The following is a 72,089-nucleotide window of genomic DNA, read 5'->3' on the forward strand; positions in this document are numbered from 1 at the left end:
TTGACTGTGTTCCGACCTATGGCACGTATCCCGAGAATTGTGGTTTAAAGCTGTGTATCAAAATCCAAAAAAATTGAAAGTTGGTCAGCTCTCGGGTAGCCCTCAGCAGGGCTTGTACCGGTACAAGGCTGTGGCTGTACCGGTACAAGGTTGTGGCTGTACCGATACAAGGTTGATGGTTGTACCGGTACAGCCATCGGCTTGTACCGGTACAGGGCCGCAAAACCCCGCAACCCGAGCCTCGGGTTTGGCTTTTCGTGGGTCTTGTACCGGTACAAAGACCCGTGTACCGGTACAAGGCGGCAGATTTCGTGCAATTTGAACTGCAGGGGGTTTTTCGCGATTGTGGACTTCTTATAACAACACCCACGCCCCTTAGGGCTTTTTTTGTGCTGGAACCAGAGGAGGAGAAGGTGAGAGGAGCTCCATCTTGCTCCAATTGGATTTGATCTCCGTTTTAGTTGGATTTTCGGTGGATTAATCCCTTTCCTTTTCTCTTTTATGCTTTTCCACCATTAATGGAGCTAGAAGCTTGGATTTGAGGCTTGGTGGAGGAGAGATCTTTGGACTTTGATGGTTTAGAGCTTGGATTGGAGCATTTTAGAGGTAAATGACTTGTTCTTTCCTCTAAATTCCTAGCTTTGATGATATTTTTGGAATTAAACCCTAGAATGAGATTTTAGGGCTTATTTTTGGGCATTTTGAATCTAGGGCTTTTGAGGCTAGATTGTTGGGATTAGAATCTTCCTTTGGCTTGGATTGGAAGGATCCTAACTCCCTTTTGAAGCTTTAAAGGAGATTTTTGCACTAGAGGTGAGTTTTCCTCACCTATGCTTGATTAGCTTAATGATTGAGCTAAGTATTGTTCGTTTGGTTCATGTGACACTTGTTTTTATACCTCTAGGGTACTAGGAGGCTAGAGGACGCCTTCGTTGGAGCAAACGAAGAGTTTCATCGTCATCGGTGGGTTTCGCTTCATGAAAACGAGGCGAAATGGCCCCTAAGCTTTCTAAACCTGTCATCGGTGGGTTTGGCTTCATGAAAACGGGGCGAAATGGCCCCTAAGCTTTCTAAACCTTCCGTTTACTATTTTTTTTTTTAAATGCAAATCTATGCTAAAGGGAATTTATGTGAATTTTAGAACCCCTAGAATGCAGGTGTTATGTATAAGAAAATTTTCACTCTATATAGTAGAGCATTGTGGGTGTTGATGCATGCATTTGGGTAGTGCTCATGCTAGTCGTTTAGAATCATGTTCTATGTGTTTAGAATGACTTAATTAAGCATTGATGAACCTTTGGGTTAAGCTTGGACTTAATAAACGAAAGTGTCATAAAAGGGCACTTAGACTAGCACATTATGAGACTATTGTATTGAGACATAGAGATAGGCCATGGGCATCTATTATTTCCATATTTTAGACAGGATGACATAGAGATAGGCCTATGAGAGAGTTGTGACATATTCCATGTTGTAGACATGAGGACTTGGTACTTATGACATACTGATAGCATGCTTGCCATTGTGCTCATTCGCACATGCTTGTGAGGGTCGCTCCCTACAAGCCGGCACTCCGGAGTTGGCCATTGCGATACGTTCGCCGTGCGGGATTGGGCGCCGAAGTGGATTGCCGTGGGAAAGGCTCATTCCTAGGGTCGGGATGTTGACTACCACGGGGCCATTAGGCAGGGTAAAGCCAGACAGCCTTCGGGTGGGTCTTATGCCAGACAGCCTTCGGGTGGGTCTTATCAGAGCTGAACTTTAAACAGATAAAGTGACAAGTGAACATTGACTAGAATAGTAAACAATGACATCTTTTCTATTACATTGTGGACTTTGGGTAGTTGCATATTCATGCATTACATGTTGGGTATTCATGTGTATATATCTAGTAGTTGCTTTCTTACTTATGCAAATCATGCTAAGTAGAGATATCATGATTATTGGGTACTCGTTTATTTATTTATTTACAGTGCATTTATCGCTTTTGTTATAGTTGTACACTGACCCTCTTTTATAGTCTCGGGCCTAGTGGTGCATTTCACTGAAGTCAGTAATTGCCCACTGGGAACTATTATTTAATAGTTCTCACGCCCCTGTTTCTATGTTTTCCTTTCAGAGCCTTCGGCACCGGCGGAGGCACGGGATCGCGGCAAGGGTGTCGCTTAGCTAGCTCGTGAAGAGTTCTTTTGCGCTAGGTGGTTACTCCCCCTTTTTGTATTTTGAGAGAGGGAGAGGTCTTGTGCCATGTATAGAGAGACCACCTTGTACTTCACTTAGCACTCGTTATGGGGCTCCTATTGTATTTACTTTATGCCTTTATTAGTGGATTATCAGCTTTATGTTCTCTTTTTTGTTTTAGAACTAGTTGTAAAATGCTCTGATATCACTAGATCTCTTTGTATTACTGTTTTAATTATTGGAAATTTTTGTAGACGCCTTATATGTTTTAGACGTATGGCGGGTCTGGACACGTGCCGGGTAGGCTTCCGCTGAGCCCCAGGGCGTGACAGTCATGGTATTCATCGACGACATTTTGGTTTATTCCCGAAGCGATGCGGATCACGAGGAGCATTTGAGGCTAATACTTCAATTACTTCGGGAAAAGGAGCTTTATGCCAAGCTGAAAAAGTGTGAATTTTGGCTTCGAGAGGTAGCCTTCCTTGGACATTTGATATCGGGATCGGGTATAGCCGTGGATCCTAAGAAGATTGAGGCTATCAAGGATTGGCCGAGACCGACAAGCGTTACGGAGATTCGGAATTTCCTTGGATTGGCCGGTTACTACCGGAGATTTGTCGAGGGGTTCGCTAAGCTATCTACTCCCCTCACGAGGCTCACGCATAAAGGTGCCAAGTTCATCTGGAATGATGCGTGTGAGAGAAGCTTCCAAGAGCTGAAGCAACGACTGACAACCGCCTCGATCCTGACCCTACCTGTTGCTGGAGCAGGGTATGTGGTTTATAGTGATGCTTCACATAATAGATTGGGCTGTGTTTTGATGCAGGACGACAAAGTGATCGCGTATGCTTCTCGCCAACTAAAGGAATATGAAAAGAATTATCCTACGCACGATTTGGAGTTGGCGGCCGTAGTCTTCGCATTGAAGTTATGGCGCCACTACTTATATGGCGAGCGGTGCGAAGTATACATGGATCACAAGAGCTTGAAGTATTTGTTCACTCAGAGGGAGTTGAACTTGAGACAGTGTAGATGGTTGGAGCTGCTCAAGGATTATGATTTGACTATTTTTTACAACCCGAGTAAGGCTAACGTGGTGGCGGATGCGCTAAGTAGGAAATCAACAGAAAACTTAGCGATGCATGTTGTTACTCAACCGCAGTTGATCAAGCAGATGAAGCGGTTGGAGTTGGAGGTAGTGATTCCTGACACACCTTTGAGATTGATGACCTTGGTAGTGCAACCTATACTCTTGGATAGAATTAAAGAGAAGCAAGCTTCCGATGTGGAGTTGCAAAGGATTAAAGGTAATATGGTTGATGGTTGCACCGCCGACTACCTTGTGGATGACCAAGGATTGATGCGTTTTCGTGGGCGGATTTGTGTACCGGCGGATTCGGAAATTAAAGAGGATATTTTTCAAGAAGCACACCGAGCGCCCTATGCTATACATCCGGGAGGCACCAAGATGTACAAGGACTTGAAGTTGCTTTATTGGTGGCCCGAGATGAAAAAGGACGTTGGCGAGTTTATAGCTCGTTGTCTAACTTGCCAACAAGTAAAGGCTGAGCATCGATTACCCGCGGGAAAACTTCAGAGTTTGCCTATTTCCTATGGAAATGGGAGAAGATCACCATGGATTTTGTGACTGGACTGCCCCGCTCTCAAGTCGGGCATGATGCTATATGGGTGATCGTGGATAGGTTGACGAAGTCGGCGCACTTCATACCTATTCATACTACTTGGACCGGAGAGAAGCTCGCACAGGTGTACCTTGATGAGATTGTGCGACTTCACGGAGTACCTACATCGATAGTATTGGATCGAAACACTCAGTTTGTATCTCACTTTTGGAGGAGTCTACAGGACGCCATGGGCACCCGACTAGACTTCAGCACTGCTTTCCACCCTCAGAGTGATGGGCAGTCGCAGCACACCATTCAGATTTTAGAGGATATGCTCCGAGCTTGTGTGATAGACTTCCAAGGTGGATGGTCGTAGGATTTACCGATGGCGGAGTTTGCTTATAACAACAGTTTTCAAGCAAGTATTAAGATGGCGCCATTTGAAGCACTTTATGGACGGAAGTGTAGATCACCACTTCATTGGAGTGAAGTCGACGAGAGATTGGCATTAGGCCCTGACGTGCTCCAGGAAGCTGAGGACAAGGTTCGAATTGCTCGGGAGCGACTTTTGACGGCACAGAGTAGACAGAGGAGCTACGCCGATCGACGACGGCGAGACTTGGAGTTCCAAGTTGGAGACCATGTTTTCTTGAAGGTCTCGCCGACTAGAGGGATCAAGAGATTTGGGATTCGGGGTAAGTTGAGCCCCCATTTCATCGGACCGTATGAGATTTTGGAACGTGTAGGTTTGGTAGCGTATCGACTTGCTCTACCACCGAACCTATCGGGCGTGCACAACGTCTTTCATGTATCGGTCCTTCGGAAGTATGTCTTCGACCCGACTCATGTGTTGGATGCTATACCTGTGGAGTTGCGGGACAATTTGAGCTTCGAGGAGCAACCAGTGAGAATTTTGGCTCGCGAGGTGCGGAAACTCCGGAATTGGGATATTCCATATGTGAAGGTTCTTTGGAGCAACCACAGAGAGCGGGAGGCCACGTGGGAGCTAGAGAGCGCGCTGCGGGAACGCTATCCCCATCTTTTTCAGATGGAGCTTTGAGGTATGTGTTGCTTTTGAGTTTCGCGGACGAAACTCCTTATTAGGAAGGGTGAATGTAGCACACTGGACCTTTGCAAATTGCGAAGTTCGAGTGTTTGATATGTATTCCGAACTTTTCCACACTTGGTGGAAGGTCGTAGATGGTATTCCGATCTAAAAGTTCGATTTTTGGAATTTGGCTAAGTCCTGGAGTTTTCACTCTCGGGGACCAGTCCCTGGCTAGGAGAGACCGGTTCCATCTGAACAGTGTCGTGGCCAGCTTGAGGCAACCTGTCCCTGGCTGGGAGAGACCGGTTCCCGAACGCGTGTTTTGCGGGAAGGGTCCGAGAGACCGGTCCCCGGCGGGGAGAGACCGGTTCCCGAACGTTGGTTTTGCGGGGCAGGCTGAGAGACCGGTCCAAGGTGTCGGGGAGATCGGTCCATCAGCACGAAAGTTGCCCAGACCGGACAGTGCACAAGTTGCATTTTAGAGGGACCTAGGTGGATTTTGTTACATTTGAAGGCTTATAGAGCCTTTCCTCTCCCTCTCACCCTCATTTTCATCCTCCTTACACTTCTAGAGAGAGAAGAAGAAGGAGAAGAAGAAGGAGAAGTTGGAGAGCAAGCTTGAGGGAGCTTGGAGCATCTTCCTCTTTCCCATTTCTCACTTTTGGAGGCTTAGAGCTTGGACTTGGAGCTTTGTGGTGGATTAATCTTCAACCCTAAAGCATTTTGAGTTTGGTTTGGATCTCCTGTTGAGGTTAGTTGCTTATTTCTCCCCTCTAGACCTATTTTTGGTAGATTTTGGGAAATGAAACCCTAGAAATAAGATTTAGGGTTTATTTTGGGAATTTTTTGATTTGAGGGTTTGGAGACCTAATTGATGGGTTTAGAACCTTCCTCTAGGTTGGGTTGGAAGGGTTCTTGCTCTCTTTGAAAGCTTGGGCAGGGATTTCATCACAAGAGGTGAGTATATCCTTTATGCTTAGATGGTTTAAGATTGAGCTTTTCGATGTTCGTTTCGATTGTGTAACTCTTGTTCCTACATCTTTAGGGTGCTAGGAGACTAGTGGACACCTCCGTTCGGCGAAACGAAGAGTTTCGATTTTCGGTGGGTTTGGTTTTATGAAAACGGGGCGAAATAGTCCCTGTGTTTTCTATACTTGTCGTAACGTCATTTTAAATGCAAATCTATGCTTAATGAAATTTATATGAATTTTAGAACACTTAAAATGAATATGTTATGTATAAAAAAATTTGCACTCTATATAGTAGAGCATTCTGGGTATTGTTACATGCATTTGGGTAGTGTTCGCATTAGTCGTTTGGAAACATGCTTCATATGTTTAAAGTGGCTCAATTATGCATTTATGAACATTTGGGTTAAACTTAGACTTAATAAATGAAAGTGTCATAAAGGGGCACTTAGACTAGCACACTATGAGACTATTGTTTTGAGACTTAGAGATAGGCCATGGACATCTACTACTTTCCATGTTTTAGACATGATGACATCAAGATAGGCCTATGAGAGAGTTGTGACATATTCTATGTTGTTAGACATGAGGACTTAGTACTTGAGACGGATCTTTCGTTATTTGCCATTGTGCTCATTCGCACATGCTTATGAGGGTCGCTCCCTACAAGCCGGCACTCCGTAGATGGCCATCGCGATACATATTCGCCGTGCGGGATTGGGCGCCGAAGTGAATTGCCGTAGGAAAGGCTCATTCCTAGAGTGGGGATGTTGACTACCACGGGGCCATTAGGCTCAGCACCGGCTAGACAGCCTATGGGTGGGTCTCAGGACCAGACAGCCTTCGGGCGGGTCTCTTCAGATTTGATTTTGAGCATTCATCATGCCATGTGGATATTGATTAGAATAGTAAACAATAACATCTTTACTATTTGACTTATGGACATCATACTAGCGATGCTTGGGTACATTCATACAAGAATAGCTTTTCTTACTTAGGCTAAATCATGCCAAGTAGAGATATCTTGTGGTAGTAAATATTCATGCTTATTTATTTGTCGGACATATCGTATTTGTTTACATCTACTTACCGACCCCTTTTTAGTTTGGGCCTAGTGGTGCATTTCACTGAAGCCAGTAATTGCCCACTGGGAACTATTATTCAATAGTTCTCACGCCCCCCTGTTTTATGGTTTTATTTCAGAGCCTTCGGCACCGGTGGAGGCACGGGATCGCGGCAAGGGAGTCGCATAGCTAGATAGCGGAGCTTGCTGTTGCTCCTAGGTGGTCACTCTCTCCTTTTTAGGTCTTGTGAGAGAAAGAGTTTTGAGTACCATGTATAGAGAGACTACCTATGTACTTGTTTAGCTTTTGTATTGGGATTCCTATTGTATTCACTTTATGTTTTTACTTAGTGGATTTACTTTTATATTCCTCACCCTTATTGTGGCTTGTAGATATACCTTGCTGTGATGCTTCTAGATGTTCTTTTTATTGTCTTACTTATCATTTTGTTTTAAACGCCTTGTATGTTTTAGACATACGGCGGGTCTGAGTACGCACCGGGCGGGCTTCCGCTGGGTCCTGGGGCGTGACATACACGCAATGTAGGAGGAGTAGCTCAAGCATGAGCAATCTTGCCGCCACGGTGTCGAGCTCCACTTCGGGTGTCTCCGCCAAGCCTGTGGCCTCGTCATTGCCCTCTCCTCTTCCTCTTCCACCACTGCTGTCACTGCCACTGCCGTGTTGGAAGAGGTGGCGGCGCCCTTCGATTTACGGCACATCAACCTCTTCGATGGTCTAGGATTTCGCCTTCTTTGCCGCCTAAGATGAGGGCAAGAGGCCGCTGAGAGGTAAGAAGGGGGCGGATAGGGACTCCAGGAACCTTAAAAGGCCGCAGATGGAGGAAATATAATACTACCGAATAAAGAAGCTGTATTATTTTGTTATCAACGTGAGGTATTATATTTTAAAACAATGTATATAATGCTACGATATCATAGATAATTTTATATTGGGATCTTTCAAAGTTGCAAGTAGCTGCGACGAGATCGAGCATTCAAATTCGTTTAATAAAAAATAGTAAATCTCTTTGTGCACATTTTGTATTTTATAATTTTTTAAAAATTTTTAGTCATTATATCGCGCGAATCCCTACACAAATAGAAAACTATTATAACCAAACAGTTTAGCACAGTTTAGCAAGAATACCTTGGTAAAGTTCTACGTGATACGACTTTTAAACTTTAAAAATTATAAATTTTTTAATTAAAGAGGCTTACTCTCGCTTTTACCTTTTCCGTCTTTTTCTTCCTTCGTGCCCACTCTTCCTCTTCTCCTTGCCAAATTCTTAAAACCCCCTTCTTAGAAGCCCTTTACCCTAAATCCTAACGCCATTGAATGCGAAAGCCCTACTCCAACCCCCCGAAAACCCTTGTAATCTAATCCCAAAAATCCTAAGCCCCCTGATGGAAGAGGGCGACAACAGCACCGCCGCCAACGTCGCCCGCGCCATCGCCGCGGCCCTCGACTGGAGCTCGCCTCCCGATGCCCGAAAAGCCGCCGTCGCCTACTTGGAATCGGTAGGTTTTTCGCAGCGATGTTGCGATTATTAGATGTTTTGGTTGGCCTTTTGTGAATCGGAGATGTGCATTATTTGATTTTGGTTGCTTGGTTGTGAGAAAGTTAGGTTTTTTGGTTGGTCCCAATGCATGTTGTTGGAACAGTTTGGGGATTTGTTGGTGTTTTTTGAATTGTTCCGAGTTGCATTATGCAGATTAGTTTATGCGAACTAGTAATGTTGATGAAACGCAGATGAAATACCGAAATGCATGATGAATGACAGTGTGAAGCCTCTTATATTCTTACTACTTGGAATATGGAGTAACAAAATTAGAGTTGTAATAGCAAAGCTACTTTTTTGGTGTAATGGTTGAAATGGTATTGTAAGCAAGAGCTGCGAAATGAAGCTATTGTAGGAAGAGTAAAATGGGAAGGAGGGACATCGCTCATGTGTGCTCGATAGAGTTCTTCTTTGATCGAACTGTCACAATGCTTCAGAAGCTCTTTTTAAAGAAATGATTTTGATATTTCTATTAAATAAAAAAAATCCTCTATCTAGGGCATGTTGGTAGCACCGATGGAGAGAGAGTAGTTCTCTAATTTTGGAAATACACTTATTGGTTTCTGATAGCAATACAACTTAGCTTGGATACTAAGGCCTGATTTGGTATTCCGTTGACAAAAGCACCCGCTTTAATGCTGTAGAAGGCCAAAAAATCCAAAAGTGCTTCCAAACTTATTAGCTTTTATGACCCCTGAAAGATTTGGAAACATTAAAAACATAACTCACAAGAGACAACTAGAATGTGTTATCAAGTTGTGATAATGGCATTCCTAACATGAGAACTAGAGTTATTGTGTCAACCCCAATATATAGATGTTCTAAGATAGGGTTCATATGTTGTAGAATTTAGAGTATAAAAGTGGACTTTTTTGCTTTAATCGGTATTTCTAAGAATTTGACATCAATATGACAAAAACAGTGCACTTTTCTCCATCTCTCTGGCAAATGGTAGTAAAAGTGACCTTATAATTCAAAATTTTCCATGAACCAATGCGAGTTTGGTCCTCTATGTTTATGTTTATTTATAAATCATTTTTCTCATAAAGGAAAATAGACTTATTGAATTTGTTCAGATTTTAATAGTTACAGTGCAACTCAATATTACATTTTTGAATGTTATAAAGAACCTGAATATATTGAATTGTTTTCCTTGATTTTGAAGAACATGTTTCTAGTGCAAATATTATTCTTTATAGAAACCCATGGTAACACTTGCTAGATGTGGATGATTTTTTGCACTCTATTTTTGCTGCTGACTTGCTATTCTGTTTACTATGGTACCCTAAACTATAAACCCTAAACCTCAAGAACCTAAACCCATGTTAATGGTTATTTTTCAATTTTGTCTCATGCATTTGGTAGTAAAGATACTATAGTTGTATTAAGTTTATTTTATTCCAGGTGATGCTGGTTAGTGGGCTATAACACAACTACCAATCTAGCCAATGGCTTGATAAAGAAGAATACCTCAACTACACTGTTTCTGGATACCATTGATTGTTATACTGTTTTTATTTTTCTTTTCCCGAGTACTTTATTTATGTGTACTACTGCTTTTTGGATGCTTGAAATCTTTGCTTAATGCTAAAAGTGCTGATAGCTACTCACTCTTTCATGATAATGTAAATTCTTCATCTATTCATGATATTGTTTTATTACCTTGCTCCTCCGCTTAGTCTACTCTGGACTATAAGTAGTTCCCATTCTAATGTCATCATTCTCCCTACCTGTATAGGAATAGAATGCTGTGTCCGTTTTCATATTTTAAAACTTCCAAAAACTTAACAAACTTTTTATCTGCTGGGAGAGTCCCCAAAATCCAATTTCTGTTCAGTTAATTGACTAGTTTTGATTCTCTGGTAGATCAATAAAATGGAAAGCTTATAGATGAGTTTCAAACAAATACTTCCGGCTACTACATAACAGATAGTAGGTGCTTGCTACTTTCATTTGCCGCAGGCTAAATCCTATGTTAAGTTTGTTTAATCAGGTATTATGGCTTACTGCCTGAAGGTAGCTACATTTATCTCTGGTGATAAAGTCCATGTGTTCTCATTAATTGTGTTTGCAATTATTATTAACAACATAAGCACTTTTGGACTATAAATTTTCAATGTTTATAGTAATTGGTATCTTCTTAATTTGTATGTGCAGGTTAAGAATGGAGATGTCCGTGTTTTGGCAAATACATCCCTTCTTTTGGTTCGGAAGGATTGGTCATCTGAGATTCGACTCCATGGGTTCAAAATGCTACAGGTTCACTCTCATCTGCACCATTTTTTTTTGTTTATTTATAAGTTATAATCTGAACTTCTTTAACATAAATCAGTCATTATTTCTGGAAGGAAATAAAGAACACAAAGTTTCTTCCTAGAAGAACACTGCTCTTACTAAATAATTGCTTAATGAATTTCCTCGTGACGCCTAATTTCAACAGTGGTTTCAATTGATGATCAGACTACTTTGCATTTCCTTGTTGTCTTTGCTTGAAATTTGTCTTGTCTCTAAGGTGATTCAAACAGAAGTTCCATGTGATACTGTCGTGGAAATTGGAATTTTTGAGTTTCACTTCAACAAGCCATTAGGTGGATGTTTTCCGGCCATTACTTTGTTGTGCAAGCCGATTGTGTTTTAACATATGCTTTTTTATTAGGAACACAATGGGTTTTTTGAGTTTGAAGGCAGCTAACTCTAGTTTGCCTCCAAACTCCTATATTTGACCTAATTTTGAACTGGTTGGCAAGATTCTTGCATGGTTGTAATTGTGTGCTGGGAGCACTAGATTCTTTTGATGGAAAGATGGGCTGGAGAAATGAGTTGAGGCGGCTGCATATATGTGTGAATGATGCAAGTATTGTCACATGCAATTTCTGTTTTGTCATAATTGATTTTGTTTGTTGATATGACCAACCTGAAATAGTTACCTTGATAAGGATTCGAGTTGGCAGTGGACATATTTGTTAATTCAATTCATTAGCTCTTCTATTATTTTTGACTTTTGATGCCAGGGTGTCAGGGGCGTTGGGCAAAACCCAATCCTTCACCCAAACATCATGTTTTCAACATTCTGGCATATATTGCATTGTTGCCAGGGGTCTTCTCTTAATAATATCGGGGTCATATTAAACACAACTCAGTGATAAGAAGCCTTTAGAAAAAGAGTAAGTTTTCTTCCTAATGATTGTCAATTTGATATGATTCACCAGAAGTTGGTGCCGTGTCCTTTTCGTAACTAAAGTCAAACAATATAAGAAATTTTCATTAATTCTGGTTGGTTGGTAAAGTAATATACCTTCTTGGTGGCAACTTAGAGCGCGTTTGGTTCGCGTTATCTGTATTGGGTTACTGAAAATCTTATACAAGTTGCAACTGTTAGGTAATGTTGGTTAGTAATCTGGTCAGGAACTTCTTATTCCGAAAGAAAAAATCCTATTAACAAGTAGGGGGATGGGTATCTCTTATTCCTGAGTTTGTGAAACCTGAATACAGGCACCGTTTGGATTAGGGATAAGGGGAGGGATAACCCCTTACCCCCCCCTTTTTACCCAAACGCAAATTTTTTACCCGAAAATAGTAGTTCTCGGGTACCTAAAATAAGCTGGTATAACTATCCTCACCAACACCTCCATTTTCTATATATAACTATCCACTGTTTTTCTTATTCCATATTATCTATCCAAACGCTATTTTTCTTATCCCCTTACTTGTACCTATCCCTGTAATAGCTAGTTCTTGCTTATACCCCAACCAAACGAAGCCGTCCAAACTATCCTCATTTCCAATTCAAATCATAAATTCACATTTAAATTTATTTTTAAATTCAAATTTGAAATTTAAAATTTACATTTTGAATTCAATTTTAATTCAAAATTTGATTTTGAATTCAAATTTCAAATTCAAATTTAGATTTTTGAATTCAAATTTCAAATTCAAAAATTGATTTTGGATTCAAAATTTGAATTAAAAATTTGGTTTTTGATTCAAATTTCAACTTCAAGTTTAGATTTTGAATTCAAATTCAAATTCAAATTTAGATTTGACTTCAATTTCAAATTCAAATTTAGATTTTGAATTCGGATTTCAATTGTTTTCATAGTTTGATTTCAAATTTTAAATTGTAAATCTGAATTTGAATTCGGGTTTCAAATTCAAATTTAGATTTGAAGTCAAATTTAAAATTCCAATGCAAAATTTGAATACGAATTTAAAATTCAAATCCAGATTATGAAATTGATTTCAAATTTAAATTAAATTAATTTTCAAATTCAAATTCAAAATTTGAATTTCAAATTCATATTATGAATTTGATTTCAATTTAATTCAAATTTTAAATTCAAGTTTTAAATTCAAATCCAAATTTTAAATTCAAATTTCAAAATTTGAAATTTAAATTCAGATTTTGAATTGAAAATTTTAAATTTCAAATTCCAAATCAGATTTCATATTATGAAATTGATTTCAAATTTAAATTAAATTAATTTTGAAATTCAAATTCGAAACTTGAATTCGAATTTGAAATTCAAATTCATATTATGAATTTGATTTCAATTTAAATTCAAATTTTTAATTCAAATTTTAAATTCAAGTTTCGAATTCAAATCCAAAATTTAAATTCAAATTTCAAAATTTGAAATTTAAATTCAGATTTTTTGAATTAAAAATTTTAAATTTCAAATTCCAACTCAAATTATGGATTTAAATTTGAAAATAAAATCCGATTTGGAATTCAAATTTTAAGTTCAATGGTATATATGTAAGTGAATGAAATTTTTAAGTATAGGAGTAATTTTACAAAACCATGTAAATAACTGTTGACATTGCTGAAGTTTATTGTTAAACCAAATATAGTAATTTTATAATCCTAGTAATCTTTGATGAGATAATTGTGCGGACGAAATGTAGGAAGTATACAATTCGCTGTAATCTCGTTACTACGAATGAAATTCTCATTAATATAACACAATAATCAAAAAAATATCATATATATATATATATATATATATATAGAACTAGGCTAATATACTATTAATAGCACCAATTCATTAGTGCTACCAAGTTTTTGGCCATTGGATTAAGAGATGTGCGGTTAGGATGATGTGGGCCCCTAGGGTTGAGTGGGTTGTTGGTTGAATAGTATGATCTAACGGATAAAAATAATCGAAGGGGTTAATCCAATGACAGAAAACTTAATAGCACCAAGTGTTGGTACTATTGATAGCATAGCAGCCAGACTCTATATATATATATATATATATATATCACTTTTAATCAATTAATTGACTCCGAATATGAAACACAACAAAGGTTTGAATTTGCAAATTTAACAAAGATGGTGGAAGACCAAAAGGTAAAGAAAAGGAGTAAAAAAAAACTTTTTAGGCCTTAGTAAATCTAAAGAAAATGAGAAAAAGTAAAAAAAAAAAAAAGTAGCTCCCACTTCTCCTCAAATTAAGGGCGTGGGTACATATAGGATTTAGTCATGGGGATTAATGTATAGGTATAGATAACCATTTAAATGTTCTGTTGTTAGCCCTCCGTTGTCCCGAATTAGCATGATTTAATTGGCACTCAGCTTTTCAGTCCTCATGCTTAGTCCACTAGTGCTTAATTTCTTTTTTTTTTTTGTTTTGCTTTCGATGTTTGTTGTTACAACACTTACTCCATCCTAATAATGATTTGCTCATATAGACAAACAAGAGATAAGATGAAACAGATAAATAAAAAAAATAAATAGGGAGCATCTAAAAGGTAAGACTAAATTATGGCATCAAAGTAAACAAAAGAGTATAAGAAAATAGGTAAATAAAAAGTATATCAAGATGATAAGTACATCAAAGTAAATGCATACATCGATGAGCATTGANAGATGAAACAGATAAATAAAAAAAATAAATAGGGAGCATCTAAAAGGTAAGACTAAATTATGGCATCAAAGTAAACAAAAGAGTATAAGAAAATAGGTAAATAAAAAGTATATCAAGATGATAAGTACATCAAAGTAAATGCATACATCGATGAGCATTGATGAGTACTAGACCAATTCATTAATAATAAATTAATTAGATAATATAGTATAAATAAATTAATAATAATTATAAATAATAAATTATTAATAATTATAAATAATAAATTAACTAATTAATAATAAAATAAATAATAAGGCTCTGTGGTATAAGATCAATAAAAGGCGTCGGGTCCAAACAGTCTTAGCAAGCGTGTATGCCACAGAGCGATACTTCGCTTTAGAACTAGAGGGAGAGACAGTAGGTTGCTTCTTGGCCGACCACGAGATAAGATTAGGTTCAAGAAAAATACAATATCCAGAGCTAGACCGGCGTGTATCTGGGCAACTAGCCTAATTAGCGTCAGAGAAGGCAATGAGCGAGGGATTATCATAGCGAGAGATATGAATACCATATGATAGTGTCCCACAAACATATGATAGCGTCCCGTGAACATAACGAAAGAGATGTTTGACAGCTTGCATGTAAGGCTCGTGAAGTGCATGAAGATACGGAGCAACGATATTGATAGCATAGGAGATATCTGGCCGTGTGAAAGTAAGATATTGCAACGCACCAACCATCTGACGATAGATGTAGGGATCATCAAGAGCGTGCCCTTCATGAGACGAAAAGCGAGTGCGGTAGGAAAAAGAGTAGTAGAAACCGGCTTACTAGCAAGAAACCATGACACTCAAGGAGCTGGTGCGCATATTTCTGTTGAGTCAGATAAAGACCAGAAGAAGAGTACGTGACTTCAACACCCAAAAAAATAATGTAAAGGACCTAAATCCTTTATCGCAAACTCTTGCTGTAGAGAACGAATAAGAGACGCAATAAGAGAAAAAGAACTCCCAGTAACAATAATATCATCAATATATAGGAGGAGAATAAGAGTCCCAGAGGGTGAGTGGCAAGTGAACATCGAGGGATCTACAGTGCTGCCTACAAAATCAATCTTTGAAAGGAAGGCGGTAAACCGCTGAAACGAAGTCCAAGGTGCTTGCTTGAGTCCATAAATTACCTTCTTCAGTCGACATACATGATTAGGAAATGATGGATGTATAAAAGGCATGCGGTCATTTCGTATAAACTCTCTCAAAGAGAGCCATGAAGAAATGTATTCTTCACATCAAGTTGTCGAAGTGTCCACCTAGAAGAGAAAGCAATCGAAAGAACAATATGAATAGTAGTTGGCTTAATAACCGGAGGAAATGTCTCATCAAAGTCAACACCTTGTTGCTGCTTATAGCCCTAAGCTACCAGCTGAGCTTTGAGACGCTCAAGAGAACCATCCGCTTTCTGTTTGACCTTGTATACCCACTTGTAGCCAACAAGATTTATTGATGATGGCGGAGGAACAGGATCCCAAATAAAATTTCTAATAAGGCATTATACTCGGTCATAGCTGTACACCAACTTGCATCTTGAGAGGCCTTAGCAAAAGTAGGCTTAGTAGGAAATAAAGACCGTGTAGAAGCCAAAAGTGAGGTAGCCTGAGTCAAATTTTGTGTCATGGACCATGTGAGCATAGGTTGTGAGCAAGAAGGGATTGGTGGAGCTACAGTTGAAGTAGGTAATGTAGATGACGATGCGGGTTGCTCAGTAGCTGTATGGGTGGAGGTGGAAGGATCATATGGTGGTGGAGCAAGGTTGGTGGGTGCACTAGTTCTAGAGAGGTGATGTTGGGTATAAACGCGGAGCTCTTTGTGACCAAGAGTAGAGGTATCATTCTCATCTTTAATCTATGCATTATCAGAGTCCAAGTTGGTAGGAAATTGAGGTAGATTTCCAGATGGTGGTGAAACAGACTGGATAAGATGATTGGTGCCAGAAACACTAGAACACACAAAACTGAAGCCAGAGATAGCTTTAAGGAGAGATGAACTCTCACCTAGTAAGGGAGGATTAGAGAGAGTTTCGAAACAGTTGAAAGTTTGAATTCACAGATACTGAAGAATTAGAAAATTTGGAAAGATAGGAAAAAGGCAAAACTGTTTCAATAAAGGTAACATGCCAATAAATGAAGATCTTACTAGTACTTGGATAGAGACAGCGAAAATCTTTATGCTTATCAGACAATCCCAACTCCCAAGTACACACAAAGAAGGGATCGGAGAGAAAGCTTATGATCAGCAACATCCTGCAATTGAGATAACATAAATACCCAAACACCTTAACAAGTTGCAAGTTAGAGGGGACACGACCATACAAGATATCATAGGGCGATTTTCCTTTTAAAACAGTAAAAGGAGTGCGGTTGTCACGCCCCGAGATCGCTACCAATTTGGTCCGGTTCGAGCGCGTCAAACAGACGTCGAACGGACAGCACCTCCCCTGTCCGCCCAAGGCTAAACCACCAGATCATGTACAAGAATTTGCCCAGGAGAAGAAATTTGATACATACATGATCGACTAGAAGCACACAAGTGCGATACAACTAAGAGCAAGAACCACAAGTATATGTACAAGTGTATAAAGAGAGATACATCTAACTATTACAACCATTCAACGTTTACATAATTGATTACATTACATTTCCATCTTCCAAAATGTAATACATGGTCATCTCCAAAATACATGGGTAGCCCTCCAACAACGATCAAAATATACATATAGTACACGAGGGTACTCTATATGCATGTAGGAAAGCTACTAACTAACTCAGGGCGCTATGCCCTTGCCGCGGTCCTCGCCCGGAGCACTGGTACTCGGCCCTGCAACAGAGTAGGGTGAGAACTATATAAATACAGTTCCCAGTGGGTTTGACCGCCGACTCCGCCGATCTTCCCACTAGGTCTAAGCAGGCATAAGCAGATAGATAGATAGGTAGAAATGTAAACTGCAACTATTCTACCATGCCTTCAATGCGATGCCATGTATGAAATAATCATCATGCAATAGTATACTATCATGCTAGTATGATGTTAAGAGTATGTATATGTAACATAGCAATGCAATCTACAACATACATTATGTCTACTCAAGGTAAGAATGCAATTCTACTATGCCATTCATGTTCATTACCCAATTTACCTGGCTAACCCGTAGGTTAAGCCCTCGACTCACTCTCAATCTCATAGGTGAGAAGAAGCTGCACTCGCACACCGAGACCGTCTGCAGGACAACTACGTCTGCCCCTGTGTGAAGTACTCCGGAGACCACTGCTTCGGTGGAGCGACCACCGACAAGCGAAACAGACTGGTGAGTATGATCCAATCCTCACAAGAGGATATCCTATCTACTAGGGTCATAGTGCCTCTGCTGCACAATCACAATGCATAATCAATGCCGGGACTTCTATCATCCCTAAGTTCATGTCATGTTTACTACACTAGACTCGATGCCACTTGTTTGATCATTTATAGTAAGTTTTCTAACTGGTTGACATGCCACTCGTTCATGTTTAGTGTTTCTACTACACTAGTTCAATGCCACTCATCTAGGCTATATATGTCCAAGTTCACCTCATTATGCCACTATAGGATTCCATGTCACAAGACCCAATCTTCATCCGTCCCTAGTCCATGTGTCAAGCCCTCAATGCTACACTACTAAGAAAGCATGCAAGGAATTAGAATTGCAACTATCTACTATCCTATAATGCATAATATCCATATATGATCAATGTAAAGAACTTAGACATAAAAAGAAGCTCGGTTGCTTCGGGATGGACACCCCCCACCTTTTGGTGATGTCTTGAAGCTACGGTTCCGATTTCGTGATTCTTAGATGCTTCCTCGGCGTTCCAGGCTAAAACGAAGCCAAAAATGGGTTTTTCGCCAATGTCTCTTCGTAACCTCGATGAATGCTCAAACCGAGTGCACGAACGCGTTCGGGGACCTAACAATTAAGTTAGAGAAGGGTCACTTGAGATCAAAACCCTCCACGAACAAAAGCCCTCTTTTGGATGCCCTAGAAGCCCAATATTGCAAAAATGCCATCTACTAGCATTTAATCATGCAATCAATGAGTTCATCCACTTCTAGAGATCCACTAGAGTCCATCTAGCTAGGTTCTAAGAGATCAAAGCAAACCCTAAGCTACTTGCCATGAGAGAGGGTTAAAGCTTACCTCTACTAGCTAGACCAAAAAGAGGAAGAAGAGATGAGGAAGATGGTAGCTCTCCTCTTGATCTCTTTCTTCTTCTTCTTCTCATTTTCTTCCTACAGAGAGAGAGAGGTGTGTGTATGTATGAGAGTGTTGGAGGGAATGAGAGAAAGAGAGAGGGGAAATGCCCACTTAACCCCTCTTATGCTACAATAGCATATAAGCCCCTCCACTTTGCTTCTTATGCACTGTCCAGACTGAGTAGATTTCGCATGGGGGGACCGGTCCCTCTACGGGAGGACCGGTCCCCAAGAGCTGTCTCACACGTAGAGCTCTCGGGCCAGCCCTTTCACGCACACGGGGACCGGTCTCTCCCACCAGGGATCGGTCCCCGAGAGCTGAACTCTCAGGACTTAGCCAATCTTTCCCTTCTCTTCGTTGGCTACTCGTACGGGGACCGGTCCTCGCCTGAGGGACCGGACCTTCAGGGACCGGACCTCGAGAGCAATACTTGTGTGCAGAGTTTCTCTGCCGCCCACAATGCTTACGGGGACCGGTCTCTCCCGCCAGGGACCGGTCCCCGAGAGCAGAATCTGCCAAATGCAGATTTTCATCAATTTGCTCTCCAAGGTCCAACTTCAATGCACTTTTGGTGCTTTTGGCTTTTTCGGCTTTTCCGAAGCATACCAACACGACCCTTGGTCGATTTTAAACGAAGTCCAACTCTCGCATTTCGAGAATTCACTTCCTTACAGCGGTTGACAAGAAAAACAGCAGTTTGAAGTCAAAAACGTGAAGGCATAGTAGCTTGAAGAAGCAAACTTCTTATGATGTTAGCTAAATGTGTATGTTTCTTTCCCGTTGCACCATTTTGCTGTGGTGTATGAGGGCAGGAAAACCTATGAATAATCCCATTCTGAGAAAATAAAGTGAAAAAATTTTCATTCACATACTCCGTACCGTTGTCAAATTGAAAAGTTTTTATTTTCGATGAAAAATATTTTCAACCATTGCCTTGTGCTCTAAAAATTTCTCAAAAACCTCATGTTTAAATTTAAAAAATAAAGCCAAGAATACCGAGAATAATCATCCACAAAGATTACATAATATTTATAGCCAGATACTAAAGCAACAGGAGACTGCTATATATCAGAATGAACAAGTTGAAAAGAAAAATCAGACTTTGATTCATAAGCAGAAAAAGACTCTTTGATATGTTTTCCCATGTGACAAGCATTGCAGATAGATAAATTTATTTCAGAACTACTATCAGAAATGATATCGTTTGATGTAATAAACTTTGAAAGAACAAGTAAACTAGGGTGACCTAAACGTCTATGTCAAATATCTCCATTAAATCTAGATGCAACAAAAGTGAACTGTTGCTTATTCCTCACACTTGCAACTCAAGAAGAAATGGGATAGAGTGAAGTACCCAAACTATGGCATCTGAGAACCTCCTTCCTATTCCCTTGTCCTTCACAATAAAACCATATGAGTCAAGTTCAAAAAGGGATTGTTATCATGGCAAAATTAACGAGCCGAAAGTAGAGTTTGTTTAATAGAAGGAACAATAAGAACATTCTCGAGAGCAAAGGAAGTGGAAGAAGTTTTCAAATTTGTTTCACCTGTCTGAATAATATTCAACAAATTTTCATTACCAATTAGAATCTTATCTTGCCCACTATAAGGTTTAGGTGATGAGAGAATACTGGGATTAGCAGTCATATACTCATATGATTGGATGCTCCATTGTCTAGGTATCAAACTTCCTCACCAGGCTTATGAAGACTCATGGCAGTGAAAGTTTGTGGAATATCATCAGCAACAAAGAAATGATTGAAACGATGTCTGCATTGAATTGCTGAATGACTAAATTTTTCACAAATCTGACACTGCTAGATTGGAAAACAGTAGGCATAGTAGACTGTTGGCTATGACTAGGTTGAGGATAAGATTGGGGATGTGGATATGCTCCATAAGATCCACAGCCAGGATTAGAGTTATGTCTACCACGTTGTCCTCGGCCTCCGCAATATCTACCACCAGGTCCACCACGGCCTTCGCGGTTGCCTCGACCATGATTTGCATAGAAAGCCTCACCGTCAGTGGTGGAAGGAATAGATGGAGTCGTCAAGATAGCACGACGTTGAACTTCAGTTTCTTCTTGCATAAAAAGTGGACGAAGCTGTTCGAAGGTAGGTTTTGTCCGATGTGTATTAAAAGCACTGACAAAATCTCTGTAGTCCTCTGGTAGCCTCAGAAGAACAGTCATGAGCAAATTATGATCACACTTAGGTTCACCAATTGCTTGAAGGGCATCACTTATCAACTTGACTTTTTGCATGTAGTCAGTCATCCCTATTGATCCCTTTTTGATACTTCGTAACTCAAATTTCAGAGAAAAGGCCATAAACATAGTCTTATAGAGGAAGTAAGCCTCAATAATTTTCCACGCGTCATGAGCAGTTTTTGGTGAACTGGATATAACCATTTGTAAAATACTAAGAGATAGAGTAGCATTTATCTAGGACAGTATAGTGGTGTCCATCTTTTTGCATGTTAAATATTCAGGATTTATAATTATTTTCTTATCAGTAGCTTCAATAGTGTGAGGAGCAACAATACTTGTCCCGATCACGTATGAAACAACATCAAAACTCTCTAAAACATTAAGAAAAACTTGTTTCTACACCAAGTATGTGGATTTGGTGAGTTCTAACGGTACAAGAGTTTTGATATTAACGATTGGAAGAGGAGAGATTGAGGAAGACATGTTGCCACCAAAAGAGAAAAAGAATAAATCACAAGTTATCGATAGATGAACGCAATATCACCAGAGTCAAGTAGGACCAAGCTGAATTGAGTGGCTGAAGAATAACCAACCAGCACCAAGAAACCACTCGAGCAGCACAAGGGAAGCAGCGGGGAGATCGAACAGCATAGGAGAAGAAAAGAAGAATTAATAATGCCTATGGGAGAAGCCGAGGTTTTCTTTTTTCTTTCGGTGGTTGGTGGCAGTGGATCAATATTCCCTGTTAGGGTTGGTGGCTCTGGTACCATGAAGGAAGGGCAAAAGAGCTTATTCCCTTAGGGTTTCATTGATGTGTATATAATACAAGAGGTGTACATATAGTAACCATCGTTACCATATAACCTTATAACATTACCATGTAACCTTATATTATAAGGTTATATGAAGCCCCTCTAAACGTTTGTTGTTCTGTACTTGTTCTCACTTCGTTTCTGCTGATTGTACGACTAATCATCATTTATATACTTTTACAGCATTTGGTTCGATTCAGATGGGATGAGTTTAGCATCTCAGAGCGGAGGGAATTCGCTAATTATACTATTAATTTAGTAGTGGAAGTGGTTGGCTCTCATGAGGAGTGGGCTTTAAAGAGTCAGATGGCTGCTTTAGTCGCAGAGGTTCTTGCTTTCCTCATTATTTTTAGACTTGGTTAGGAAGTGAAATTTGTTTCAATTTTAATATTTTTCATTTTAATCCTTTTCATGTTGCAGGTTGTTCGGAGGGAAGGAATAGCTCTATGGCATGAGCTACTACCATCTATAGTTTCTTTGTCTAACAAAGGTCCCACTGAGGTATACTGCTTATTTAGGCAGCTATTTTTGTTGATTTTGACCATGAAATATGTATTGACCAATTTACTTCTGTTTGCATGTTGGTAGGCTGAATTAGTTGCAATGATTCTAAGGTGGCTTCCAGAAGATATAACAGTTCATAATGAAGATTTAGAAGGTTAGCCCTGTGTCTTTTCTCATTCTCATTCTGAAGTACTTCAATTGAGAAAAATGAAGAATAAAAGAGGAAGCACCTTATCTTTTCCCTATCATAATGGTATTCTCCATTCACACAATAGGTGATCGACGGAGGATATTGTTACGTGGTCTTACAGAGTCTTTGACGGAGATATTACCACTTCTGTATTCCGTAAGTTTCTAAATCCAAAAGGGAGAAGTTGAGTTTTTGTGGATCAATTATTATTTGACCTGAAGTTTGATCCAAGCTTCAATCGTTTTCTCTGTTTTTAACGATAGTCCCTGAAGTTTGTTACGCGTTAACGATTAAGTCATGCTAGCCGTCTATCTAGAAAAAGAATAAATAAAATAAAATAAATTCTGCGATAGTCTCATTGTTCCCTAGAACTAATCTCGGGAAACTTCCATGCCAGCAAAATCTAAGATGTTGGCTGTCATTTTTCAGATAGTAGATAAACAAAAGGACTTTGTGTGGGATAAATTTGAGGGACCAAATTAGTAAATTGTTAAAGTCGAAAGCTACATGATCGAAGTTGGATCAAGTTCAAGGAGTAGCTGTATTAAACTACAGTTGTCTCATGAATTCAAGCAAGTGCACTACCTAACATTCTTCTCATTTCAGTTACTTGAGAAACATTTTGTAGCTGCCTTGACTGAACATTCTAGGCAGCAAGTGGACTTGGCTAAACAACATGCTGCCACAGTGACAGCTGCTCTAAATGCTGTTAATGCATATGCTGAATGGGCTCCTGTGCCTGATCTTGCCAAATATGGCCTAATTCATGGGTACGCTGCTGCCATACTTGAATTATAGTCTTTAAATGACACAAGGCATTAAACATTTTTAGTTCTTGCCCTGAAACATTTTACTTTACAGTTGTGGATCCTTACTTCCTTATAATGAATTTCGTCTCCATGCTTGTGAATTCTTCAAATTCATCTCTCAGAGGTAAGCACTTTAAGTTATACGCGAATGGGTTTTAAAGATTCTAATTTTTTCTTTTTTCCTCCTAATATACCCCTATTTCCTACAAATTTTATGATCAGAAAAAGACCTGTTGATGCCACGGGCTCTGAGTTTGATTCAGCAATGAATATGATTTTCCAGATCTTGATGAATGTGTCAAGAGATTTTCTAAACGGATCAATGTCAAATTCTGGTTCTATTGATGAAAATGAGTATGAGTTTGCAGAGTCTATATGTGAGAGTATGGTTGCTTTGGGTTCTTCTAACATGCAATGCATCCTTGTCGACAGAGGCATGACTTCTCAGTTTCTTCAACAGGTGATTTTACCTTTAAGATGTAAAATACCATTATGATTAATAGCCTGATGTTCTTATATGCTCGTTGTGTTCTTGAGTTGGGACATCTAACACATCTCTTGCTTTTCAGTTTCTACAAGTTTCATCACTTATAAGATACCTGAGTTCATCTGAAACTCCTTTAACCTTTGGTCCTACTCCTATCATGTTTTAGTATCTCTTATTTGATTTTCAACTCAATTATATGATCCTTGTGGTATCAGATGCTGGAATACTATCAACATTACAAGATTGCACTTCATTTCCAATCTTTGCTCTTTTGGCTGGTATAACTCCTTCCTTTTCACCTTGCTTTAGAATGAGTATAGGACCATTAGGTAGAATTATTGCTTTCATTTCTTTAAAATGAGAATTACTGCTGGCAGGCATTGCTGAGAGAACCATCATCAAAAGGAAAATCCATTGCACAGGTTTCGGGGGATAACCTTTCTGTTGGTAATTTAGGATTTGGTGGCGGGCCAATAGACAAGGACAAGAAGTGGGTCTCTTTATTCATCACTGATGAAGTCTGTGCTGCTATATTGGATGTTTCTTTCCGAAGAATGCTCAAGAAAAATGTTACTTCAGGCACTGCAACATCTTTAGAACCCTTAGAGCTATGGAGCGATGAGCTTGAGGGAAAAAGTGATTTCAGCCAATATCGTTCTAGATTGGTATGTCCTCTCTTGCGCACCCGATAGAGTTCCTAGCGTAACATGTTATTTTACCATCTAGAAATGGAGTAGAGTACCAAGAGAATTCATAGATTATTTGTTAGGTCAAAATATCGGCTGCAATTTATGTATTTTAGATGCTAAAAGATAGAGTGGTTTGACATTTTCTTTAAATGGTGTCTTATGTTGTTTGGTGCAATATTACGACATTTTCGTGCAGTTGGAGCTCTTAAAACTCACAGCTTCTCAAAAGCCACTTGTAGCTGCAGCAAGAGTTTCTCAGAGAATTGATACAATAATTAAAAATGCAAATCATCAATCAATGTCCCATCAGGTTAGATATCTACTTCTCTTTTACAGCAATTGTTGTTATATTCTGTCTTAACTGCGTCTACCTAAGTGTGCTACTTTAACTCGAAATACAAAAGAATTTCTCATAAGTTCTGGTTATTTTATAATTTATATACGAAGTCCAGGATTTAGCTGTAATGGAAAGCACACAACTAGGCCTTGAAGCAGTTGTTGGTTCAATTTTTGATGGTTCAGATGAATCTCTCAGCAGCAATCCTGAAATCAAGTTTCAGTTACACACAATTTTCGCAGGTTGTTATATATATCATTGTTAGCCCTGTAATCTTTCATAACTAACAATGGTTGTTTATTTTGAAGCATAGTATGACTTTTTGCACGTATGTACAGGTCTACTTCAGCAGCTCCTTTGTTTAAAGTGGACTGAACCAGCATCTGCAGTATTGCTTGGGCGATATTTGGATGCATTGGGTCCCTATTTGAAACACTATCCAGATTCAGTCACCGGTGTCGTGAATAAACTTTTTGAATTGTTGACATCTCTTCCTTGCACCATTCAGGTAGCCATTTAAGTTCTGTGACTTAGACATTATTGGGAGAAAGCATTAATATCCCCTGTAAAATCTGAATTTTCCATACACACCCTTATGAATGGTGTAACAAATTGTCAAATACTAAATAATACTTCATATGTAAGTATTACTTGTTAATATAATAATACGTAACACAATAAATATAATTTAATAACGCATAACACAATATACTATACTATGAATATCTGCATCGTGTAATAATAGTTAATGGAATCGAGAATTAGCATTTTGATTCTTTCCCAATTGCCCTGGAGTAAATATGGGAACATAACCTGGGACAGCTGTATTCTGCAGGGAAGGTGGAACAGAAATTAATGGTTTATCTTAGGATAACCCATTAAGCGGGGGATAAAACTATCCCCTTCTTTGTTTTCTAGGAATATCCGGGGATATCCTCCCTTATCCCTGGTTTATTCCTCAACTGAATGGGTAATATTGGAAAATTCAATTTTGCAGGGGTATGTGTGCAAAAAGTTAGTTTGGCTGTCACCTCAACTTGGCATTTTGCTGATAAACAGGATCCTTCATCAAATAATGCTCGGCATGCTAGGTTGCAAATCTGTTCATCTTTCATTCGAATATCCAGAGCTGCTGACAAGAGCCTTCTTCCGCATATGAAGGTCAGCATAAATTAGACTACACTCATAAGTCGTAACTTATAAGTAAATCCTGTTTGCACTTGTCAGCTATTATGTGCATTAAGTTGTTGATGCTTGTCTTCTCTCGCACTAGGCATGTGTATATTTGTATCCATCTTGAAAATTATAACAACAATATCCAGTTGTTACATCCACATTCTGAAAGAAATGGTATGCTGGTAGATTTCTCATGAGATCTGCCAGTACAATCTTACTGTATTCCCCAAGATCTGCACTTGTACAACATTGAGTACCATTGGTCACCGAACTTCCAGGAAATTTCATTTAGGTCACCCTGATTGAAATGGACGTTACGAGTTTAGTGACTTAATTGAAAATAGTTTAAGTTTGGTTGCCTATTTGAAATTTTGCTCACAGCTCGGTGACCAATGGTGTAATTTATCATATGAGACTAGTGTATTTGTAATTGTTCATTTAGTACATTCTTTCCCATGTTCGAATAGAGTAACTAAGTTTCGTTATAGTTTGATTTATAATCGGGCTCATTCTTTGTACACAAAAGCCTACTTTTGTATTATTTTGGCTACACAACTTAGGACAGCAGCAGCACAATTTATGGCTAGTTTAACAAAGTAAAAATGTGTAGCTATCAATATCAGTTGAACGCGTTGTGTCGATCAAGAATATCCATCCCTCTTATTTTATGTTTTGTAAATTTTCTAATTTCTTTGATGCACTTTGCTCCATCTAATCACATGAGCATTATTGCAGCATCGTAGAAAGATCTTTTTATCTCCTTTTCTTTTTTAAAAGGAAGGTGAAACAGACCTTAGTTGAATGAACTATTGCACACTTTGAAGTGGGTACATTGAACTTCAAAATTTTGATTTACTACAGAGCCATACTGTTAAAACTCACAGTTGCTCTCAAAAGTTGTAGAAATTTCCCTCTAGTGTTAGATTATGGAATATTTCTTCAGAATGTCACAAATCTCGCAAGTTCAATCAAACATACATCATGGAGTTTGTTCTTTAATAGTTTTATTTTTTGATTGTACAGGCTATAGCTGATACCATGGGATATCTTCAAGCAGAGGGTCGACTACTCCGAGGGGAGCATAATCTTCTGGGAGAAGCATTCCTTGTAATGGCTTCTTCTGCTGGGTACTTGCCCCACCTCATGCTTAAGTTTGAGGAGTTTGTGTTGATTTATTATTCATATTATTAGCTACATTGTATACGCTTATTTTATTTTATTTTATTTTTATTCAGGATTCAACAACAACAAGAAGTATTGGCGTGGCAGCTTGAGCCTTTGAGCAAAGTATGGACCCCATTGGAGTGGCAAAACACTTACTTGTCCGAACCATTTGGATTGACATATCTTTTCTCGGACGTCCAATTTATGTGGTCAATTTTCCATGCTGTAACATTCTTTGAGAAGGCACTGAAAAGGAGTGGAAGTAAGAAGTCTAATATCAACTTACAAGGATCCGTAGGGCCGACAACTAATCCTACTTATCTGCATCCTATATCGTCCCACTTATCATGGATGCTTCCCCCGCTTTTAAGGGTATCTTCGTATCTGTAGGAACTATATTAAATTCTTTATTTTCATTACAATTTGAATTGTTTCAAGTAAAATAAGGTCTTAAGCAACTTTGAGATAATCCTGGGGAATTTGTGAGCTTTTAAATATATGCACCTGCAAAATCATTTATCTACTTATATTCATATGTAAAATTCAACTTTCTATATATTCCTTAGGAGGTGCAGCTTCCTACCACAAGAAAACCACCCTTGTTTGAAACCTCGTTTGCAGTTGGACAGCCATGCAAAGGGGCATTTACTTTTACGTGAGACTGGCATTTCTGTAAATACGAGAGGATATATATATAAGAAAGTTATGAAGGGCGTACATAAAATAATCAGATTTTGCGGGAGTATATGGTAAATAGATAATTTTGTAGGTCATATGTATAAATATATATATGTATATATATATATTTTTTACCTTTTGATGCAGCATTTGGCTCGAGTATGCTAGAGTAAACTTTTGCTCATGCTGCAGCTGCTTCGATCTATACACGCCCTATGGTCTGAACCAATAGCTCAAGTTCTACCTGGTGAACTAAAAGCTGCTAAGGGTATGAGCCCAGTTGAGCAAACTAGTCTTCTAGGAGAGAGCTCTCTTAAGCTGCCAAAAGGTAATTTGGCTGCTGCCACTGGAGATGGGCCTTCAATGGAGATGAGCAGGGAGGGCGACTCTAAGGAAAATGATATTAGAAACTGGTTGAAGGGTATCCGAGACAGTGGGTAAGCTTGTTATTATACTTGTTGGCTATTTTTACCTCTTTTCTACCCTATCATTTTAGCTAAGAACAGAATTAGACATTGTTTGTAAATATTGATGATGACACTTTCTCTTTGGTGATCATTTGATTAATTGCAAACCTAAAACAGGAGAGTTCAAAGCTCATTTAAAATGTATTGATAGTTGGCTTGGGCATTTGGGCACCATAGCTGTAACAAGGAAAATCCTTCTCGTCTATTTGCATCAAATCTGTTTTATATGTGCCCCAGCAATTGCAAGATGAAGCTTGTTTTGCTAATGTTACTTGCTGATAATAGTATCTGTAACTTCAGAAACCTGTTTGATCTTGGTTTTTGGGTGAGGAATGAGAATAAAAACTGTTTCATTTTGGTTTATATGATTCACCACTCTGAGACCTATTTCTCTTTTGATTCATGTGCTTTTTGGGGTCTGTATTCATGCTCATATTCATTATCATAATGCACATCATATTTTCTCACAGTTATTACTTGCTAATGGTGATAAAACCTATCGTAGGCATATGGCCTTCTATGATTTGCTATAGTGAAAAGGGTGGTCAATGGTTTGTCGTGTAGCTATCCAGTATTTTCAAGAAAGATCAGCATATTTACTTCATTGCTTGAACTTTGGCATCTTTCAAATGGTATATACTTAATACATGGTTGCAGGTATAATGTAATTGGCCTCTCGACGACTATTGGTGATACCTTCTTCCGGTGCATTGAGGGTTCTTCTGTAGCACTTGCTCTTGTGGAGAATGTGCAGTCAATGGAATTTAGACATATACGTCAACTCATCCACTTAGTTCTTGTTCCTTTGGTTAAAAATTGTCCTGTTGATTTATGGGAAGCATATATTATAAATCTGTTGCATCCATTATTACTTCACTGCCACCAAGCTCTTTCTTGTTCATGGTCAAGCCTTCTAAATGAGGCTCGAGCTAAAGTACCTGACAACATTGGTAATCTTCTTGGATCGGAACTGAAGGTGGAAGTAATGGAAGAGAAGTTGTTGCGCGATTTGACTAGGGAAGTATGTTCCCTTCTTTCGGCTTTAGCATCGCCAAACTTGAATAGTGGGCTTCCCTCGTTGGAACAAATTGGACCTACCAACCGTGTGGAAGCCTCTCACTTGAAGAATGTAGAATCATATGTTTCAAACTCTCTCATCGGGTAAGAAAACAAGTAAAATAACCACCCGTTCCCCCAGTAATATTACACGATTCCATGATACTCGTCCTGTTGTTTAAATTGTAACATTGTGCCACCCAATGGTTACTGTTCCATTTTCCCATAGGAACCTACAGTTGATATGCTGCCACAACTAGGCATGTGGCAATCATGACTCACTGGGCCAATATAGATTAGTAAATTCGGTAAGATTAAGGAAACTAATTCTTTTCAACCGCATTTTAATGAATAACGTAATCAATTAGTGGGAAGTCCTTCCACAATATAAAACAGCAATAACGATGCGGCAATCTGCTGTACTTCAAAACACTATCTAGTGAAGCACAACCTTGGGATTAGTTCAGCTTTTCTATGTATTAGTTCTGCAGTATTCTCTTATCATAGATCAAGAGATGCAGCTCACAAAGTATTGGGTTTTTTTTTTTTTTTTTTTTTTGGTTTTTTGGTGCAGATTTCTCATGTTGCATAAGGGTACTGCTCTTCCTGCATTAAGGATAAGCCTTGAAGTTTTCACTTGGACTGATGGTGAAGCGGTGACTAAAATTATTCCTTTCTGCGGAGCCATAATTCTTCTGGCTATTTCGTCAAACAATCAGGAAGTAAGGGAGTTTGTCGCGAAGGATTTGTTCTTTGCAATAATTCAAGGTCTAGCCCTTGAGTCGAATGCTATAATCAGCGCAGATCTTCTTGGCCTCTGTCGTGAAATATACGTCTATTTGTCAGAGAGGGACCCTGCACCTAGACAGGTTTGTGGGGTTTTAAATAATTATGCTTTTACTTATGTATCCCTGTAAAATCATCTATTTATGAGTATCCTACTGCAAAATATGAATTTTCACATGTTCCCTTTCAAAAGCGCGGTTTCTTGCAACATTATATTAAGTTGGGGAAACATCTGATTTCTAGGGAAACCAGATTTTTTTCCAAATGTATAATCCTCAAGTACAAGGGTTATATCGAAGAAGCTGAACTTTTGAAGGACATATGAAAATTCATATTCTTCAGGTATATATGTATGTTATGTGTGCAAGTTAGGCTTTCTTTGGGAGCATGGCCGCTGTAGTCGAGTATTGCCACCCTTGCAGATGGGAAAGCACATTGTGTGATGCTTTCTAATAAGTCTATGCCGCCACCTTGCTCCAAGTTTCTGTTTGAGCAAAATATGGAATGGTATTAACAGGATTAATTTGCTTTATGTGGCAGGTTTTGATGTCCCTTCCTAACATCACTAAAGATGATTTACTTGGCTTTGAGGATGCTTTGAGTAAAACAAGTAGCCCTAAAGAACAAAAGCAGCACTTGCGAAGCTTGCTTATATTAGCTACAGGAAACAAATTGAAAGCTCTTGCTGCTCAAAAAGTTACCAATGTAATTACAAATGTCACAGGTGAACAGCCCCTTCACTTTTACTATTCTTTTTTTAATAGCGTTTTAGTTCGTCTATTAGATTTGATGGTTTTTGTTTTAAATTTGTTTGTTTATCATGTAAAATCTCTCAGTAGATTTAAGATAATCTTTTGCATTACTATCTGTTCATCGTAGAAACAAGGAGAGGTTCTGCCATCAAAAGGTGAAAATGAGCATCTCTGCAGAATACATTAAAAACAGCCTATATATTATTCTAGATTCAGCAATCATTTGTTTTGAGGACTCGTGCTGTTGCACATGCCCATGTAGATAATCCAACCAACTATTTTGTTCCAGCATGATAATCCTTGGTATCATTTTAAAGCAGTTATGATATGCTGTCATTTATTAACAAATATTACTCCGATACCCTTTAGCTCGAAGCCGCACTTCAGCTCCAATTTCTGGGCCCACTGTCGAAGAAGATGGCGCTATTGGATTGGCAGCAATTACATAAAAAAAATGTTGGCATGTTTGTGAATTTTGGAAGGCACATCTGTACAGAGGATTCGAAGAGGCCCGGTAGTTGTCTGGAGAAACCCTGATTTTGTTTGCTGATGAATGGAAAGCTAGCAGCTACTTGGCTGCACACAGAGGCAGAATCGTATTTACTAGTGCTTCAATGTTTATTCGGTCTGCATCATGTAATCATTTGTATGAGTTCTCCGACTAGCATGAAATGTTTTACGTGAGGTTTTATCTGCTTCACTGTATATCGGGACTGTGAACAAAGGGTGCTCTTATCTGCTTCACTGTATACTGGGACTATGAACAAAGGGTGCTCTTTTTTTTGGTTTTAGTTCATCTGTTTCGGCATGTAATGAAAATCTCTCTCTCTCTCTCTCTCTCTCGCCCAAAATGAATGACTTGTAATGGTGAAATGCACCGAAGATACTTGTTCTGACAGTATTTTGGACAAAAATTTTATTGTTGTGCCCAAACAATGTTATTTGCAGATTGTTTGGATGGGTGTTGTGTGGCAAGCGGCGTCCATCCGAGAAAGGATTAAAGTGTCGTGACACGAAGGCGTGCTGGTTGTCGCCTGGTGTGGTACTGTGTAGGCACACCTTCGTGTCAACACATGGATGTGCCGATAGGTTTGCATATCCTTCTAGTGGCATGCTTTGTTTTATTATTTTAAATTTTTTTGTTCTTAATAAAGTCTTATAGTTTTATTTTAAAAGATTTAGAAAAATAATTATAAATATTGGTTATGTATAATTTACTACACTCGGCAATTAATATAATAGATATTTTATATATATAAAGTAAAATATAAGTATTACTCATAGATAATAAAAATAAAAAATTGATTAATTTTGATTTTTTTTATTTCATCTTTTTTGATAAATTTAAAAATTATAAAATATAAAATATTTTTCTTAAAGTTTTTATGGAATTTACAAGATTTAATAATATTGATTCGAAGAGAAACCACATGATGACTGGTGTCACATTCCACGATCGCCAATTTGGTCGATCCGGGTTCGTACACAGACGCCAAACGGACAGAACCTTTCCTGTCCGCCCAAGGCTCAACATCACCGAGTACATATATAAAGAAATAAACAATTTTCAGGATAACATTTTAATATACATGGCTTGCACGAGGGCAAGCAAACAATCATAAGTGATAGTAAGCTAGCTATACATGAAATTCACTGTAATTTAAAACTTTAAAACTGAATTATACATAACTGAACAACTGAAACATTTAGTTATGCACATGCTCTTTTATACATTCATTTACACGTCTCAGTACATCAAAATGTGCAACATGAAATCCAAAATGGTAAACTGCTATACTCTGGTGTAAGCTAGCTAAGCTGCGGGGCTTTTGCCATGATCCTCGGCCACACCGCTCGCACTGGAACCTGTATGGTTAGTGGTATGAGAACTACTAAACGTTTCCAGTGGGTTCGACCGCCGAATTCGCCGACTCACCTACTAAGTCTACTCAGGCATATGTAGGCAAGAAAAATAAACAGATAGTAACCAACTATAATATATAACTACTACAATACTTGTACAAAGCTGAAAGAAACAATATATAAAACTGTAAATATGTATGCATACTTTACTGAATTTACCCAATTAATTAGTTAACCCTTTGGTTAACAATAACTCACTGACACTATCCCAAATATCGGGGAGATGCAAGCTACATTCCGACGGGACTGTCAACTGGGGGAGACGCTAGCTCCTAGTCCAGTTAAGATGACTACTTCGGAGCTCATCGTTCAAGGAGGAGCGACCTTCCTTGAACAAAAACTGATGTGAGTATGATTTGACCCTCCTTTAGAGGATCCAATACTAGACAATGTCATATCTTATTCCAATTGGCTCTCTATGTTCAAACTTAACATTAATCAAATCTGTAGTAATAATATCACCAAGTTCACTATGTCACTGTCCATGCATTCATAGGGTCAAGGTATAGTTTCCATGAGTTTTCTATGTTTATATCAACATAATTGTACATATTCATATGATGTTCATACACTGTCAACTACCCTATAATGCACGAATACAAGTAGTTCATATATAAATATGCTCAACGAAATAGTATAGACATAAGGAGTGATTCAAAGATTTCGGATAGCACCACCCACCTGTAGGGATGGCCAACAAACTGGAATCAGCATCTCGAACTATGTCAATAACGAGCTCTCGCGACTCCGTGCAAATAGAGCTAAAACGGCTTCTACCGTAATTCGTGCGCCGCAGACCTGTCGGAATGTCAATTTAGACTTCCGAGCATGTTTAACTTTCATTTTATAAAGGAATAAAAGAGATTAAACTAGGGTCACATTCATATATTTTACAAGTTTGCATTTCTACTCCAATTTACTTGTGTTTGTATATATATATATATATATATATATATATATATATATATATATATAGTGTCAGCACACATGTAATGTAACTTTCCATTAAATTTCATTATGCAAATACCAATGCCATTCAATAATTCCATTGATCCAACTTCTAGTAGAGTAATCATTCTGTAGGAATTTCAGCATTTTAAGTAAGAAGCCTCTTAGTTCTTACCTTAATTTCGAGCTACTCCTCTTAATCAATTAGCAGCAATCAGCACTTTAATTTCCTTTTCAATTTGGACCACCCACAGAAGCTCCCTCAGCTAATTTGGGTGCCCCAAAACTACTCCAAGGCAGTAGCTACACAGCCCCTATAATCATCTAAAAGGGATAAAAGAGATTTAATTAGAATCATATGTACATTTTAACAAACTGGCATTTTCTCAGCTATCATTCTCGCAAAATATTCAATTAGCATTGTCCTGTTATACTAATTGAAATTCAGTTTTCCTTTCTTAACCATAACCATCTAATCAGTTTGATTTCGATTTCAATCAGCAATCAATTAGATCTTTCTACTGTAATGGACTCAATATTAATCAAGTAGTAACCAAGCTTACTTTAATTTAAAATCTGCACCAAGTTGCTTACTACTTCAAGAGTCCACTTCTACTGCTTGACAGCTCAAACAGCAGGCTCGAGCTTCAGCCCAAGCAGCAGAACTCTTCCACAATCAGCCCGCAACACTTAGCTGGTTCGAACTCCAATCAGTCAATGGAGTTCAATGCTGGAACCTACTTATCTCAATTGGTTACTTAATTAATTTATCTCAGCTCCACAATACTTTAGTTCCACTACTGAAACTTCAGCTGAAATTCACGTTTGAGCTGAAACTCACTCTACTATCTCCCTCTTTACATTTATTACAGCACGGCCTATCTAATTCTAATGCTTTACTTAATTCTTTTCTTTATGCAGCTATAATTAATTCTTAGCTAGAATTTAAGTTCCTTACCTCAAGTTTCAACCTCCCAGAGTTGAACTTTTCACTTCAGCAGCTCTAATCAGTCCGAGCCCCAATTCTGCCACTCCTGACAGCAATTTCCTCTATATAGGTCAGTCCCGATACGATTAATTTGATTGTAATCACACATACTTTTGTATTGATCATTTATGATACAATCAATTTAATTTGAATTAACCATTAGGTTCAGCTACCTTGACTTGATGATCAATTTGATTACTCTCAGCTTTAACAGCTCACAACTCCCAGGCTTTCTCAACTGGGACTCCACTTCGGCAACTTCATCCAGCCATATCTTCAAATCTACCCCCTTCTAGTAGCAGGAAGTCCATGTAAGCATCATCTCTAAGGTAAGTAATTCAACTCAAATTAGATATAGACTTAACTTACCTTAATCTGGGACTCCTCCAAATTTCCTTCAGCATTAACTAACCCAAGGCCCCCAAGTCTCAAGTCTGAAATTTCAGCCATAAGAAATCCTTCCATAATTCCTCTCTAAAGCCTTTAATTGGCTACAATTTACTGTAGAACGCACTTACCGTAATTTGATGCTGAACCACGTTGCACAGTAACCCCAACCGCAGGAATTCTCTGCTCGGGTCACCTCCTCCACTTGAACCCGCAAGCCTCAAGGCTGCTACCCCAATTTCCTCAAGCTTTCCCTAGCCTAGAGAGAGAAAAGGAGAACAAAAGAGATGAAAGAAGAAGAGAGAGAAGAGGTTCTGCACTTAGACAGGTGTAAACAACCGGAGGCTAAGTGATAAGGATGCACAATTGCAACTTAACCCTCACGTTCATCAAAAGTGCATTACAATCCTGCAATTTACACTTTAGTCCCTGCACTAACTAGAACCTGGCAGCAGCAGCTTTAAAGTTTATTTCACGCGTCCAGCTTGCTTCGAACACTTATAATCACTTCCGAATTATGCCCAATAACCTCTACACGCTGCTAATTAAATTCGAAAGCAATTAATCATCATTTTGGCATTATTGTGATCAATTTGATCACAATTAGCTCGTAATCGAATTTCGACATATTACAACTGGATTTATAATTATTCTAATAACTTTTTTAATTTTGAATTTATTAAAAATATTTATTAAAATTTTGGAGAAAATTGTAAGATCTATTCATAAAAGTTTAATAATAAGTCATATGCTGAATAATTAAGCAAATTCAAATATTAATGGCTTCAATTTATTTTTTTTTAATTTTATTAGTATTTGCCATCTTCTAAATCCAAAAATAAAATCCTCAAAGTTAAAAAATTTTTTATTGTAACACATACCCAATGCTAAATTTATCCAAAATAATTAAAAATCAGAATACATAATAACTTAATCAAGTATATCTATTTTTAAAATTTTGTAAACTATGAATAAAAAATTGCATGATTTTAAATTTTTTAAAACATAAACTTTACAAGTTAGAAATATTCAAAATATATGAACAAAATTTAAAATTATATATTTTTTATTTATCTAATAAGTATATCTTCGACTTGCGATTTTTTTGCCTTTTCTCTTAAGATCGAAGTGATCGAAATAGAAATAAAGTAGAAATAGAAGGAGTTGAAAGAAAAAATTAGAGAAAAAATTATAATAAAAAAAGGGAGGGAAAATAGAAAGAAAAAAAAAAAGAAGAGATTCTGAGGAAAAAAAGGACAAAAAAAGCGAATTGAAGGGAAGAAAAGCTAGAAAAGAATGAGAGAGAGATCTGTGTAGGGGAGAAAAAAATTTAATAGCAGACGCAAAGCCAAAAAAAATGTTAAAACTTAGAATGCCGCGTACCCATATAGGCATGTAGCGGCATTGTGTCGTGATATCCTTTGGGTATTGTGCTGTATCGCGGCACGAGGGGTCTAAGAGAGACCCTCCATGTATCGTACCCCTTAATTGGTAGTACGATATGTATTACTCCATGCCGACCGGCACGGTGGATACTTTAAACTTTGCATCTGAGCTTTTACTGCGTTAAAATGGCATTGAGACCCCTTCTACCGGCATGAAGACTCCCTTTAACTACTTTTGTTGGCCGGCTCAAATGGGGGCCGCTTGCCACATGGCGTCCATCTGAGCAATTTCTAAATAAGGTTGTTCGGGCACTATTTATAAAATTTTTGTCTGTTTGGTATAGTTCTTAGAGGTTACCATAATTCATATCATTAGACGAGGAAAGATTGAAAGCGTTTTTGAAATTTTTGGACCTTCCAAAGCGTACAACCAGGTGCTTGTCGGTCATCATATTGCCAAACTAAGTCTTAATCCACGCGCATTTTCACTACAACAAATCAGTTCTTATTTGTCCTACAATTTGAACCGCGGTTACCATATTTATAACACTTATGTTCCCATTAGGTGTACGCTGAGATGGCCTTCTAACCTATGATCTTTGTAAAATGATTTCCAGTTTTTGACACGTAATAGTAAAGGTTGTCTAACCTGAAGAGCACTAGGCCATCTAAAGCTTTAAACTTCTGAAAATTGCTATTAGTGCGTCCTATTACAGGATATATATCTTACGCATTAATCTAATTGTTTAAAAACTCCTCTTGGGTTTTAGTTTTTTTTTTTTTTTTTTAAAAGTCGATAAAACGAGTCAATAGATCTTGGCTTTTTAGAAGTTAGGTTGTAAGATTACATTTATAAGATAGGTGTGTAGGTAGCGTTGCCTTTTTTATGGTCAAACAAATTGCATGATTATAAAGAAGGCAAACAATCTCTGCATGTTGAATTATTAAATCATACAAGATTTGAGCCTTTTCAAAAAAATCAAATAAAAAGAAACTACAGTATTTTAAAACAAGATCTTCAGCTTTTGCTTCTCAAGAATCTTTTGGGATAGACTAAGCTGCTGAAGTATATGTATGTGTGTCGCAGTGTACAGGAGGCTAAGCGCTGATTGGCAGCTTTTTGGTAATAGCGAGTCAGCTAATATTTTTAACCAATCAATCCATATAGATTGTTTTGTGGGGAATGTTGTTAGAAATTAACCGGCACATCAGAAAAACGTAACGGAAAATAATTTTGCACTTTTAAAATTTTTCGGAAGCTAAATACATATCACATATGAAAACCGAAAACCAATAAATCAAATCATTGCCGGCGGATCATTCTCATGTTACTATATAAAAATTTAATCTAAACAAAAACTCTTTATATTTAGAGATCTTACCGTGGACCAGTTAAGGTATCTTGATCTGCTGTACGGTTGAAACTGAATATGACGAACAGAGATTCCGATTAGCACTACAACAAAAACGGTCTATAGCGACACTTTTAAATATAGGTACATATCAAAAAAGTGCTGCTACCTAAAATTACCGACACTTTTAAAAAGTGTTGCTATATGTGGGGTCGCTAGGTATATAGTGACAGTTAAAGAGTGTCGCTATAACCTAAAAGAGTGCTGCTAATTTACTAACACTTATTTAAGCATTTAGCAACCGCCGAAACTCTATCTCATTGGCTGCGGTGGCGGAGGAGGACAACAGTAAAGGCTCTTCGTCTAGAATTTCAGTGGATTGAGTGAAGAGAGAAGAAAAAATGGTAATTGATTTTTCTTTTTTTTTCTTTTTTGTTTGTAATCGGGCCAAATGGACTGGGTGTGGTGGGTTGAGTAGAGTAATTTTTTATTTTTCGTTGGATTGGGCTTTATATTTAGTCATTAGTATATGTGTTTTTAAGTTTTAACATAAATGGGACACTTACTCAAAAGTGTCCCAAACATGTGTCCCTATAACCTAATTCTATTGTAGTGTAGCCGCGCACATGCCCGGCCTCTACGCGTATCCACACGAAATTGATCCAGATCTAACGCCTTCCGTCGCACGAAACAGATGAGTCACAGATTACAAAGACAGTACTAGCAGTCTTCTCTTATCCACGTTCCTTTTTAGTAAAATATTTGACGAAAGGTTGAGAGAGAATAATGTGAATCTCTTCACATTAATTTTCATGCGTTGCCTACTAATGAAACCGCGTCTTTTTATGTACAGCTCCAATTAATTGAGCCGTACGGATCGGCACTCCTCCCATTCTGTTGTAACTAATTGGATCATATCCAATTAATTGCATACATTCTGTTGTAATTAATTTGGAACATATCCAATTAGTTGCAATATAGGATAAGTAAAAGTAAATTTATGCTCATCCTTTATGGATATTTTATCATTATCTCTCTCTTTAATTTAATTAGATCTTATCCATTAAATTATAATTAAATATTCATATTTAAATCTAATCTAATTAGAATATTATCTCATAATAATCTATGAATATTTAATTATTCTCTAATCTAATTAGAGATTAAATCTTTCGTAACATTCAAATTCAAATTACTATTTCCACTAAACTGTTTAGTGTATTATACTCGTATTGTCATGTTGGATGCATACAATTCCTATTATGTGTGACTGCATAGGTTCATTATCATTCGACAGTGAGGTCCAATATCAAACCCTTCAATATTGAATTAGAACTCTTCTAATTTGTAAAATAATTTATTTAAATTATTTTTTACTTCTCTCACTGTCCACGAGTGACACCTAGCAGTATATCACGGCAATCCAGAATGATGATGAAAAACGAACCTTTCCGTTAACCGTTATCGTGTGATTAATTCCTTCCAACACACAACGCCCCGATCGAACTAAGATTATGGTTACTCGCCAAATCTTATTATTCGATCATATGATTAGAATATCTGAAATCAACTCAATATGATAACACAGTTAGAAACTCTTTCCACATACCATGTACCCTGGCCAGGGGCTTTCCGAGTCGAGTCCGATAAACTACATAGGACATCCTCCCTCATCATTGAGAGTGTTGGATTCCTTATTGCGCATTCACATGCCTCATCGCATAAATCCCTATAGTCAATCAGTACCGAACATAGACCCGTGTTGTCACGCCCCGCGACCACCTGCCTATTTGACTGGGTTCGGGTACGCCGACAGACCACTGAACGGACAGGGTTTCCCTTGTACTGCGGACAGAGTCTCCCCTGTACGTTCAAGGCATCGCAATCAATACAATGTACGAAGTTCCAAACAGGAACACATTTCAATCAAGATTGCATAAGGAAGGTATCAAACAACATAAACACATCCTATGTTATTACATTCATTCACATTCATGCATTTTACATCTCAACCACCATTCTTTTCATCCAAATGCAATCTAAGTTATTACAACATTTACTTATTACAAATTTGATACATTATGTTCTTTTTATTTTCTTAACCCCTAAGCAATGTCGACGGGGTACTTCTACCTCTGGTCTCTAGGGTAGGGCGCTATCTACGGAGCTACGCCCTTTCCTCGCGCTGCCGTGCCGCTCACGTGCGAACCTGTAAATACCCCAAAACAACGTAGGGTGAGAACCAACTCCATGGTTCCCAGTGGGTACGGCCACCCAAGGGAAAAGATCGACCATCAGGTTCAACGGAGGCAACTGCAGGTTAGCTCAATAAACAGATATATATATATATTGATTATGCAATTAATGAAACCATGCTTTGCCTCAGAATTACAACAATGCCATGCTATATGCAACAATGCAATTATGCAACTATCATAAGTAAATCACTTGATTCTACTTCTATCTTGCTATCTCGCTCAGATCCAACTAACCTCTTAGGTTTCTATTACCTTAGATCCATCACATTACCACTAGCCACCCGACTCGGCCTCGAGTCAATCAACTGCGGATAGTCCGCGCTCTGTCCGGCTCGAGGTGGAGGAATCCTCACTCGGACCTCAGCCTTCAATCCATACACTCATCGCCCAACGGGTCGCCCAGAGCTGCGTACACCCGTGGTCAGGGATCTTTCCGGTGGGAAGGGGATTATGCCACATACTCAACCCGCGGCCCAAGACCCCCGATAGGGAAGGGGACCTGCCACACTCAACCCTAGCGAAGCACGATTCTGCCGACGGGAGGGGGAACCCTGCCGCACTCGACCCGCGGCCTCGAATCAGCCTTAAGCTCATCCTCGAAGTTCATCCAGTGGGAGGAGAACATTGCCAACTGCCCCCACGGCTTTAGAACTATCGAGTTCACAATCCTAAGATTCCGGAATCGACTTTCCAAGTCTCTAGGGTAATCTCAAACCCTATGATATCGACCTATCTAGGTCCAATGCACTTTCTATCCTAGGTCTACCCGACTCTAGGTTTAACGCCCTCATCACATAACCTATGTTCTTTAAACTAGGTTAATACCTCTCTACCTAGATTTTTATTAACTCTAGGTTCAACAACACTAGGATCAATGTCAACCTATGTTCATGACACTAGGTTAATGCCACTCGATCTAGCCTAGGTTCACGACACTAGGTTAAATGCCATTCTTGCTCCTCCTAGGTTCTCGACCCTAGGTTCACATTTGACCTATGTTTAATACACTAAGTTAATGCCACTCGATCTAGTTGACACCTAATTGTCCACATCGAGTTATAGCTACATATTCTTAGTGTAAGGAAGTGAATTCTCGAAATTCGAGGATTGTACTTCATCTAGGATCGACTAATTGTCGAGAGAATACCCTTTGTGGGAGTTGAAAATGTCCAAAACACAAAAAGTGCTTTGGAGTTGAGTCCGCGAGAGCAATAAGCAAAAATCTGGACTTGGCAGATTTTGCTCTCAAGGACCGGTCCCTGGAGGGGAGGAACGGTCCCCGTAGCTATAGTTGCGGGGTTGCTTGATGCAACCGGTCCCTGGTAGGGAGGGACCAGTCCCCGAACGTGGTTCCCGCGAGAAATGCCGAAATTTAGCTAAGTCCTGAGAATTGAGCTCTCGGGGACCGGTCCCTCAGGTGAGGACCGGTCTCCCGAGGACTGGTCTCCCGGGGAGAGACCGGTCCTCGGGGACCGGTCCCAAGTCGGGGAGGCCCTCGGGGACCGGTCCCAAGTCGGGGAGACCGGTCCCTCCGCGCGAATTCTGCCCAGTAAGAGCAGTGCACAGGATTGAAAGTTGAGGGGTTTTTATGCAAAATGGCATTAGTTAGGGGGGGGATTAGAGGGGCTGAGCCCACTTCCTCTCTCACCCTCACTCATACTCTCTCCCTCTCATATTTTCTCTCCCACTCTCTCTCTAGAAAGGAAAGGAGAAGAAGAAGAACAAGAAGGAGAGGAAGGAAAAGAAGGAGAAGAAGAAGGAGATCAAGAGGAAGGCTTTGGACACCTTCATCTCCCTCTCCTCTTCTCTTTGGTGTAGCACAAGAGGTAAGCTCTTGAACCCTAGCTTCTAGAATTTGGGGTTTTGGGTTTTTATGCTTTGGAATGGGTCAAATGAACCCTAAGCATGCTTCTAAGTAGATCAATCCCATTAATCTAGGGATTTATTGGATGGTTTGCTATAGGTGCAAACCTAGGGCTCCAAAATGGGGTTTTTGAGAAAGTATGAGATTGATCTCATTTGAAGCCTTGGAAACCCTATTGTTAGGTCACAAAACGTGGGGGCGAAGTTGGTTTTGGCATTCGGCGAGCCGGCGTGAAATTCTCGGCAAAATAGAGCCAGGTTAGCGTTAATTTGGGCAAGGAAGGCTAAAGCCTTTTCGTAAAGTTTGCCGAGAAGGATTTCTGAAGCCTCTACATTGATTAAAGGTGGGGGGTGCCATCCCGAAGCTTTCGAACTCCTTTCTATGTCTTAGATTGCAAAGCCTTTTCGTAAAGTTTGCCGAGAAGGATTTCCGAAGCCTCTACATCGATTAAAGGTGGGGGGTGCCATCCCGAAGCTTTCGAACTCCTTTCTATGTCTTAGATTGCATTTAATCTCATCTCTTCATATTGCATTGTAGGATTGCATAGTAGTTCCTTTCCTTATACTTTCTAAATGATAACCTAGTGTACTTGGAACGCTTGGTGACTTAGATGGGTGAGGATTGGGTCGGAACGTGGATCCTATGATGCGAAAGAAAAGAGATGAACCTGATGGGGATGTTGATGACATAGAAAGTAGTGTTAATGTCAAAGAACAAACGAGTAGCATCCAAACGCTAAATGATGACGAGTGGCATTAATGTAGTGTAAACAACACTAGAGGTTTGAGAACCTAGGGATAGATGGATCCCTTAGAAAATGCCTTGTGAACAAGAACTTAGTAAACCTAAGTAGCCTCACATGGAGAGGTCGTCGGTGAGTCGATTGAGACATTGACCCTAGTTGTAGGGCATCCTCACTTGGAGAAGATTTGATTGGGTTGTGGACCCTAGTGATAGTGCTCCCTCACTTGGAGAGGATTCGATTGGGTATTGACTCGAGTTGTAGAGCTTCCTCACTTGGAGAGGACTTGATTGAGTTGTTGACCCTAGATGTAGGACATCCTCACTTGGAGAGGATAGATCTAGCTCACAGTCTGCGTTTGGGATGGTATAGCCATCCAATCCCCACATGGAGGGGATTGTCGTCGAGTACTCCGGAGTGTCGCGCGACTAGGACCACTTGGAGGTCCGGACCACATGGAGGTCCGCAGACGGTCCCGGGCTAGGGTGCACTTGGAGCCCCCTCCCCACTTTGAAATTGAAAGGTGAGTTACTGGCGAGCCCTAGGGCCTCGCCACAGATTGGGTAAATGGAAAGAGTAAAGGTTTAATAATGTCATTGAACATTGCTATTCGAACATGGATCGAATTTGTTAGCAAGGTAGCGAACCTTTATCATATGATGCATGCATTCATATTCATGATTATGGGCATAGTAGCATAGTTTTCCTACTATCGCATTTACAGTTTTCGGATACATATCTATCTATCTATATGTTGTTACTTGTGCCTACTTGGACCTAGTGGGGAGATCGGCAGAGTCGGCGGCCGAGCCCACTGGGAACTATGGAAGATAGTTCTCACCCCACTCTATTTCCAGTGGTAGGTACAGGGCTGCCGAGAGAGGACCGCGGCAAGAGCATCGCGCCCGATCAGTGAGACTGTGGTAGTCTAGTAGCTTTCCTTTTTGCATTAGCACACCTATGTATTGAGAGAGATCATTGTAGGTGAGGATTTGGAGAGCTATGTATTTTGGAGGAAAAATGTATTCATTAAAAGAAAATGATGTAAACGAGAATGTTGGAACTATTGTAATAGTTAGTAAAGTACTCTCTTTATTTCACATGCTTTATCTTGTGGATCGCTTGCTCTTTATGTTGTTGGCACTGTTTGTACCTTTGTGAATGTGTATGTTTAGAATTTAAATTTCTGGGTAAATTCTTGTACACATTCCTGTTGTTGAGCCTTGGGCGGACAGGGGAGGTGCTGTCCGTTCGGCGGCCCGCTGCTGCGGCCGAACCGTGCCAAATTGGTAGTCGTTTCGGGGCGGGGCGTGACAGCATTTGTGGTATCAGAGCAATAAGAGCAAGCAAAGAGAGAGTCTAGGGTGACCTAGGAGACCCTAGGTTGGTAAGCCCTAAGGTTATAACTGTGTGAGCGGAACGTGAACCTATAGCGATGGCGGAAGTTGATTCGATTGGGTCAAAGTTGACAATACGTCTCTAGTTGTGATTAGAGACGGACTCAAGTGGTATGAGTTCTTGTCTTGAGGTGGTTGTGTCGGCGGCCGACGACATGATACCAAGAGCCTAAAACGAGTGCACTTGTGTGCTTCCGCCCGATTTTGTGGTTGAGTCGTCATGTGTCGTAATTTCGACGAAGTAATTGGTTAAGATGACTGACCAAGTAATTGCGTTTCAGGGACTAATGTGTCACGCCCCGGGACCGGCGGAGGCTCTCCCGGTAGCGTGCCCAGACCCGCCATATGTCTACACATATAAGGCGTCTACGATAAAAGCGAAAGTAAAAGCAAGAGATAGAACAAATATAAGAAATGAAATAACTAGCAACTAGAGATATCAGAGCAAGGTTCATTTCCACAATAGGAACCGTGATCCACAATCCTGACTAGAATGCTAAGTCTCACATGCATGCACTCTACCACATAGGGGTCTAAAATTTCACTATACATAATATATGCATGTTAAGCATTCTAAAATTCATATTAAATACATTTAACATGGAAATGCATGAATTTCTATGTTACGAAACATATTTGCCAAATATGAGCATTTCTCATATCATAGGCTAGGTCAAACCCACCGAACCGTCGCGTAGGGCCTCGATTCGCCGAACAAGGTTGTCCACGAGCCTCAAGATAACCTAAAAGTGATCAGCGAAGAGATACGAGGGCATTACAACCAACCGTAAGATCAAACATTAACCTAGAAGCAAAAAGGGCCAAAATTTACCTCAAGAGAAGAAATCTCTTCCAAAGCTTCAAAAGAGAGCTAGAACCCTTCCAAACCAAGCCCAAGGAAGGTTCTAAACCGGCCAATCAAGCCTCAAAAGCCCTAGGTTCAAAAAGCCCAAAATAAACCCTAAGTCCCAAAACTAGGGTTCCAAATGGTAAAACCTACCAAATCAAGGGTTCAAGGGTAGAATCCAAGTACTAACCTCCCAAGGTGCCTCCAAACAAGCTCCAAGTCTTCTAGGGTTGAAGATTGGCCCACCACCAAGCTCTACAAGCAAGCTCCAAGCCAAGCAAGGGTGGAAAGGAGAGAAACGGGTTGATCTCCAAGCTCCCTCAAGCAAATTCCTCTTCTTCTTCTCCTTCTCCTCCTTCTTCTTCTTCTCTCTCTAGAAGGTGTTGGGAGGGGGTGAGAATGAGGAAATGAGAGAGGGAAGAGGAGGAAATGGCTAATAAGCCCATCTAATGTAACAAAATCCAACCAGGCCCCTCAAAAAACCAATATTGCATCAGCCCGAACTGGGCAGTTTTCGCCCAGATGGACCGGTCTCTCCCCAGCAGGGACCGGTCTCTCGCTGCGAACTCGAAAAACCATCGTTCGGGAACCGGTCTCTCCCTGCGCGGGACCGGTCTCTCTCTGCGAAAACGCGCTCGGGGACCGGTCTCGCCCGCCAGGGACCGGTTGCCTCAGGGCTGCCGCAACACTGTTCACTGGGGGACCGGTCTCTCCTTCCAGGGACCGGTCCCCTAGAGTAAAAACTCTTAGGACTTGCCCAGAATTCCAGTTTTCGAACTTTTTAGGTCGGAGAACATTCTACAACCCTCCACCAAGTGTGGAAAAGCTCGAAGTACACCTAAACACTCGAAACTCGCAATTTGCAAAGGTCCAGTGTGTTACATAATATCTCCAAGACGCTACACGCGTAGGACTGCCCCAGCACCGACTCCTGAGGTGCCCGAGCAAGAGGAACCTAGCGTGATCGATCGGTTGCAAGCGCAGGTGACCGCGCTGACCAATGTGGTGCAGCGCCAGGAGACCCGATTCGAGCGGCTCCAGGATCTATTGGAGTGGCAGATCGCGGCGGCGACTGCGACGGTGAATGAGGGCGGTGGTACGCCCGCACTCTCGACTCATATACCCCGAGCGGCAGAGGGTGAGGGCATAGCGGCGGTTCCGGTGACGGCACGCCCACCGCCAACGATCATACCACAGGCGGCATTGGGATCGACTACACCCGATGTGTCGGCCGAAGACGTGGAGGGAGAGCGCGCATTGGCGGTGTCACGCCCCGTCCCGAAACCACTACCAATTTGGCACGGTTCGGCCGCGGCGACGGGACGCCGAACGGACAGCACCTCCTCTGTCCGTCCAAGGCTCAACAACAGGAATGTGTACAAGAATTTACCCAGAAAATTAAATTCTAAACATACACATTCACGAGGGCACAAACAGTGCCAACAACACAAAGAGCAAGCGATCCACAAGATAAACAAGTGAAATAAAGAGAGTACTTTGCTAACTATTACAATAGTTCCATCATTCTCATTTACATCATTATCTTTAAATGATTACATTTTTCATCCAAAATACATAGCTCTCCAATCCTCACCTACAATGATCTCTCTCAATACATAGGTGACTAATGCAAAAAGAAAAGCTACTACACTACCACAGTCTCACTGATCGAGCGCGATGCCCTTGCCACGGTCCTCTCTCGGCAACCCTGTACCTACCACTGGAAATAGAGTGGGGTGAGAACTATCTTCCATAGTTCCCATTGGGCTCGGCCGCCGACTCTGCCGATCTCCCCACTAGGTCCAAATGGGCACAAATAACAACAAATAGATAGATAGATAGATATGTATCTGAAAGCTGTAAATGCGATAGTAGGAAAGCTATGCTACTATGCCCATAATCATGAATATGAATGCATGCATCATATAATAAAGGTTTGCTACCATGTTAACAAATTCGATCCATGTTCGAATAGCTATGTTCAATGACATTGTTAAACCATTAACCTTTCCATGTACCCAATCTGTGGCGAGGCCCTAGGGCTCGCCCATAACTCACCTTTCAATCCCAAAGTGGGGAGGGAGCTCCAAGTGCACCCAAGCCCGGGACCGTCTGCGGACCTCCATGTGGTCCGGACCTCCAAGTGGTACTAGTCGCACGACACTCCGGAGTACTCGACGACAATCCCCTTTATGTGGGGATTGGATGGCTATACCATCCCAAACGCAGACTGTGAACTAGATCTATCCTCTCCAAGTGAGGATGCCCTACATCTAGGGTCAATACCCAATCGAATCCTCTCCAAGTGAGGGAGCACTATCACTAGGGTCCACAACCCAATCAAATCCTCTCCATGTGAGGATGCCCTACAACTAGGGTCAACATCTCTCGCGGAATCATTTGTTCCCGACATTCATACAATGCTATTTAGCGTTTCTAAATTCATTGTTCACAAGGCATTTTCTAAGGGATCCGCCTATCCCTAGGTCCATCGACCTCTAGTGTCATTTACACTACATTAATGCCACTCGTCATCATTCAATGTTTGGATGCCACTCGTTTGTTCTTTAACAATAACACTACTTTCTATGCCATCCACACCCCCATCGGGTTCATCTCTATCTTTAGCATCATTGGATCCACGTTCCGACCCAATCCTCACCTATCTAAGTCACCAAGTGTTCCAAGTACACTAGGTTATCAATTAGAAAGTATAAGGAATGGAGCTACTATGCAATCCTACAATGCAACATGTAAGAGATGAGATTAAATGCAATCTAAGACATAGAAAGGAGTTCGAAAGCTTCGGGATGACACCCCCCACCTGTAATCGATGTAGAGGTTTCGGAAATCTCTCTCGGCGAGCTTTACGAAAAGGCTTTAGCCTTCCTCGCCCGAATCAACACTAGCCCGGCCCGATTTTGCCGAGAACTTCACGTCGGTTCGCCGAATGCCAAAATCGACTTTGCCCCCGCGTTTTGTGACCTAACAATAGGGTTTCCAAGGCTTCAAATGAGATCAACCTCAAACTTTCACAAAAACCCCCTTTTGGAGCCCTAGGTTTGCACCTATAGCAAACCACCGACTAAATCCCTAGATTCTTGGGATTGATCTATTTAGAAGCTTGCTTAGGGTTCATTTGACCCATTCCAAGGCATAAAAACCCAAAACCCTAAGTTTTACAAGCTAGGGTGTAACATATGGAAACTTGGAGTTGCGATGTCAACTTTGATCTAGGGGATCAAAGTGAGGTTGAGCTAATTGGACATCATCTTCGAGGGATTTGTGATGCGTGTGAATGAATTCTGGAGATAAATAAGTGTTTCGGCGCAAATTGGGCGCGAAACGAAATATAAAGAGACTTTTCGGATTTTCGACGCTAACTTTGATTAAAAGAATTAAAGTGAGGCGTGAGGATATATTGTGGTATCTCCGAATCAATTGTGAAGTTTTGGAAAAGCCAAGGGTGTGTTTTCACAGGGTTTTGAAGTGCTCAGTGCGAAGTGGTAGTGCAAAAAGGGAGAAATTGCTGCCATGTAATGGAATTGGAGCTGATTCTATTGCTAATTCGGCTCAAATAATGTCAAAATGAAAAGGAATTGCTCCCAAATTAAATTAGTAGCTTGTGAAGGTCCCTTGGTATCTTTTGGAAGTGTTTGGGTGAAATCGGAGTGAAGACAGAAAAGTTAGAATTTTCTGTAAAGGACGGGACTGAGAAATTAGCAGAAAAATGCACAGTGTCATAAAATTATGAAAATTGGCAGAGATGTCAGGAACACTGTTATGAGGCTAGCTTTGAAGTTTCATATTATTCTGACACCTATAGAGAGAGAAATAGCATCCGAAAGTTATCTGATAAAGATTATAGTTCGGGACAGCTCGCAGTGACCAAACGGGGTCGAAACTGAAATGTTAAAATTTTAGTGGACTTGTTAAGTAAAACCGAGCATGCCTGTCAAATTTGAGCTCAATCGGACTTTCGGAAGGGCCTGCGAAAGGTATTTGAACCTTGTCGCTAAACGGATTAGTCGAGGGGCATTATGGTAATTAGTACCATGTTAGTGGATTTCCACTAACCTGCAGCCAGGCTATCCCTCCATCCTTATCCTCTGCCCTCTCCATTCTGCATACGTAGAGAGAGAGAAGGAGAAAAGAAGAGAAAAGAAAAGAAGAGAAAAGAGAAGAAGCAGATGAAGAAGGAGAAAAAGAAAGAAAAGTAAGAATTTCTTCCTCTCTTTCTCTCTTTGCTGTCTCTCTCCCTCTCACCCCCCTCTCCTTGCTGCTGCCAGTAGCTTCAGCAGGAGCAGCAGCAGCTCCTGCTGCCAGTAGTTTCAGCAGGAACAGCAGCAGCAGTCAGCAACAGCAGCAGCAGTAGTAACAGCAGCAGTAGTAACAGCAGTAGCAGTCAGCAGTAGCAGTAGCAGTAATAATAGCAGCAGCAGCTTCAGCAGCTCAGCAGCTACTGTCAGCAGCAGCAGCCTGCGCACAGCAGCAGCAGCTCAGCAGGAGCTGCTGAGCAGCTTCAGTAGCAGCAGCAGCCTGCGCAGCAGCAGTAGAAGCTTCAGCAGCAGTAGCAGTTCAGCAGCAGCAGCAGCTCAGCAGGAGCAGCAGCAGTCAGCAGCAGCTGCAGCTTCAGCAGGAGCAGCAGCAGCAGCAGCAGCTTCAGCAGGAACAACAGTAGAAGCCTGCTGCTGCAGGGAAAGAAAAAAGAAAGAAAAGAAAATGAAGAAAGAAAGAAAGAAAGAAAGAAAGAAAGAATAAGAAGAAAGATGAAAGAAAGGAAATGAGATAGAGAGAAAGAGGGAATCGAAGTATTTGGGCAGATTTTACTAATTGTGTTGAGGTTCTTGGGCTAGTAAAGAGTTGAATCACTCTATTGAAATTGTGAAATTGCATTGAAACAGGTTTCTATAGAAACTGACCTCGATAATGCACTTTTGCAGGATAGAAGTCCTAATGTGAAATTGACCGCGTACAAACCTAATTGAGGGTAAAAGAAACGCGTTGGCGAAGTCGGTTCGGCAATCCGTCGAGCCTACGCGAAGATATCGCCAAAAGAACAGTTTCGGCGACAAGTGTCGGGAGCGCGGGTCGCGATTCGTGGAAAAGTGCAAGAAGTGGATTTCTCTCATTCCAATACCAAGTAAAGGTGGGTTGTGCTTTACCGAAGTGATTAGGTCACTTCCATGCCAAAGTAAAATATGGTTTCATTTGACGCATTTGACCATGATTGTCAACATAATGCTAATATATATGTATATGAATAAGCATATATGATTAATGACATATGAATGCATTATGGTTAATGCTAGATGATGTATAATGGTAATCAGATGATGAACATGCTAGAGGCATATGAATATGCTGTATATCCTGCTAGATACATATAAATGTCGATATATGAACAGATGCATAGTTATGTTAAATTCATATGTTCAATACATGATATATAAATGTTGGACCTGTAAATGCCAAGGGCAGGTAAATTGGATATAACTTGTGAACGTAGATGCTAAAGCATACATAATTGTCGACACGTAAAAGCGAACATCTGATGCGTATGTCTCAACATATATGAAAATGAATGTACTATAGTTCAAGCTATATAAATGTCGATAATTCTCGTTGTTTAGAAACCTCAACGGTAATAAGATGCATGAAAATATGTAAACTGTGAACCTAGGCAAGGATACCTAGGGTGATATATAGATCGAGTGGCATGAAACCTAAGTTATTAAACATAGGTTGGGCATTGAATAGATCGAGTGGCATGAACCTGGTGTTATTAAACATAGGTTGGACAGGAAATGAACCTAGTGTTATTGAACCTAGGTCGGACATTAACCTAGTGTCATTGGACATAGGTCAAGTAAGTAAACCTAGAGTTGAGATATAGGAGAAAGAATATAAAACTTAGTGTAAATGAACCTAGGTTATGATGTAAAGAAACACTCAGTAAAAGTAAACTAAGTTATGAATTATAGTGGGAAAGGACCACTAGAAAGTGAATGGTATAGACCTAGAAAGGTCGTCGACATAGGGTAAAAGAGTAAAACCCTTAAGTTGTGAAAATGGATTCCGGAATCCCTAGGAATGGTGTGATGGCAAAAATAGAATCTTAACTACGGGGATTGACGGTTCTCCTCTCCCGGTAGTGATTCAACGGGATTGACGGTTCTTCTCTCCCGGTATGCCATGAAACAAGTGAATCGGAACTACGGGGATTGACGGTTCTCCTCTCCCGGTAGTGATTCAACGGGATCGACGGTTTTCCTCAACCGGTTGAGCTAACGGGTTTGACGGTTCTCCTCACCCGTTAAGCTGGAGCGACTTAGGGTCACGGGGATCGACGGTTCTCCTCTCCCTGTGATGGACCTAGTGTCGTGTGGACTTAAGGCTGAGGTGCTTGTGAGACGTCCTTCACCTTGAGCCTGACTTGACGCGGTATTCCGCGGATGATTGACTCAAGACCGAGTCGAGTGGCATAGATGGCTAAGATAAAATAACCTTAGGAAAGAATCGCCAGTGAGCATAAATTGACAAAGAGTAAAGAATAAAGAAAATAGCTAATGAATGAAACTAGCTAAGAAAGAAGAGAACGGCTACAAGTAAAGAATGGCTAATGATATAAAGTAGAATCAAGTAATCTACTTACATGATTTACAGGTATTGCATATTGCATAGCAGCGAGGCAAGGTATGGTTTTATTTGTTACATAGTCAAATATCTATCCATCTATTTGTTGAACTAACCTACTGTTGCCTCCTTTGGACCTGGTGGGTCGAGCTCTTCTCTTGGGTGGCCGTACCCACTGGGAACTATATTTATATAGTTTTCACCCCCGTGTTGTTTTGGGGGTACAGGTTGCACGCGAGCGGCGCGGCGGCGCGAGGACAGGGCGTAGTTTCGTAGATAGCACCCCACCACTGAGACCGAGATAGCAATACCCTGAAGAGGTCAAGCTCAGCGTATCAGTATGAATGAAACAAAATTGTAGTAAAAGTGTATAAGTTGTAATAATTTAAAGGCTTATGTATTATTGTAAAAGTAAAAATTCTGAGATGAATGCTTGTAATAGCATAGTTAGCATTTTATGTTTTTGATACTTATGCAATCTGTGGTTGAATACAGTTCCTGTTTGGAACCTCTTGTATTGCATTGTATAGATTGTGACGCCTAGAACGTACAGGGGAGGCTCTGTCCGTTCGGCGGTCTGTCGGCGTGCCCGAATCCGACCAAATAGGCGGATCTCAGGGCGTGACATAGGGTTTGTAGCTTACCTCTTGAGCTACACCAATAAAGAGGAGAGAAGGAGAGGAAGATGCTCCAAGCCTTCTCTATCTTGTTCTCCTCCTTTTTCTTTTTCTTCTCCTCCTTTTTCTTTTTCTTCTCCTCCTTCTTCTTCTTCTCTTTCTTCTTCCCCTTCTCTTTTGTTCTTTCTTTCCTAGAGAGAGAGAGAGAGAGCAAGAGAGAGTGTGAGAAAGAGAGAAAATGAGAGGGTGTGAGGGAGAGAGAGGGCCCAACCCACTCTAACAAAGGCCATTTTGCATTTAGACCCCTCAACTTTTCACCCATTGCACAACCCTCACTGGGCAGTTTTCGCCCAGAGGGACCGGTCCCTGGTCGGGGAGACCGGTCCCCGAGAGCTCTTTCTGCAGTCTGGGGACTTTTCGCGTTCGGGAATCGGTCCTCACCTGAGGGACCGGTCCCTGGGAGACTGGTCTCTCCTAAGAGACCGGTTCAGGAGAAGCGTGAGGCTTTGGCCGAGTCTAAGGACAAGGGCAAGAAATGCCAAGGCGGCGGTGGTTCGGGGGGACAGACACGTTACAAGAAACCCCCGAAGTATCCGCGCGCTCAACAGAAAGGCGGTGGAGCGCGGCGATGCATTGTGTGCGGCGGAGACCACAAGGTCTCGCGCCGTGAGTAAGGCCGAGGCAAGTGCTACAAATGTGGGCAGCTGGGGCACTTCATTCGAGATTGCCCGGGAGGAGGAGCCTCACCTGCCACATCGATTGCATCGGCGCCGGCGATTCCGGCTCACTATGGAGGAGCTCTACCGACGGCCGCGTCGACTGGACGCGCGATGATGCCGCGTTAACCTGATATGGTGCGATCAGCCTCGAGCGGACGGGTATTCGCTGCTCAGGTCCAAGCTGAGGAACCTGCGGAGGCAGAGGAGCATCGCCTTGTGGCAGGTATGGTTTTAATTAACGGAGTTCGCTCCAGGGCTTTATTTGATACAGGAGCCACGCATTCATTCATAAGTAGATCATTCGCACGCATGCATGGCATACTCATAGAAGCGAGTGACAAGTGGTGAGTGGAGGGCCCTGGGTCGACGTTTAACACTTACTCGGAGTGTGCGTCGTGTCCCGTACAAATAGGCGAATGGATTATGCCTATCCGGGCGTTGGAACTCCAGAAGCTTGAGGCTTATGATATCATTCTAGGCATGGACTGGCTCTCGAAGTATCACGCAACGATCGACTGCAAGAGCAGGGTGATCACATTCCATGAGCCAGGACAAGAGGAGTTCACATATCGGGCTTGTCCATATGAATCTATATGAATCTCTTGTTTCACTTTGATATGAAGGTGACCTAGTCACTTCGGTAAACACAACCTACCTCAAAATGCTTTCCGATTGCTTGTCGACACTTGCAATCGGCCTCCCGCGGCACCTGGCACTCGGTTTGGCCCGATCTCTCGCGCGACCACCCGAACGGCCTCCAATCCACGATCCGGAAATTAAAGTCTTCGGTTATGTGCCACGATGCTTCAAATCCGTTTTCATGGGTTTACGATGTCGCATCGGCCCTCCAGGCGGAAACGAAGCCTAAACGTCCGTTTCTTTAATAACTTCGCAACGGCTCGACGAATCGCCGAACCGACTTCGTCAACGCGTTCGTTTACCTAGCAACTAGGTTTATGGAGGGCCAAATGAGATCAAACCCTCATATTTTACAAAACTCCATTTTTGAGCCCTAACATGAATTAACCTTCAAATAATCTAAATTAAATGTAGCAACATGCTAACAAAGCTCATTAGAGGTTATTAGAACACTTAAAGCTAAGGATTAAGTCAAATCCCAAAAGCTTACCACAATGTGAACGCCGCAATGAAAACACGCTGCTCCAACGGGCGCATGAAAGCTCGATCCGTCGCTTCCAACGCGTTCGCGAGCATCTTCTCCGCCAACGCCGCGAATTTGAGTGAGAGATATAGAGAGATGAGAGAGATCTTTAGAGAGAGAAAGGAGAGTTTCTCTCCTCTCTCCATGCGTGCGTGCGTGTGTGTGCTCGGGCTGAAGGAGAGGAAGAAGAAGCACATTGCTTCTTTATAATACACCCCAAGACACTATTCACCCCAGGGCAGTTTAGCAGTTCGGAACAGTTGGAGCCCTTCTGAATGTCTGTCTGAGCTCAAATTTGACAGGCAGGCTCAGTTTAACGTACTGAGTAAGAATATATCTTAAGTTTTCAGTTTCGACCCTATTTGGTCACCGAAAACTGTACCGAACTATAATCTTTATCAGATAACTTGTCGGATTTTATTTTTCACCTTCCGGGTGTTAGAAAAATATGAAACTTTAAATCTAGTCTCATAAAAATATTTCTGGCTTATCCTCCAGTTTTTATAATTTTCTGAGACTGTGCATTTTTTGCTAATTTATCTGTCCCGTTTCCAACAGAAAATTCTAGATCTTCTGTTTTCATTCCGATTTCAACACACTTCATAAGGAGCCTGGACTCCGTAGTATCAACGAAGTGCATATCTAACGATGGCAAACTGTCATGATTATGAATCTGAGATCTGTGCACATTGTATGGTCTAAAACCATATTTTTATTTTTATTTATTTTTATTACACTCGTTGATAAAAATAATATAAATATCTTCATTTTGTATTCAGTCTTCACTGAACACGATNCAATGAACTTGTCACTGGCAAGCATAGAACCATATGACTGTTCAACTAAATAGTCACGCTCAGTGTACTTGTTCTCTAACAAGCACCTGTATGCTTGTTCTAGTGTCCCTACACTAGTGACTTGAGATTCATCACCTTAATTAGAAACATAGCATACACCGGCCTATCCGGAATATCACCGTCCCTGTAATATTCCTCTGGCTAGGAGCATTTAAAGAGTCTGGTACAGAGAAGTACATATCTCAAATTCCTAACTCTTAAGAATATGTCTTTTCAAACAAAGACCCTATGGACGATTCATGTCAATATTGTACTGCTATACAATAGATATGGATAGATTATCTGCCTTTATATTATGAATTATAAATGATTAATACATAAATACCCTTAAGCTAGTGTCACCAGATTGGCTTTTGGGCATATAACTAACAATCTCCCATTTGCACTAAAGCCAAACAATTACATATCTTATATGCATTATTTAAAGTCAACTCTTCAACTCTTGAAGAGTATGCTTTTTAGCTAGTGCATCCACTGAACTATTCATGATTATTATATTCTACTTAGCAAAGTTGTTGGGAGTATAAATCATTTCCATTCACTAAATACGTCTGGATCATTAATGAGACCTAGGTTCTATATGAACCAAATGGAGTTCTAAACTCCATGAATGTCACGCCCTGGATTTCAGCGGAAGCTCACCAGTCGGATGCACAGACCGCCGTGTACACCACAACTTAAGTATACACCAGGCGTCTACAATCAATATAGTGAAAGCATTCAATTCTAATCAGGTAATCAGAGCAAAACTTAAAAGTTGAAACTTATACAATGCGACATTTTAATACAACAGGAAGGAACAACTATAAATTTACAGAATCTCGCTAAAAACATAATACAGAACTAGAAAATCTGGAGTGGTTCCATTTATCGAACATCGTCCATCTATCTAACATCGAGGAAGCTCTAGCTAGCCGCTGACCCCTCGCCAAGAACCCTAGCCTTTCCCGTTGTGGAAGGCTCTGTAAAAACAACAACAAAGAGGGTGTGAGAACTATTAGATAATAGTTCCCAGTGGGTAAGCCGCCGAGAGTGGCGAAGTACACCGCTAGGTCAACTGTGACATGAGTAACCAGTAATAAAGAAGCAAGTAAATGCAGCAGGTATTAAATAAATCAATCATGCTATTTACTGGTAATAACTCAATCAAACTATTTACTTAAGATCTCTAAATAACCACATAACCACGAGTTGTCGGTAATAGTATCTCATGATGGGTTCTATCATTCATGTTAAGTAACAGTATAACTAGTCATATGTCAAATGGTATGCAGGATAATTCATTGTCACTGGACTAACTGATGATATCATGTAATTATTCCTACACTAGTAAGACCGTAACACTCTGTCACTAAGTCACTAGTTAATCAAGATGTCAACTTTTAGCTTGTTTATCAATAAGTTCACTTGACCAAGGTCAAAAGGTATTTTTGCTACTATATCCATTTAAGGTTAAGGTGACTTATCATAACCCAATTCACAATTGACTTACACAAAAGGTAAAGTCATAGCCGCGCCGTGCCTAATGGCCCCGTGGTAGTGTACACTCCCCACGGCAATCCACTTCGGCGCTCACTTCATACATAGGCGAGCATCTGTCGCTAAGCCACTCCGGAGTGCTGGGCTTGGGGGGCGCGACCCCCGCAAGCGTGTACGAAAGAGCGTAATGGCATGCAAGCTGTAATCCAGGGTACAAATATTCCAACGGCATCATGTCTCTGACATGGAATCTCAATTCGACCCAAGGTCGACACTGTAGTACCCAATCATAAGTCACCATCAACAATTTGTTGACATAACTCTACCCATAGCCAGTACAACTTAATACGTTTAAGCTTACATCACACTAGTGATTCTATCAAGCTACATTTGGACACTCACTCATAGTCCTCTTACTACTCCTTACATATAAGGAAAGTGGTTTACTAAAGATATGTTCAATGACTCATGACACATAACCTATAGTTCAACAACATCCTTTACTACTTGTAAACAGGATTCAACAAACACTTCTACTCGATTATACAAGTAAAGTTTCGTAAACCATTGGAGTTGTAAACTAGATACTCATAAAGGAATAACCTTCAAGGTATATCATGATGCCAATTTCTAGTTATTTAACTAGATCAATACCATAACATGAAATTAACGAGTTCAGTTCAGGTGAAGTAAAATCAATAGTTTAGAATAAATAGATGCAACATTCCATGAAATGCTTCTCACCAGATTCATATACAAGTCCTTCGAGGTATTCAATGTAAGCTCAATTTCGGATCTTTAACTAGATTATACTCAAATTCGAAGGTTATAATAGTTGTAACCTCATGAATGGGAAAAACAGTACCAACAAAGAGGCACAAATATATAAACACCATACCCTGCATACTGCATGTAATGTAAGGAAGTGAATTCTTGAAAACCGAGGATTGTACTTCATCCAGGATCAACTAACTGTCGAGGGAATACCCTTTGTGGGAGTTGAAAATGTCCAAAACACAAAAAGGTGCTTTGGAGTTGAGTCCGCGAGAGCAATAAGCAAAAATTTGGACTTGGCAGATTTTGCTCTCGCGGACCGGTCCCTGGAGGGGAGGACCGGTCCCCGTAGCTACAGTTGCGGGGTTGCTTGATGTAACCGGTCCCTGGTAGGGAGCGACCGGTCCCCGAACGTGGTTCCAGCGAGAAATGCCGAAATTTGGCTAAGTCCTGAAAATTGAGCTCTCGGGACCGGTCTCTCAGGTGAGGACCGGTCTCCCAAGGACCGGTCTCCCGGGGAGGGACCGGTTCCCGAACGTGTGCGCCCGAGGAAGGCCCTTGGGGACCGGTCCCAAGTCGGGGAGACCAGTCCCTCTCACCCTCACTCACACTCTCTCCCTCTCATATTTTTCTCTTTTGCTCTCTCTCTCTCTCTAGAAAAGAAAGGAGAAGAAGAAGAACAAGAAGGAGATGAAGGAAAAGAAGGAGAAGAATAAGAAGGAGAAGAAGAAGGAGATCAAGAGGAAGGCCTTGGACACCTTCATCTCCCTCTCCTCTTCTCTTTGGTGTAGCACAAGAGGTAAGCTCTTGAACCCTAGCTTCTAGAATTTGGGGTTTTAGGTTTTTATACTTTGGAATGGGTCAAATGGACTCTAAGCATGCTTCTAAGTAGATCAATCCCATGAATCTAGGGATTTATTGGATGGTTTGCTATAGGTGCAAATCTAGGGCTCCAAAATGGGATTTTTGTGAAAGTATAAGATTGATCTCATTTGAAGCCTTGAAAACCCTATTGTTAGGTCACAAAATATGGGGGCGAAGTCGGTTTTGGCATTCGGCGAGCCGGCGTGAAGTTCTCGGCAAAATAGGGCCGGGTTAGCGTTGATTTGGGCAAGGAAGGCTAAAGCCTTTTCGTAAAGTTCGTCGAGAAGAATTTCCGAAGCCTCTACATCGATTAAAGGTGGGGGGTGCCATCCCGAAGCTTTCGAACTCCTTTCTATGTCTTAGATTGCATTTAATCTCATCTCTTCATGTTGCATTGTAGGGTTGCATAGTAGCTCCATTCCTTATGCTTTCTAATTGATAACCTAGTGTACTTGGAACGCTTGGTGACTTAGACAGGTGAGGATTGGGTCGGAACGTGGATCCTATGATGCGAAAGAAAAGAGATGAACCCGATAGGGGTGTTGACGACATAGAAAGTAGTGTTAATATCAAGAACAAACGAGTGGCATCCAAACGCTAAATGATGACGAGTGGCATTAATGTAGTGTAAATGACACTAGAGGTTTGAGCACCTAGGGATAGGTGGATCCCTTAGAAAATGCCTTGTGGACAAGAACTTAGTAAACTTAAGTAACCTCACATGGAGAGGTCGTCGATGAGTCGATTGAGACATGACCCTAGTGATAGGGCTTCCTCACTTGGAGAGGATTTGATTGGGTTGTGGACCCTAGTGATAGTGTTTCCTCACTTGGAGAGGACTCGATTGGGTATTGACTCTAGTTGTATAGCATCCTCACTTGGAGAGGACTTGATTGAGTTGTTGACCCTAGAGGTAGGCATCCTCACTTGGAGAGGATAGATCTAGCTCATAGTCTGCGTTTGGGATGGTATAGCCATCCAATCCCCACATGGAGGGGATTGTCGTCGAGTACTCCGGAGTGTCGCGCGACTAGGACCACTTGGAGGTCCGGACCACATGGAGGTCCGCAGACGGTCCCGGGCTTGGGTGCACTTGGAGCTCCCTCCCCACTTTGGGATTGAAAGGTGAGTTATAGGCGAGCCCTAGGGCCTCGCCACAGATTGGGTAAATGGAAAATTAAAGGTTTAATAATGTCATTGAACATTGCTATTCGAACATGGATCGAATTTGTTAGCATGGTAGCAAACCTTTATTATATGATGCACGCATTCATATTCATGATTATAGGCATAATAGCATAGTTTTCCTACTATTGCATTTACAGCTTTCAGATACATATCTATCTATCTATCTGTTGTTACTTGTGCCAACTTGGACCTAGTGGGGAGATCGGCAGAGTCGGCGGCCGAGCCCACTGGGAACTATGGAAGATAGTTCTCACCCCCACTCTATTTCCACTGGTAGGTACAGGGCTGCCGAGAGAGGACCGCGGCAAGGGCATCGCGCCCGACCAGTGAGACCGTGGTAGTATAGTAGCTTTCCTTTTTGCATTAGTACACCTATGTATTGAGAGAGATTCATTGTAGCTGAGGACTTGGAGAGCTATGTATTTTGGAGATGAAAAATGTAATCATTTAAAAAAAAATGATGTAAATGAGAATGATGGGACTATTGTAATAGTTAGTAAAGTACTCTCTTTATTTCACATATTATATCTTGTGGATTGCTTGTTCTTTGTATTGTTGGTACTGTTTGTGTCACGCCCCGAGACCGCTACCAATTTGGTCCGGCCCGGGCGCGTCGAACAGACGCCGAACGGACAGGACCTCCCCTGTCCGCCCACGGCTAACCAAATGATCATGTATAAGAATTTACCCAGGAATCAATTCATAAATACACGATCACGAGAAGCACCACCAGTGCTAACAAAACGAGAGCAAGATACAAGTATTAAGCATACAAGTAGGTAAAGAGAGAAAGCTCTATCTATTACATTCATTCAACATAATACATTTGATTTCATCCTTTACATTCTTCCAAAACATAAATACAAGCACTCAACCCTCACCCTATACAGCATCTACTCTCAAGCATAAATAGAAGGTAGAGCTAATGCAAAACGGGCGGATAGCTAATGCAACTAGGGCGCTAGACCCTTACCACGATCCTCGCACTCACCGAGGACACCCGAGCTCGAACCTGAAATGAGTGGGGTGAGAACTATCTTCCATAGTTCCCAGTGGGTTCGGCCGCCGACTCCGCCGGTCTCCCCACTAGGTCCAAGTGGACACGAGTAGATAAACAGATAGATAGATATAAAAAGCTGTAGCAACAGATAGTAAAACTACTCTACTATGCCCGAATCATGTATATGATGAATGCATGCACAATGAAATAGATAATCAGCTAGCTCTTCATATGTCCAAGAAGTAAAGCTATTTACTTGTTCATTAATCTCGTAGCTCATCCAAGGATCTACCTACTACTCATATAGCCATCTCGATACTAAGAATCCGAGACCGTCTGCGGGACCCCAAATAGGCCATCTCTCGGGACCCCAAGTAGGCCATCCCTATCCCACGGGACCCCAAATAGGCCATCCCTCGTGAATAACTCCGGAGCGCACAACTTGTGTGGAGCGACCACCACAAGTCGGGAACAGACAATGAGTAGGATCCAACTCTCCCACCTCAAGGGTATCCTGTCCTCTAAGGTTACTATCACCATAGTCAATGGGTTTCATATACACCACGACTCACATATGCCACTCGTTCTTTGTTTAATTAACACTAGATGCCACTCGTTCTTTTATTTTAACTATTGCCTCGTTCTTTCACCGTTGCACTATAGGATTACAAGTCTCGACCCAATCCTCATCAAACCCCTATATTCAGCAACTAATGCATTTATAATATCAGCTAGGAAGGCATAAGGAAAGGCGATATACAATTATTCTACAATGCATGTGAACACAGGATGCAAGATCTCAAATTACTAAGACGTAAAAGGGAGACCGATTGCTTCGGGATGGACACCACCCACCTCTTGGCGATGCCGCGACGATAGAAAACTCGACGTTGCGGTCTTTGCACGTCGCTTCAACTCCTCGGGGTGAAGCGAGCCCTCAAGTACTCGTTTCGGCGATAACTCTGCACTCACTCGTCGGATCGACGAACCGTCTTCGCCGACGGGTTCCGAGACCTAACAATTTGGTTTACGACCCATTAAAATAGATCAAAACCCTCGATTTCCAAAAATCCCAAACCCGTGCCCTAGATTAGCAACGGTGAGGAAATCCGTGGTGCGAGCTTCAATTGCGAGCCCAAACCATCTATTTATCTCCTCTAGGTTCCATTCGAACCAATTCTAAACTATAAAATCCCCAAACCCTAAAAACACCATTCGAGGATTTAGGGCTTACCTCCAAACCAAGCTCCAAGCTTGCTTTAGCTTGAAGGGAAGAGAGAAGAAGATCTTCTTCTTCTTCTTCTTGGACCTCTCCTTCCACTTCTTCTTTTCCTTCCTCTCCTTCTTTTCCTTCTTCTTCTCCTTCTTTTTCTTTCTAGAGAGAGAGAGGGAAAATGTGTGAAAGGGAGAGAGAGCAAATGAGAGGGAGAGAGAGAGGGCCCCAAGCCTTCATATAGGCTATTTTGCAGATAGCCCCCTCAACTTTTCATTCTCTGAAACAGCCCTCACTGGGCCAGTTTCGCAGTGAGGGACCGGTCCCAGCTCGGGGAGACCGGTCCCCGAGAGCTGCCATTTCGAGCAGAGGAGTTTTCGCGTTTGGGAACCGGTCCTTGCCTGAGAGACCGGTCCCCGGGAGACCGGTCCTTGTCCGAGAGACCGGTTCCTGAGAGCTGGGTTCTCGGGACTTAGCCAAATTTCGGCTAATTCTCACTGGGCCAATGTTCGGGAACCGGTCCCTGCCTGCCAGGGACCGGTCTCATCAGAGACCCCCGCAGCCCAGCCCGATGGGACCGGTCCCTCCCTGCCAGGGACCGGTCCCCGAGAGCATTTCTGCTCCAGTGCAGATTTCACACTGGTGCTCCCGCGGATCTTTTCCTCAATGCGTTTTAGGCATTGTAATCACCTTCGGACTTTCCGAAGCTTACGCACTTGACAAATAGTCGATTTCAATCGAAGTCTAATCCTCGGATTTCGAGGATTCACTTCCTTACAGTTTGTGCCCTTGTGAATGTGTACGTTTAGAATTTAATTTTCTGGGTAAATTTTTGTGCACATTCCTGTTGTTGAGCCTTGGGCGGACAGGGGAGGTACTATCCGTTTGGCAGTCCGCCGCCACGGCCGAATCGTGCCAAATTGGTAGTGGTTTCGGGGTGGGGCGTGACAGCAGTTGTGGTATCAGAGCAATAAGAGCAAGTAAAGAGAGAGTTTAGGATGACCTAGGAGACCCTAGGTTGGTAAGCCCTAAGGTTATAGATGCGTGAGCGGAACGTGAACCTATAGCGATGGCGGAAGTGGATTCGATTGGGTCGAAGTTGGTAATATATCTCTAGTTGTGATTAGAGACGGATTCAAGTTGTATGAGTTCTTGTTTTGAGGTGGCTATGTCGGCGGCCGACGGCATGATACCAAGAGTCTAGAACGAGTGCACTTGTGTGCTTCCGCCCGATTTTGTGGTTGAGTCGTCGTGTGTCGTAATTGCGACGAGGTAATTGGTTAAGATGACTGACCAAGTATTTGCGTTTCAGGGACTAATGTCTCCAAGACGCTACACACGTAGGACTGCCCCAGTATCGATTCCTGAGGTGCCCGAGCAGGAGGAACCGAGCGTGATCGATCGGTTGCAAGCGCAGGTGACCGCGCTGACCAACATGGTGCAACGCCAGGAGACCTGATTCGAGCGGCTCCAGGATCTATTGGAGCTGCAGATTGCGGCAGCGGCTGCAACAGTGAATGAGGGCGGTGGTCCGTCTGCACCCTTGACTCATGTACCCGGAGCGGCAGAGGGTGAGGGCATAGCGGCGGTTCCGGTGACGGCACGCCCACCGCCAGCGATCGTACCACAGGCGGCATCGGGATCGGCTACACCCGACGTGTCGGCCGAAGATGTGGATGGAGAGCGCGCATTGGCGGCTCTTATCAAGTTCAACAAGTTCCATCCGCCAACCTTCGAGGGCGAGAAGGTGGAACCGGAGATGGTCGCGTCTTGGATTGACTCGATGGAAACCTTCTTCGATGATTTGCGTACCTTGGAGAGGGACAAGGTGTACCTCGCCACCCATTGCTTGGAAAAGGCGGCGAAGGTATGGTGGAAGCGCGTCAAACGAGATCGGCTTCCCGGCCTTCCGCCAATATTGTGGGAGGAATTCAAGCGGGAGATGTTCGCCAACTATTTCCCCGATACATTGAAGCGGAAGCTCAAGGAGAAGTTCCGAAAGCTAGAGCAAGGGGACCGCTCAGTGGCGGAGTATGAACAAGAATTCTCCCATTACAAAAAATGCAACCGATCTGTCTCGGATCTCGATTAAATTTTTCGGAACTATAAAATATGTTATCTCGCATTTTGCTTGGCAATATTGTTGTAATAAAACAACAAATCGTAACACATGCAAAATGACAAAATGAGAACGATCTAATCATAGAAAGAATCCGAAAAATTAGATCGAACCGTACCGATCTTTAATATTTTTACATAGAACATGAGAATCGGCTCTGATACCACTGTTAGAAATTAACCGGCACATCAGAAAAACGCAGCGGAAAATAATTTTGCACTTTTAAAATTTTTCAGAAGCTAAATATATATCACATATGAAAACCGAAAACCAATAAATCAAATCATTGCCGGCGGATCATTCTCATGTTACTATGCAAAAATTTAATCTAAACAAAAACTCTTTATGTTTAGAGATCTTACCGTGGACCAGTTAAGGTCTCTTGATCTACTGTACGGTTGAAACTGAATATGACGAATAGAGATTCCGATTAGCCGCGCACATGCCCGGCCTCTACGCGTATCCACACGGAATTGATCCAGATCCAACGCCTTCTGTCGCACGGAACAGATGAGTCGTAGATTACAAAGACAGTGCTAGCAGTCTTCTCTTATCCACGTTCCCTTTTAGTAAAATATTTGACGAAAGGTTGAGAGAGAATAATGTGAATCTCTTCACATTAATTTTCATGTGTTGCCTACTAATGAAACCGCGTCTTTTCATGTACAGCTCCAATTAATTGAGCCGTACGGATTGGCACTCCTCAACATTCCGTTGTAACTAATTGGATCACATCCAATTAGTTGCATACATTCTGTTGTAATTAATTTGGATCATATTCAATTAGTTGCAATATAGGATAAGTAAAAGTAAATTTATGCTCATCCTTTATGGATATTTTATCATTATCTCTCTCTTTAATTTAATTAGATCTTATCCATTAAATTATAATTAAATATTCATATTTAAATCTAATCTAATTAGAATATTATCTCATAATAATCTTGAATATTTAATTATTCTCTAATCTAATTAGAGATTAAATCTACATTCAAATTCAAATTACTATTTCCACTAAACTGTTTAGTGTATTATACTCATATTGTCATGTCGGATGCATACAATTCCTATTATGTGTGACCGCATAGGTTCATTATCATTCGGCAGTGAGGTCCAATATCAAATCCTTCAATATTGAATTAGAACTCTTCAAATCTGTAAAATAATTTATTTAAATTATTTTTTACTTCTCTCACTGTCGGCGAGTGACACCTAGCAATATATCACGGCAATCCAGAATGATGATGAAAAACGAACCTTTCCGCTAACCGTTACCGTGTGATTAATTCTTTCCAACACACAACGTCCCGATCGAACTAAGATTTTGGTTACTCACCAAATCTTATTATTTGATCATATGATTAGAATATCTGAAATCAACTCAATATGGTAACACAGTTAGAAACTCTTTCCACATACCATGTACCCTGGCCAGGAGTTTTTCGAGTCGAGTCCGATAAACTACATAGGACATTCTCCCTCATCATTGAGAGTGTTGGATTCCTTATTGCGCATTCACATTCCTTATCGCATAAATCACTATAGTCAATCAGTACCGAACATAGACCCGTGACTAGAGTCTAAGTATTAGTACTGTCAAACGGTAGCAATCTATACGTGAAGCAACTATGATGCCTCAAGTCCGAGGAATACTTCACACAACTGTAGCAATGAACTTGTCACTGGCGATGTCACGCCCCGGGGCCGATTTTAAAAGCCTTTTTAAAATCCATTCCATTTTGAAATTCAGAGTTGCGGAAAACGTGCCATTTTTTTTTTTTTCAACCTGGCCCACGTGACGTACAGATCCGCCACAAATACAAAGTTCCTCTGTCCACTCGAACAGAGTCTCCTTTGTATTTGCACGGCGTACCAACTATACAACAGGATCTCAACTACAGCCTACATTTACCAATCAACAATCAATTCATAATATGCATTTCCATACAGCTAACGATCCTTAGAGATGATGCATGCCTCTAAGCACTCCTTAGGCGCTGGATGATGCAATGCACAGTACAACAATCATCCTATTTAAAAGTACTCCCTACCCGGAAGCTTTGTTTTTGAAATCTATTTCAGTCATCCAAGAAAATCATTCGAAAACCTTTTTAAAACTGTTTCCCACTCGGAAACTCTATTTTGAAAACCGACTACCTCGAGGGGTAGAAAACCACGATGTATATAAATTCGATACATACACAAGTCCACAATCTAAAATCATGTGCATAAGGAAAACATCATAGATCCACTGTATCCAAATCACCAACATTCAAACAAACATAAGATCGTCTAACTGAACCATTTATTTAAATAACTATTAAATGCAGGGAGAAATAACCAGGGGTGACGGACGCTACGGCAAGCTAGCTAGATCGTCCTCTCGTCGTGCCCAACGCCAACTCCAAGTCTGAGTCAACTGGGGAAATGGGGGGTGAGAAACTGTAACCATGGTTTCCCAGTGGGTACGACAGAGCCACGAAGGCAAGCCGTAATCACCGAAAACCAAAGAAGATAGATAAACAAGATATATAGATACTGTGATGCGAAAAGGAAACTACAGTAGCTATAACAGATATGAACAGGATATGATATAAGAGCAACTACAGTAGTAACAGAAACAGGATAATAACTGAGCAAGAACGAAACCACTACTGTAACAAAACTCAACTGCACGGATGCCTCAAGGGTAAATAGTCCAAATCAAACCCAATCTGATGCTGCTATATTGGTCCACAGACCTCAAGCGTTGCTTGTCACAGAGCAGACACTGTCCACATATTCATGCATCACCGACGACCTATCCGGATACGCACACCCCTCGTTGGTGGCCAAACCAACCTGGTGTCTAGAATACACAGTGCTGTGACTAAATCATGCTGATATGCTCAAACGAAAACCGGCAAAAAGAGACCGGTGCCTTGGCCGAAGCCAGCTGCAAGGGCATACCATGCCGAACTACGATCAACCAGATCGGAACACAAGACAAAGGAGTCGATGTGTTGCCTGGACCCAAGGTCCACAGAGATACAATATATATGCAACCTGCTCTACATGTCTATCCACAACTATTCAAATGCAATCAATGAGATACGATAAACAAACGATAAACAAAGAGATGACATGTAGAGACTACGATACTGATATGAAAGAACAGAGGAAGGGTGAAACGATCTCACCGACTACCAGCTCGAAGCACCCACCTGTCACTGTCGCGTCGGAACACAGGTACGCACAAATCGACCGGACCTACGAAGATCCACCGGGTCAGTAACCAACCCACTAACCCAAAATACGGGACTCACAAACCCCCCACAAAAGATCCCCGTAATCGGTTTCCCGAAAGCGATCACCGTAACTCACCGGAAGTCCCGAAAATCACACCAGGATGCCGTCGGGACCCACTAAGTGTCCCGAACTCACCTACTCGTGTCACGAGTCACCCGCTGCCCCAAAACACTCCGATTTGGATATTTTGGCAGCAAACACAAAATAACACCACTACATAATTATCGCCGGATAATTGTATGAATTCGGGTTCCCGGAAGTGTCTATTTCGACACCGGAACCCACCGTCGCTCACCCATCATCACCAAACCCACAAATTGATGATGGTGACCAGCCAACAAGGCTCAGCGACAACTAACAAAGCAACTAAATGATGTCGGAAGAAATCCGAATCGAAATCGCGTTCTTTCGGCGAATTTCGCCGAAAAACTCACCGAAATCGACTTTTCGATTTCCGCGAGAGTTAACGGATCATGGACAATCAGTCCAGAGGTTACCACACACACATGTGCACTGCCCACAGTAACCACATGATGCACAAATGCATAAAAGCCCCTCAATTTACATAAAATCTTATTATTTTATGTAAATTGAGAGATCAAGTGGCTCATTCACGCAAACCGAGGACTTCCAAGGTCCGCAGAGACACGTACAGCTTGGTCTCGACGTAACGGAGGCCGTGCTCACGATCCAGAGCACAACGGCTCACTGTGGGAAGCGCGGGAGCAACCCGAAGGTTCAGCGAAAAGCGCGCAGCCACGGAGAAACGCGCCGAACAGGACTAACCGGACACTGATGATCCAAGGTAGGGTGAGCACTGTGATCAGCACTGACCAGCGATCACCGTGCTCACCTCCGGAGGCATCGGAACAGCCTCGGATCGCCGAAAAAGAACGCACAAACACAGAACAGCAGCCAAAAAGGCTCAACAGGGTCGACATCGCCGAAACAGTGAAACCCGACAGAAACCAAGGTGAGCACGATGATCAGCAACTTGCTACAATCACCATGCTCCCTTCCGGAGAGATCGGGGAGCCTCGGATCGCTCAGAACAACAAACAACCCACAAACAGCCCTATTTTGGGCTTGGCCGGAGCAAGCTTGCTCCGGCCGGCTTCCGGCGGCACGGCGGCGCGCGCGGGGGCCAGGGATGGGTGCGGGGGAGGGAAGGAGCATGGTGCTCACCTCAGGTGGCGACTGGAAGCGGCGGCGGCAGCGGTGGAACAACCCAAACCCGCACGAGCTAGGGCACGGTTCCAAAGGTTGCTGCAGTCACGGCGGTGGCCGTGGCAGGTCGGGGGCGTCGGCGGCGGGTCCCCAAAGGCCGGAGGGGTTGCCACGGGGTGGCCCAAGGTGGCGGCGGCGCGGGGAAGAGGTCGCACCCAGACCTCGGCCTGAGCAGGTCTGGGCGACGCGGGTTGGCCGAGACAGCGGCGGCGGCGCGCCGGGATGACGGCAACGGCACACGGGGGTTGCCGGGGCTCCGGCGGAGGCGGCAAGGGTGGTCCAAGATGGCGGTGGCTCGGAGGAAAGGCCGCACACAGGCCTCGGCCTGGGCTAGGGCTGGGGCGGCCGCGCGCAGCAGGGCCAGCAGCGACGGCGGTCGGCGATGGCGGCGGTCGGCGGGGGAGGTTGCCGAGGCTTCGGGGAAGGCTGCTGAAGGGGTCACAGGTGGCGGCGGCCCACGGGGAGGGAGCTGGGGCTACCTCGGCCAGAGCTCAGCCAAGCAGGCTGCAAGGAGCAGCGGCGGCCGCGGCGGCGTGAGGAGGCCGCGGCGGTCGGCGGGGAGGCTCGCCGAGGGACAGGGGCAACACCGGCAAGGGCCTGGAGGCAATGCAGCCTCGGCTTGGCTACAACCCGAGAGAGGGAGAGAGAGAGAGATGGAGAGAGAGGAAAAAGATGGCTCCGGCGACGGCTGGCCAGCCGGGGCTCAGTCGGCGGCGGCTTGGGAGGCGCAGCAGGGCAGGGAAGAGGGATGGAGGTGGCAGGGGGGCGGCTAGGGCAGCAGGGTTAGGGTTTCCAAGGTGAAACCCTAGAACAAGCTTATATACAAAGGTGCAACTTTGCAAATAAGTCCGCCAAAACTTAGACTTTTGAACTAAGTCCTCTACAGCACGTGTAAAACACGCGAATACCCCTCTATGCACGATCTCATGCGAAACGCTACATAAAATATAGCAACTTTTGCGAAAATACCGTTTTGCCATTACCGACCTCTCCTCGGTCAACGCGCAATCTCCGCTGATCCGTCCGTTAGATTTGGGAACGGATCGCACGAGTGCGATCAGCACGACGGAGACAACAAAGCTACGATTTTGTTTCACCTCGATCGACCACAGATTCACGACAAAGTCCAATCTTTCTCGCCAACAGAGGAAACAACACGAAAATACATATAAAACATGTATTTTTGGATTTTCTCGAAATCCATGCGTCAAACTCAAAATCCGTCAGTGCCACTAGTTCCAGAATAGCTGAACCGGTCGAAACGAGCTATTGGACCACTATGAACGGAGTCCGATACGAGCCAGAAGCCAACTTCCCACCGTGGCTTCTCCGAAAAATCGAGTTACTATTCACTTTAAGTGAAACTTGGAAATCGCGTAGAATTTCCGTTTTAACTCATTTTCGCCCGAAACTTGACGAGTGCTTTTGTAATTGAATTACACATAAAAACATTGTCAACTGAGAGTTTAGCTACACTGCAAAAGTCTCAGTCCTTACAGGCGAGCATAGAACCATATGACTGTTCAACAAAATAGTCACGCTCAGTGTACTTGTTCTCTAACAAGCACCTGTATGCTTGTTCTAGTGTCCCTACACTAGTGACTTGAGATTCGTCACCTCAATTAGAAACATAGCATACACCGGCCTATCCGGAATATCATCGTCCTTGTAATATTCCTCTGGCTAGGAGCATTTAAAGAGTCTAGTACAGAGAAGTACATATCTCAAATTCCTAACTCTTAAGGATATGTCTTTTCAAACAAAGACCCTATGGACGATTCATGTCAATATTGTACTGCTATACAATAGATATGAATAGACTATCTGCCCTTATATTATGAATTATAAATAATTAATACATAAATACCCTTAAGCTAGTGTCACCAGATTGGCTTTTGGGTAGATAACTAACAATCTCCCACTTGCACTAAAGCCAAACAATTACATATCTTATATGCATTATTTAAAGTCAACTCTTCTACTCTTGAAGAGTATGCTTTTTAGCTAGTGCATCCATTGAACTATTCATGATTATTATATTCTACTTAGCAAAGTTGTTGGGAGTATAAATCATTTCCATTCACTAAATACGTCTGGATCATTGATGAGACCTAGGTTCTTCAGATGAAAATATATAACTAGAATTTTTCATCAAGAAATTCTTGACAATCAATATTATCATACTAGTTAAATTTCTCAAATATTAAATATTCTTTACGTACAATACGTAAAGCATATTTTGCGCTCCCACTATTTCTCTGTACACTTTTTGACTCGTCCATACTTCCGATACACCAAACACTTTACTTGTATTTTGAAGCAGACGTCGTATTTCCAAGAAGATCATTTAGATCCAATTACAGTTTGTGAGGAAATTCTTCCACTGTTCCGAACAGTAGCTTTCTTTAATAATATAAATTAAGGATCAACTATATGATATCTCATATCACCCTGTGTAACAAGCAAAAACAAATGGATTATGATATCCACCACAAATCTGTCACTGTATTCGAGACTTTCTCTTTGACCGCAACATTTTGGTAGTGATGGAGTTTCAAAGGTCTGTACCTTTTATTTATACAAATCTTTAATTGTAAAGACTCACAAGGTACGTTACCTTATAGAGAGTCAATAATTTAAGATTCATATAGCATCCATTCAAATTTGCTTGTATGCATCTATCTTCTTGGATTGATATCTCATATCATTTCTTCACATCTAAGATAATCATTATCTCTTTTAGAAGAACAATTTCTTCTAATACCTCATGATCAAATCCAATTTGATCTGACATTTAGAAAATATCTTAGATCTTATGTGTACAAATAATTAATCTAGACTTATAGACTCATAACTCAATAGACACTTTGTTGAGCCATATGGATTCCTCCCACTGCTTCTTTCATAATAAACCTTTTATTGAAAAATAAGTATGTCAACAAAAATCTTTTCTTGGGAAGAAAATATAATATCTCAACTCTTTGAGATTGATTGAGTCTATATACGCTAGATGCAGTATCCATCCAATCTGTTTCATGTTCCGAAAATAAATGATGGATATCTACAAATTATAATAATTGCCTTCTATCTTTTCGCATCTTATGCGATATTATAGGTAAAAATTTCGGAAGGAACTACTTTTAGTGGGAATACATTGATAAGATTGGCACACTGTAGAGTGAATAATAATACAATTACACAGTTAACTTTAACTTGTACCATGTCTTACAAGATACGACTTCTCCTTTGAAATACCAAAAAGTATTAAAAGGAGACTGTAAGAAATGTCTATATACTAGAGGTGATGTAATGCTCAATACTAAGGCAATAACCTACTCGATCTAATCGATAAGTATTAATACCCTTTCTTGTGCTTAACTTTATTTTTGAATTCTCTTTGAACTTCTTCAAAGTATTCAATTTCGCGATCTATAAGATCCATATGACTTTTACTATGACCTTCATTAGTAAAAGCAATGAAATATCAGAGAACCATTCATGATCATCATATGATCGATATGCATCACCATACATTAGTATGAGTATTTACTGGCTATTATACTTTGTCTCACAAAGGATGATTTAGTTATATCAGTTTAGAATTGGACTCATAGATTGGGTATGGTTTTGAATAAACAACTCAAAACTATTATTAGTCAATCTATTTATCCCATCTGTACCGATGCAACCTAATCACCAGTGCCATATGAACTCTTAATTCTCTGACCTTTAGTTTACATCAAATTTAATAACTTCCTTATCACATATAAACTGTGCAATTTACCGTTCTTTAAAAAGTAAAGCCATCCTTCAAGGTACTAATACTTTTCAAATAAATTATATAATAAATAATAGATAGAATTGTATTTTCTCAAAGTAAAAGGTATATTAGCCCTTAAAGACAGCATTTAAGTTTTTAACCAGATGGTAAATTCGTATCTTTTCTTTGAACTAATATGGCAACTCTTGCTACATTTTCAGTTCAAAGGATATCACACTCGATGCCTATCTATTTAATAGAAAAATACTTTTCAACTTAACCAGTAAGACACTAAACTTATCATATTCAATTGGATTATCTGGAATTAGAAGTTAGCTCGACATCTCTTATTAAGGTTCATATTATCTCATAACAACCCTACCTGTGACGATCACA

General features: G+C 41.2%; 2 protein-coding genes and 2 long non-coding RNA genes across 6 annotated transcripts; 3 read left to right on the forward strand and 1 right to left on the reverse strand.

The window, feature by feature from the left end:
* LOC109727815 (protein HASTY 1) lies at window positions 8,119–31,632 on the forward strand. The gene is made up of 22 exons (XM_020258000.1): window positions 8,119–8,403; window positions 10,602–10,703; window positions 21,788–21,931; window positions 22,025–22,105; window positions 22,193–22,262; window positions 22,384–22,454; window positions 22,905–23,068; window positions 23,160–23,231; window positions 23,330–23,567; window positions 23,810–23,872; window positions 23,972–24,259; window positions 24,480–24,593; window positions 24,736–24,862; window positions 24,959–25,128; window positions 25,680–25,781; window positions 26,820–26,923; window positions 27,032–27,332; window positions 27,831–28,075; window positions 28,763–29,266; window positions 29,736–30,030; window positions 30,488–30,671; window positions 31,069–31,632. Exons 1-22 carry the CDS (start codon window positions 8,290–8,292, stop codon window positions 31,146–31,148), a joined length of 3,633 nt encoding a protein of 1,210 aa, XP_020113589.1. The 5' UTR covers window positions 8,119–8,289; the 3' UTR covers window positions 31,149–31,632.
* On the reverse strand, window positions 32,340–35,280 carry LOC109727816. 3 transcript variants are annotated; one of them, XR_002220838.1, is made up of 8 exons: window positions 35,077–35,280; window positions 34,928–34,992; window positions 34,732–34,850; window positions 34,529–34,604; window positions 34,134–34,264; window positions 33,746–33,894; window positions 33,304–33,420; window positions 32,340–32,565 (listed from the first exon to the last, which is right to left on the reverse strand). It is a non-coding gene; the product is annotated as an uncharacterized LOC109727816 (long non-coding RNA). The 3 variants fall into 3 exon arrangements; XR_002220837.1 differs by lacking the exon at window positions 34,134–34,264 and having other exon boundaries at window positions 34,732–34,847; window positions 35,077–35,279; XR_002220836.1 differs by lacking the exon at window positions 34,134–34,264 and having other exon boundaries at window positions 35,077–35,279.
* Window positions 49,755–51,899, forward strand: LOC109727817. The gene is made up of 2 exons (XR_002220839.1): window positions 49,755–49,939; window positions 51,654–51,899. It is a non-coding gene; the product is annotated as an uncharacterized LOC109727817 (long non-coding RNA).
* On the forward strand, window positions 68,218–68,706 carry LOC109727975 (heterogeneous nuclear ribonucleoprotein A1-like). The gene has a single exon (XM_020258220.1). The coding sequence runs from the start codon at window positions 68,218–68,220 to the stop codon at window positions 68,704–68,706; it is 489 nt and encodes a 162-aa protein (XP_020113809.1).

The sequence above is a fragment of the Ananas comosus genome, linkage group 23 (assembly GCF_001540865.1).
Source record: "Ananas comosus cultivar F153 linkage group 23, ASM154086v1, whole genome shotgun sequence".
Lineage (NCBI taxonomy): Eukaryota > Viridiplantae > Streptophyta > Magnoliopsida > Poales > Bromeliaceae > Ananas > Ananas comosus.

What these genes read in the sequence shown, in the direction of transcription:
- LOC109727815 (XM_020258000.1), top strand. Translation starts at nt 8,290, where the DNA reads ATGGAAGAGGGCGACAACAGCACCGCCGCCAACGTCGCCCGCGCCATC. An exon ending in AAATATGGCCTAATTCATGG is followed by an intron (nt 23,069 to 23,159) that starts GTACGCTGCTGC and finishes TTTACTTTACAG; the next exon opens with TTGTGGATCCTTACTTCCTT. An exon ending in GGGACCCTGCACCTAGACAG is followed by an intron (nt 30,031 to 30,487) that starts GTTTGTGGGGTT and finishes TTTATGTGGCAG; the next exon opens with GTTTTGATGTCCCTTCCTAA.
- LOC109727975 (XM_020258220.1), top strand. Translation starts at nt 68,218, where the DNA reads ATGGCGGTGGCTCGGAGGAAAGGCCGCACACAGGCCTCGGCCTGGGCT.